The sequence below is a fragment of the Lactuca virosa genome, chromosome 8, assembly GCF_052849685.1.
Source record: "Lactuca virosa cultivar CGN04683 chromosome 8, Lactuca_virosa_CGN04683_v6, whole genome shotgun sequence".
Lineage (NCBI taxonomy): Eukaryota > Viridiplantae > Streptophyta > Magnoliopsida > Asterales > Asteraceae > Lactuca > Lactuca virosa.
The window spans coordinates 387,193,091-387,265,179 of record NC_136433.1 but is presented as its reverse complement, the minus strand read 5'-3'; the positions used below and the strand labels follow the sequence as shown (position 1 = coordinate 387,265,179).

At 39.5% G+C, this 72,089-nt stretch overlaps 3 protein-coding genes and 1 non-coding gene across 4 annotated transcripts; 2 read left to right on the top strand and 2 right to left on the bottom strand.

The window, feature by feature from the left end:
• The first annotated feature begins 20,451 nt into the window (after positions 1 to 20,451).
• On the top strand, positions 20,452 to 22,446 carry LOC145132713 (protein DEHYDRATION-INDUCED 19 homolog 3-like). Its single transcript, XM_079067607.1, has 5 exons — positions 20,452 to 20,792; positions 20,899 to 21,047; positions 21,516 to 21,593; positions 21,732 to 21,994; positions 22,120 to 22,446. The coding sequence occupies exons 1-5, from the start codon at positions 20,717 to 20,719 to the stop codon at positions 22,217 to 22,219; spliced, it is 666 nt and encodes a 221-aa protein (XP_078923733.1). The 5' UTR covers positions 20,452 to 20,716; the 3' UTR covers positions 22,220 to 22,446.
• On the bottom strand, positions 22,419 to 50,096 carry LOC145131981 (uncharacterized). Its single transcript, XM_079066623.1, has 7 exons — positions 49,738 to 50,096; positions 25,709 to 25,802; positions 24,524 to 24,844; positions 23,974 to 24,152; positions 23,338 to 23,503; positions 23,064 to 23,247; positions 22,419 to 22,987 (listed from the first exon to the last, which is right to left on the bottom strand). Exons 1-7 carry the CDS (start codon positions 50,094 to 50,096, stop codon positions 22,785 to 22,787), a joined length of 1,506 nt encoding a protein of 501 aa, XP_078922749.1. The 3' UTR covers positions 22,419 to 22,784.
• Positions 50,097 to 55,005: 4,909 nt separating this feature from the next.
• On the bottom strand, positions 55,006 to 57,030 carry LOC145131980 (uncharacterized). The gene is made up of 2 exons (XM_079066622.1): positions 56,486 to 57,030; positions 55,006 to 56,398 (listed from the first exon to the last, which is right to left on the bottom strand). Exons 1-2 carry the CDS (start codon positions 57,028 to 57,030, stop codon positions 55,006 to 55,008), a joined length of 1,938 nt encoding a protein of 645 aa, XP_078922748.1.
• Positions 56,540 to 56,646, top strand: LOC145135019 (small nucleolar RNA R71). Its single transcript, XR_013719500.1, has one exon. It is a non-coding gene; the product is annotated as a small nucleolar RNA R71 (small nucleolar RNA).
• Positions 57,031 to 72,089: the final 15,059 nt, after the last annotated feature.

The following is a 72,089-nucleotide window of genomic DNA, read 5'->3' as shown; positions in this document are numbered from 1 at the left end:
GTATTATTGAGCTATTTTGTGCCATTTTAGTGATTTGAAGCTTGGAAAAGGAAGGAAAGGCTTGGAGGTTCAAGAAGAAGGCTGTAGATCCAGAGTTTTGGTTTCATTTCCAGTTTGTTTGAGGTAAAAAGCTTCAACCTTGGCTTTCCTTCACTTATATCTTCTTTAGGGCTTGCATCTTGTCATTTTTGGGACATTTCTAAGTCACTCTTGGGATTTGAGTGAATATTAGAGTGATGACTTCAGATCTGGAAACAATTGAGCTAAGGAAGCTCAAATTTGCCACCTTTATTGAGCTATGGCCCTATCACATGCATTAGAACTCCTTTATGGCTTAGTTTTGGTGTTTTAGCTTCATAACACCCATGCATGCACATAAAGTTTGTAACTTTACGTGTCATATTGACCCTAGGAGGCCAGATCTATGCTTTGGATGCAATAGGCCCGACTGAAATCGACTGTATGGACTTGGACTTTGGGAAACTCGGCGATTCGTTTATAGGACTCGGAGAGTCGAGTCTTGGTTCCCCAACCTTTTCTGTTTCTAAGCAATCTAGTTGAGTCTAGAAGAGGACTCAAAAAGATGGACATGAATATGGACTTGAAGATAAAGAACTCGACGAGTTTCAGGATGAACTCGGTGAGTTCAAGACAATGTCCCAACTGTTATGAAGGACTCGACGAATTCAAGGACGAACGCGACGAGTGGATGAGCAAATGTTCCAACCCGTAGGAAGGAGACCTCGACGAGTCCGATCGTGAATGCGAATTTCATTGAGCTATGGAACTCGACGAGTTGATGGATCAACTTGGCGAGTTGAGTCAACCAAGACGTTGACTTTGACCAAGGCGTTGACTTTTACTTTGACTTTGACCTGAGTTGACCCTTGAAAGGGTTATGAGTATGAAATGGTAATTAAGGAAGGTTGTTATGTGTAGGAGTTTGAGAGGAGTCGATTCCAGCATCGAGGACGGTTCAGTTACTGCACGACATTGAGGTGAGTTACCTTCCAGTAGAAGTGGGTCTACGGCCACAATGCTGGCCCACTAGTAGGGATTGTTTGTCAAGTAGTTGTCTTTTCGATAACTACTTGGGTTTTCCACTATCTGATATGTTTATATGCTAGTATGACATGATATTAGGTGATAGTGGTAGTAGGGGGAATAGTCCCCATGTTACGGTTGTAAGGACCGAAGGGGTAGGTTAGGCACCCCGATATGCCTGACAGTATGATTACGTTATGTTATTATGTGGTAGTAGTAGGGGTGAAATAGTCCCCGTAACCGGTTGAGATAAACCGGAGAGGTAGGTCGCACACCCTGGTATGTCTGACAGGGGGAGGTTAGGCACCCCGATATGCCTAGCAGGGTAGGTCGGGCAACCAGATATGTCTGGCAGTATGTTTATAGTATGGTATGTGGTATGATGTGGAAACTCACTAAGCTTTGTGCTTACAGTTTTCAGTTTTGTTTTCAGGTACCTCTTCATCGAAGGGGAAGGAGTCGGCACGGTAGCAGCGCATCACATACACATAGGATTTCCGCATTATGAGATTCTTGGGATTGTACTCTGGCATTATTCTTATTTTATGATATGGTTTGAGACACGTGACTATGTTTATGAAATGATATGAATCGATGATGTTTTTTAGTAAACTGTTTTATAAATTGCTTAATTAAAAACAAAATTTTTGGTCTTGAAAATTGAGATCTTACAAGTTGGTATCAGAGCCTTGATTTGAGGGATTCGGACACACCTTCGGGGGTGTATGGACTCAAATCGAGGGTTTAAAATATTTTTACAAGAAATTTTTTTTTCTAAAATTTAAAATAGAAGGTTTTGAGAAAGAACAAGGTGTGTGATGCGTGCAACCGGCCGAGATCAAGTAAGTTTTTCCAAGATACCCATACATGTTATGTTACGATATGATATGATTATGAGAACTGCATGCTAGTTTAGGGCTAAGGATCTAGGAAGGATGCCTTATATGCCTATTATATGTGTATGAGAACTGCATGCTATATTAGGGCTAAGGATCTAGGAAGATGCCTTATATGCCTGCTATATGTGCTTATTGAGTTATATGCTAGAACTGATTAGTCAGTAATATGATGGCCTGAATAGGATATGCTTGGTATGGTTACTCAATGCCCGAATACTGCTTGCTTTGTGCTTTTGGGAGTTCTAGTTATCTTTAACTAGCTAGTAAACAAATACGATAAGTTACATATTGCGAGGACTAAATAATTTCAGAAGGTTGGGTCTAGCCCTATTGCGTAGTTCTCGTTTGAGTCCAACCGTTGTAGGGTAGGACCTCTCATTTGAAGAATTATCTGGTCTTAGTGATATGTAATGGTATTCGCAAGCTAGTTAGGTGAAGGTAGCAGGGATTCCTTATGCAGCTGATGGCGAAGAGTAGGTCGGAGAGTTAACCTAGGGTAAGCCTAGGATGAGATTAGTGCAGAGAGCAGTAACAGTAGAAGGGAGTTGGTAAAGTCAAGGAAATCTTTGAGGAAAGTACGGATAGATGTAGAAGGTAGTATGGGCCCGTACTATTGAAAGCATAGGATCCGTACTCGAGTCAGGGTGGGCTGAGATAGAACCAGGGAACTTGTAGAATGTGTGAGACCTCTCGAGGTTATGTATGACCCTGACGATTATGTGTTTTGGTTTCAGAATGGTGGTGATCACGCGACACGGAGGGGGAGGTTCAGGGTCAGGATCAGGTTTGGGGTCAGGTGCCAAGCCAGTTGACGAAGGACTACGTGAGTTCATTGCTTCTGAGATCATGAGAGGCATCCTTGAGTCGACCCCATTGATTTTTGGGTCGATCAAGGAAAGGATTATCGAGTTGATGGAGCATCGCCTCAGGGCATTTCGGAGTGACATTGCTGCCACTCAGACAGGGACACACACACTCTCCTTCAAGGATTTCAGGGGTTGTGGTGCACCAGATTTCCACGGGGTGAAGGACCCCATTGTTGCCAGGAGGTGGATCGCAGACATGGAGTCTGCTCAGTTGACGAGCTTCTGCCCAGAGGGGTCGAAGGTCCGGTATGCTGCAGGGTGCTTGAGAGACCGAGCTCGAGATTTGTGGGAGGCGTTCAGTGATTCGTTAGGATCCCCAGCCATTGAGGCTATGACTTGGTCGGACTTTGTGGCCAGGTTTAGGGCTGAGTTTGCGCTGGCTGTGGAGCTTCAGCAGCTGGCCAGGGAGTTTGTGGATATGAGGCAGACGACGGAGTCGGTGGCGGAGATTACCGCCAAGTTCAGGGAGAGGGCCTTACTGGTACCTCGGTATGCAGGGGACGAGGAGATGCGGAAGACCCGCTATCACGACATGTTGAGAACTGACATTCAGAAACATGTCAGCTACTCGGCATGCCCAACATTGGATCACATGATTGCGAGGGCGAGGGAGAGGGAGATTGACATTGAGCACATCCGGAAGAGGAAGGCAGAGACGGAGCAGGGTACTGGGCAAGGATTGTACTGCTCCTAAACCTACCTTTCAGACATCAGACCTGATTTGCTTTCATTGCAATCAGAAGGGCCATAAAAAGGTCAACTGCCCGAGATTGACAGCAGCAGCGCCAGTGGCGGCGCCAGCTCCAGCGACCCTGCGGATTACGGATGGCCGACAGGGCAAGACAGATGCTCCGGTGGTGAGGAGCCAAGCCTTCCAGCTGACCGCTTAGGAGGCGCGTGCCATACCTGATATGGTGACGAGTATGTTTTCTTCTCCCTAACTCCTATTTATGTACTGAATTTATATGTTATATTTAGGATCGTTCCATGTGAACGACATCCCAGTTCAGGTGTTATTTGACTCGGGGGCTACCCGATCATTTGTCTCTCTTGCTCTTAGCAAGAGGTTTTCTGAGTCTTCGGGGATGTTGGATTATCCCTAAGAGGTTGAGATTGCAGACGACCGATATGTCCGAGCATCAGAGGTTTTCAGAGACTGCATGTTGAGGTTGTATGACGAGCGTTACCTCATAGATTTAGCTCCCATTCAGTTACGTGGGAACAAGGTTATTATAGGCATGGACTAGTTGAGCCCTAATGGGGCGGTGATCGACTGTGTGCAGCAGCTGGTGCGTATCAGGAACCCAAGTGGGGGAGAGCTGGTGATTCAGAGCAAGAGGCCACAGTGAGGACCAGCTTTGTGCTCAGCAGTGAGGGCTAGGCGTTACCTTCAGCAGGGTTGTGCAGGGTACGTCGCCTACGTTATGGATACCCGGGAAGCGGGTAAGACGACCGTGAATGATGTACTAGTGGTGCGAGAGTACCCAGACGTATTTCCAGAGGAGCTGCCTGGGATACCTCCGGAGAGGCAGGTGGAGTTCTGGATCGACCTAGTCCTTGGTGCGACTCCAATAGCCAAGGCACCATATCGGTTGGCTCTTCCTGAGATGCAGGAGTTGTCTACACAGCTGCAGGAGCTGTTAGACAGGGGATTTATTAGACCGAACAGTTCACCCTGGGGAGCCCTGATCCTGTTTGTAAACAAGAAGGACGGGTCGCATCAGATGTGTATAGATTGATGGGAGCTGAACAAGGTAATGGTGAAGAACCGTTACCCACTCCCAAGGATTAATGATCTCTTCGACCAGCTACATGGGGCATCTTTGTTTTCCAAGATTGATTTACGTTCATGTTACCATCAAATGAGGGTCAAAGACGAAGATGTAGAGAAGACTACATTCCGGACTCGCTATGGCTACTACAAGTTTGTGGTGAAGCCCTTCGGGCTCACCAATGCTCCTGCCGCGTTCATGGATCTCATGAACCGCGTATGCAGACCGATGTTGGATCGGTCTGTGATAGTTTTCATTGATGATATCTTGGTTTATTCCAAGATGCGGGAGCAGCACGAGGAGCACTTACAAGAGGTGTTGGATACCTTGAGGAGGGAGAGCTTGTACGCCAAGTTCTCTAAGTGCGAGTTCTGGTTGCGCGAGGTGCATTTCCTGGGCACCTTGTCAACCAGAACGGGATTTTGGTTGACCCAGCCAAGGTGGAGGCCGTGATGAGATGGGAGGTTCTGAAGTCCCCATCCGAGATTCGGAGTTTCCTTGGATTGGCAGGCTATTACTGGAGATTCATTCAGGACTTCACCAAGATAGCAGTACCCTTGACCCAGCTGACGAAGAAAGTCGTTGTATTTTGTTGGGTGCCTAAACAGCAGGTAGCATTTAAGACATTGAGGCAGAGATTGTGCGAGGCTCCAATCCTAGCCCTGCCAGAGGGCGTGGAGGATTTTGTAGTATACTACGATGTGTCCATTTCGGGGTTGGGCGCGGTACTGATGCATAGAGGGCACGTCATCTCCTACGCCTCGAGGCAACTGAAGCCTCACAAGGTGAACTACCCGACGCATGACCTGGAGTTGGGGGCGGTTGTTTTCGCCCTCAAGATTTGGCAGCATTACCTCTATGGGGTCCGATGTACCATATACATGGACCACAAGAGCTTGAGGTACCTCATAGATCAGCCGAATCTAAACATGAGGCAGCGTCGGTGGCTAGATGTGGTGAAGGATTACGATTGTGAGATCCTCTACCACCCGGGGAAGGCCAATGTTGTGGCTGATGCTCTTAGCCGCAAGTCAGCCCCGATCAGACACATTTGCTTGCGGATGAGAGTAGTGACTCCGCTTCTGGAGCAGATCCGAGAGGCCCAGAAGGAGGCTATAAAGGAGGAACATTGGAAGAGCGAGTGTATTGTGGGTCAGGTTTCCTCCTTCGACTATGATAGTTGTGGGTTGTTGACACTACACCGTAGGGTGTGGGTTCCATATCATGGAGGTGTGCGCCAAGTTCTGATGGAGGAGGCGCATAAATCCCGATTTTCTATTCATCCCGGGGCGACAAAGATGTACAGAGATCTTCGTCCTGATTACTAGTGGCCCTGCATGAAGCGTGATGTAGCTTGGTACGTCGAGAGATGCCTGACATGCAGGAAGGTTAAGGCCGAGCACCAGAGGCCTCATGGGAAGACGTAGAAGTTGGATATCCCCATGTGGAAATGGGTAGATATTACTATAGATTTCATAACAAAGCTTCCCAGGACTGCACGAGGGGTGGATTCAATTTGGGTCATCGTGGATCGGTTGACAAAGAGTGCTCATTTCATACCGATCCAAGAGAGCATCTCGGCCGAGAAGCTGGCCGACATCTACATTCAAGAGGTAGTAGGACGACACAGAGTGCCAGTATCCGTGATTTCTGACAGAGACGTATGATTCACTTCCAGATTCTGGAAGAAATTCCATGAAGGTTTGGGTACTCGTCTGCACTTTAGCACCGCTTTTCACCCGCATACGGATGGTCAAAGCGAGCGAACCATCCAGACTTTGTAGGATATGTTGCGGGCATGCGTTTTAGACTTTGGTGGTAGTTGGGATACCTACCTTCCCTTGGCAGAGTTTTCCTACAAAAATAGCTACCACGCGAGTATCGACCGTCCTCCCTTCGAGATGTTATATGGGAGGAAGTGCAGGACCCCGATATGCTAGGGAGAGGTTGGACAGAGGGTCATGGGGAGTACCTAAGTGGTACTCAAGACGACGGAGAGGATCCAACAGGTTCGGAGCAGGCTTCAGACTGCTCAGAGTTGGCAGAAAAGTTATGCCGACAAGCGTCGATCCGACCTGGAATTCCAGGTCGGGGATATGGTTCTCCTGAAGGTGTCACCTTGTAAAGTTGTCATCCAGTTCAGGAAGCGGGGCAAGTTGGGCCCCAGGTACATTGGACCTTTCAGGGTTGCAGCCCGGGTGGGCAAGGTGGCGTATAGGCTGGATCTGCCAGTCGAGCTTAGCCAGATTCACAGTACCTTTCACGTCTCCCAGTTGTGGAAGTGTCTGATAGACGACTATGCAATGGTGCCTCCAGAGGATATTCAGGTGGATGACAACATGAATTACATCGAATAAATAGTAGCTATCCTCGACAGGAAGTCGAAGGGTCTGAGGAACAAGAGGGTCGAGCTGGTGAAGGTGCAATGGCAGCATCGCAAGGGCTCAGAATGGACTTGGGAGCCGGAGGACGAGATGAGGGAGCACTACCCCAAGCTTTTTCCAGATGCAGCAGCAGACTTCGAGGACAAATTCTAAAATAAGCTGTTGAAGGTGCAATTGCAGCATCGCAAGGATGAACGCGACGATTCGATGAGAAAATGTTTCGACCCGTAGGAAGGAGAACTCGACGAGTTCAAATGGAAAGTCCCGATTCTGTCGTAAGGAGAAACTCGGCGAGTTAGAGGGTAACTCGACAATTCCGATCACGAATGCGAATTTCTTTGAGCTATGGAACTCGACGAGTTAATGGATCAACTCGGCGAGTTGAGTCAACCAGGATGTTGACTTTGACTAAGGTGTTGACTTTGACTTTGACTTTGACTTTGACCTGAGTTGACCCTTGAAAGGGTTATGAGTATGAAATGGCAATTAAGGAATTTTGTTATGTGTAGGAGTTTGAGAGGAGTCGATTCCATCACCGAGGACAGTTCAGTTACTGCACGACATTGAGGTGAGTTACCTTCCAGTAGAAGTGGGCCTACGGCCACACTGTCGGCCCACTAGTAGGGATTGTTTGTCAAGTAGTTATCTTTGTGATAATTACTTGGATTTGCCACTATCTGATATGTTTATGTGCTAGTATGATATGATATTAGGTGATAGTGGTAGTAAGGGGAATAGTCCCCATGTTATGGTTGTAAGGACCAAAGGGGTAGGTTATGCACCCTGGTATGCATGACAGTATGATTACGTTATGTTATTATGTGGTAGTAGTATGGGGTGAAATAGTCCCCGTAACCGGTTGAGATAAACCGGAGGGGTAGGTCGCGCACCCCGGTATGTCTGACAGGGGTAGGTTAGGCACCCCGGTATGCCTAGCAGGGTAGGTCGGGCACCCAGATATGTCTGGCAGTATGTTTATAGTATGGTATGTGGTATGATGGGGGAACTCACTAAGCTTTGTGATTACAGTTTTCAGTTTTGTTTTCAGGTACCTCTTCATCGAAGGGGAAGGAGCCGGCACGGTAGCAGTGCATCACACACACAGGATTTCCGCATTATGAGATTCTTGGGATTGTACTCTGACATTATTACTATTTTATGATATGGTTTGAGACACGTGACTATGTTTATGAAATGATATGAATCGATGATGTTTTTCAGTAAACTGTTTTATAAATTGCTTAATTAAAAACAAAATTTTTGGTCTTGAAAATTGGGATGTTACAGAAATAGTGTGTTACAAATTGATGTGTCTAATGATTTAGACAAAGCATGCTTGTAGCATTATCGTCTTGGACATGTCAACAAGAAGCGCATTGCCCAACTCCAAAAGGATGGAATGTGGGAATCGTTTGACCTAAGGTCGGATGATACATGCGAGTCTTGTTTGCTTGGAAAGATCACTAAATCACCTTTCACTTGTTCTTGTGAAAGAGGTAAGGATTGTTGGATCTCATACACAAAGATGTGTGTGGGCCCTTCAGATCCACCATAAGTGATGCAAATCGATTTTATGGATATATCTACTTAATCAAGCACAAGTTAGAAACCTTTGAAAAGTTCCAAGAGTTTAAACATGAAGTCGAAAATCAATTGGGTAGGAAGATCAAGATGCTCAGATCCCATAAGGGTGGGGAGTATCTTAGTATCGAGTTCTATGACTACCTCAAGGAATGTGGAATTGTTTCACAATTGACACATCCCAGGACACCACAACTTAATGGTGTGGCTGAGAGGCGTAATCGAACCTTGTTGGACAGGGTTCGTTCTATGATGAGTCGAGCTTCGCTACTAATTTCATTCTGGGGGTATGCCTTAGAGATTGCCGCCCATATCCTTAATCTAGTCCCAACAAAGAAGGTTGCCAAAACAACTTGCAAGATGTGGACAGGGAAGGTTCCCTCGTTGGCACATATCAAGGTTTGGGGTTGTGAAGCTTTCGTTAGACAAGAGACTCACAACAAGCTTGAACCTCGAAGTGAGCGATGTATTTTCATCGGTTACCCATAGAAATCATTTGGTTACTTGTTCTACAGACCTAGTGAGAATGTGGTCTTCATAGCATGAAGGGGAGTCTTCCGTGAGAGAGAACTCATATGCAAAGGGGACAGTGGGAGTACAATTGATCTTGAAGAAATTCAAGAGTCAAGCGATGAAGGAACCTCTAACACTAGTGCTCAACCTGAGGAAGAAATTATTGTTGAATCTATTGATGAGTCATTACCTCTTAGACGTTCCAATCGAGTTAGAATGGCACCTGAGTTTTATGGTTTCCATATTACTACATATGGTGATACGTTTATCAGTGATAGTACACTAGTAAATTTGGATGAGCCTTCTAATTATAATGAAGCCATGGCGGGCCTTGAGTCTGCTAAATGGAAAGAGGCAATGGACAGCGAGATCCAGTCCATGTATGACAATCAAGTTTGGAACTTGGTTGACAATGTGACAGGTCGTAATACAGTTGGGTGCAAATGGATCTTCAAGAAGAAGACCGACATGGATGGAAAGGTACACACGTTCAAGGCACGGCTGGTTGTGAAGGGCTTTACTCAAACCCAAGGGGTTGACTATGATGAGACCTTCTCACCGGTGGCTTAGATCAAATCTATTAGGGTTATGTTAGCCATAGCTGCGTTTCATGATTATGAAATCTGGCAAATGGATGTCAAAACCGCTTTCCTTAATGGGAAACTGGCTGAAGATGTTTACATGAGTCAGCCAAAGGGTTTTGTGGATGCTAAATACCCCAATAGATTATGTAAGCTTGAGAAATCAATCTATGGATTGAAGCAAGCTTCTCGCAGATGGCATCTTTGCTTCGATGAGAAAGTCAAAGAGTTTGGTATCTCTAGGAGTGAAGATGAGTCTTATGTATATGTCAAAGCTAGTGGGAGTATAGTTAGCTTTCTAGTATTGTATGTTGATGACATACTACTTATAGGAAACGGCGTTCCAACTCAGCAGGAGGTTAAGTCCTGGCTTGGAAAGTGTTTCGCTATGAAGGATCTATGAGAGGCTGCTTATATTATGGGAATAAGGATCTTGAGAAATAGGAGTAGGAGACTAATTGGACTTAGTCAAAGTACTTACTTGGATAAAGTGCTAAAGCGTTTTAGCATGGAGAATTCCAAGAGAGGGGAATTGCCTATCCAGAGCAACACCAAACTGAGTAAGACTCAGAGTCCGAGTACTGATGCTGAGATAGCAGAAATGAGTCGGGTATCATATGCTTCCGCCGTTGGCTCGATCATGTACGCTATGACATCTACTTGCCCTGATGTGGCTTTTTCTTTGAGCATGGTTAGTCGATATCAAGGGAACCCGGGTAAAGCTCACTGGATAGCGGTCAAGAACATTCTTAAGTACTTGCAAAGAACTAAGGATTGGGTCCTTGTACTTGGTGGAAGTGATGACTTGCGAGTTATTGGTTATAGTGACGCCAGTTTTCAGACAGACCGAGAGAACTTCCGTTCTCAGTCTGGTTGGGTGCTTACACTCAGTGGAGGAGCAGTAACTTGGAAAAGTTCCAATCAAGAGACCGTGGCTGATTCAACATGTGAATCAAAGTATATAGCCGTGAGTGAAGCGTCAAAGGAGGCTATATGGTTGAAGAACTTCATTGGAGACCTTGGAGTTGTACCAGCCATAAAGGAGCCCATGGAGATTTTCTACGATAATGAAGGAGCGGTTGCCTTGACCAAGGAACCAAGGGATCATGGAAGATCCAGACATATTAACAGAAAATATCACTTCATCAGACATCGGGTAGAAGAAGGACTCTCTGTCGTCAAGAGGGTATCATCAGAAGAGAATCATGCAGATCCCCTCAGAAATGGTCTAAGTAGGATTAAGCACGTTCAGCATCCGAGGAGCATTGGTCTGAAGGATGATATTAGTTTTAGTGATTAGTTAGATATTTTAGAAACTTGTAGTAAATAAATGTAATTGACATTTGATGATTAAGTAATAGAGATTTATTTATGAGTATTGTTTACTATCTTTTGTCAATTGTTTATCATTGTGCTTCAACTTTGCATGTTTTACTTCCAGAATAATTGGATTATTCAAATATCCACAGGCGATCATACTTTGGAAGTAAGTAATGAATTAAGACTGTCATGAACTGGCTTGTAGATTGTCTAAGTGTTTAGACATAGCAAATGTTTGTTGCAACGTTCATGAGTACTCCTGAAATGGGGATTTGAGTATTGGATTAAACCCACGCTCATAGAATTACTTCAGGGAATTTATCGCGAGTAATTATGAAACGATAATATCGTATAATCTTTAAATCGAGATATATGAGTTTTTGTTTACGAGTTGGTTGTGTATTGATAATGTGTAAACGCATCAGTAACTTGATGTTATAAAACATATTGTTGTGTACGATTTGATGAGTAAATAGTACAAACATATAAGTCAAAGTTTATCTATTCCTTTTGCACCAAGAGGGTGAAAGCGATATCTTGGGCCCCTCGATGATTTGGAGTTGACTTATGTGTCAAGCCCGGTCAGGACTGAATTGATGTGTTCAATTAAGTTCTTCGTCATACAAATCAGAAATCGGAGATAAGGATCAAGGAGTGAAAGACATTAAGGACATTCCGGAGGTCTGTGATTTCCCTGATATATTCCCAGAAGACCTTCCAGGAGTGCCCCCTGCTCGACAAGTCGAATTCCAAATCGACTTAATTCCCGGAGCCACCCCCATAGCCAGATCGCCATACCGTCTAGCCCCAGCCGAGATGCAGGAATTGTCCAGTCAATTGAATGAACTGCAAAGAAAATGTTTCATTAGGCCAAGCTTCTCACCTTGGGGAGCACCAGTTTTGTTCGTTAAGAAAAAGGATGGATCATTCCGCATGTGCATCGACTACCGGGAATTAAACAAACTCACCATTAAAAACCGATACCCTTTGCCTCGAATCGATGACCTCTTCGACCAGCTACAAGGAGCCAGATTCTTCTCAAAGATTGACCTTAGATCAGGGTACCATCAACTACGAGTCCAAGAGGAGGATACTCCCAAGACAGCCTTCAGAACGCGCTATGGTCACTACGAGTTTGTAGTGATGCCATTCGGCTTAACAAATGCACCCGAGGCGTTTATGGACCTGATGAATCGGGTATGTCGACCTTACTTGGACAAGTTCGTGATCGTTTTCATCGATGACATACTAGTCTACTCTGAAGTAAGGAAGAGCACAGCCAGCATTTACGTCAAGTCCTAGAGACGCTGAGGGTGGAGAAATTGTACGCAAAGTTCTCAAAGTGTGGGTTCTGGATTCGAGAGGTGAATTTCCTCGGACATGTAGTCAGCAAGGAAGGAATCCATGTGGACCCTTCAAAGATCAAGGCGATTGAAAGTTGGGGAGCACCAAGAACACCCACAGAGATCCGACAATTTTTAGGGCTCGCCGGTTACTATCGAAGATTCATTCAGAACTTCTCCAAAATCGCAAAACCACTCACCACCTTGACTCAAAAAGGAGTGACTTTCGTCTGGGTAAATAAGCAAGAGGTTGCATTCCAAACACTAAAACGAACTCTGTGCAGTGCTCCGATCTTGTCCTTACCAGATGGAACCGAAGACTTTGTGGTTTATTGCGATGCGTCAAACCAAGGTCTAGGATGTGTGCTAATGCAACGAGGAAAGATCATTGCCTACGCCTCAAGACAACTGAAGACGCACGAGGTAAACTACACGACGCACTATCTCGAATTAGGAGCAGTAACTTTCGCCCTAAAAATCTGGAGGCATTACCTTTACGGCACCAAGTGCACCATCTTCACCGATCACAAAAGCCTCCAGCATATTCTCAATCAGAAGGAACTCAACATGAGGCAAAGACGATGGGTGGAATTGCTAAACGATTACGAATGTGAGATTCGTTATCACCCCGGAAAAGCCAACGTGGTTGCAGACGCCTTGAGCAGAAAAGGATACTCGGGTCGCTGAGTAAAGGCATTAACCATTACCATCCACTCACACTTGTCCGCACAAATCAAAGAGGCTCAGGAAGAAGCCTTGAAGCCGGAAAACGTGATAGGTGAAGTTTTGAGAGGCATGGACAAAAATCTTGAAGTCAGGGATGACGGCGTTCGTTGTTTCATGAACCGGATCTGGACACCAAAATTTGGTGGATTCAAGGACGTTGTCATGAACGAAGCTCATAAGACTCGCTACTCCGTGCATCCCGGCTCAGACAAGATGTACTTAGACCTCAAGAAGTTGTATTGGTGGCCAAACATGAAAGCCGAAATAGCTACCTTTGTGGGCAAGTGCCTGACTTGCGCCAAGGTTAAAGTAGAGTATCAAAAGCCCTCGGGACTACTTCAACAACCAGAGATACCCGAGTGGAAGTGGGAGCGGATTACGATGGATTTCATTACCAAGTTACCCAAGACATCGGGTGGACTTGACACCATTTGGGTAATCATTGACAGATTAACCAAATCCGCACACTTCCTACCAATAAAAGAGACAGACAAAATGGAGAAACTGACAAGGATCTACATTAAAGAAATAGTACGCCTTCACGGAGTATCGATATCCATTATCTCCGATAGAGATAGTCGGTTCACATCACGGTTCTGGCAGTCACTGCAGAAGTCTATGGGAACTAGGCTGGACATGAGTACATCCTACCACCCACAGACTGACGAGCAGAGTGAAAGAACCATTCAGACGTTAGAGGACATGCTAAGAGCTTGTGTGATAGACTTTGGTAAGGCATGGGATGTCCACTTACCTCTTATCGAATTCTCATACAATAATAGTTATCACACTAGCATCAAAGTTGCTCTGTTCGAAGCCCTCTATGGCCGTAAGTGCAGATCACCCCTGTGCTGGGCTGAGGTGGGCGATACGTAACTAGCAAGAGGGCAAGTCCCTAACAGCACACTCACTGGCCCAGAGATCATAAGGGAAACAACCGAAAAGATCGTCAAAATTCGAGAGCGAATGAAGGCTTCGCAAGACCGACAAATGAGCTACTCGGATAAGAGACGAAAACCTTTGGAGTTCCAAGTAGGAGATCGAGTACTTCTAAAAGTATCACCTTGGAAGGGTTTAATACGCTTCGGAAAACGGGGGAAATTAAATCCAAGGTATATCGAGCCATTCGAAATCCTCGCCAGGATTGGCCCGGTGGCATACAAGCTACAATTACCACAGGAACTCAAGCACGTCCATCCTACCTTTCATGTGTCAAACCTGAAGAAACGTTTGTCTGATGAGACCCTTGTCATTCCTTTGGAAGAAATTGAGATCAATGAGAACCTCCACTTCGTAGAGGAACCTGTTGAAATCATGGACCGAGAAGTCAAATCGACGAAACAAAGTCGCATTCCCATCGTAAAGGTCCGGTGGAACGCCAAGCGAGGACCCGAATTTACTTGGGAACGTGAGGACCAAATGAAGCAAAAATACCCACATCTATTCCCCGACCCTTGAAGTCCCACTCACATGCCAATTTCGGGACGAAATTCCTTCTAACGGGGGGATAATGTGACAACCGTCAAATTCAAGTCAAAGTCAAACAAGTCAAACCGGTCGAATGTAATTGGTGCTTGTATGCTAAAAGTTATTCTATGTATAAAAATGTGCATTTGTATGTCAAAAATTCAAGTGTCTCAAAGAATCTATGTGTTAACAATGTGAAAACCCTAAAAAGGGAGTTAAACGCATCAAAACACGACTAAGGACCCTTTCGGGGACTTAAAACAATCATAAACGAAACATAACGGGGTTCACGAACCTTGCATTACGAGATTATACGATAATAATGGCTAAGATTTAATCTCTCCCAAATCTCTCTAAGTATGTGAAATCTCTCTAAGTATGTGAAATCTCTCCAAGTATGTGAAATATCTCCCAAATCTCTCTAAATATGTGAAATCTCTCCAAGTATGTGAAATCTCTCTAAGTATGTGAAATCTCTCCCAAATCTCTCTAAGTATGTGAAATCCCTCCAAATATGTGAAATCTCTCCCAAATCTCTCTAAGTATGTGAAATCTCTCCCAAATCTCTCTAAGTATGTGAAATCTCTCCAAGTATGTGAAATTTCTCCCAAATCTCTCTAAGTATGTGAAATCTCTCCAAGTATGTGAAATCTCTCCCAAATCTCTCTCAACTTTTTATAGTCAACCCCACCCTTAACTTGGCCAAAAACCACTTGAACGGTGAGTTATATCGAAAAACAACTAATTAGGGCCGAACCCTTCTAATAGGACCGAACCCTCTCGGAACCGAACATGTCAGAAGCGAACTTACCCCTTCTCGGACCGAAGCTCAGCAGACCGAACCCGAACACCCTCTTCGGCCTATTTCGCCTTCGGGCCCAGCAGCAGGGACCGAACTTCGGCCCAAATCCGAGAAGCTTCGCAGTTTCGCCCTTTTTCACCCGGTTTCCGACCAAGACTTCATTTTAAGACCGTTTTTTATTATTTTAACGGGATTTTTCACCAAATTCATATTTTTATCATTTTTAACCCCCAGAACTCTTATTTTAATTATTTTTCAAGGATTTAATTAATACAAGTTAAAACACCAAAACATATTTAAAACATAACTTGACAGCTTACAACAGAAAAGGTGTGACCTGTTTTACCCAACTTAAACTTAATATTTTTCAAAACTGTTTAATATGCAAATAGTTCAGGTTTATACCTTTAAAATGACTACTTGCACAACTTCATACGATTTTTCTACAATTTATGGTGGTTTTTACAAAACTGCTTATCACAGCAGCAACAAAATCGGACCACGTTGTGAAGATGAACATTTTCACACTAGTTTGAGATCACCAAAAATTATAAGAAAATTTATGGATACAGTAGATTCTTTTTCCAAATACTCAGAGTTTACGGATTCAGTTTTTGACTTACGATGATTTTTCTATAAATATTCTAAAACAGTGATAGTTGAGGGTAAAACTGTCAAATACATATTTAAGAGTTATTCACACCTTGTAACATGTTGAGCAAGGTGTGTAAGATTTACACTTGGTATTTCAATGTCATTTTATTGAAGTACATAGACATGCATGATAAGGTTTCATTCCAGCATACAACACTTTTGATAAACTATAATAGGTATAGTTTTGAACACTCCATTTAACAAAGAAAACAATAACTCTATTGATTTACAAAACGAATATTTCACTACACGCTATGTGAACATGTTAAAAAAATATTTGTGAGACATTCTCCTTCGGGGTACTCTAAGTACCACAAAAAAGTCCTTTAGTTATAATCAGAATCTCCATGGAGGGAGAACGTGATAGTTGTGTATAGATCTATACTGGGTCTGACAAACCCGCATCTAAGCTGCTTGCAACAGCTAGACCGACAGGTCTGGGGTGACAAGTGTCATAACATTCCGACGCCTGAAGAACGTCGCATACAAGGCCATCTAGTCTTTAGTATGATTATAACATCTCACATGGAATATTAACAAACATACAGTTCACGGAAATTCTAAGGCTTTATACAAAGGAGTTTTATTTAAATATAAAACACACACATAAGTATGACGATTTGCTTACACATACTAAGTCTTGTTTCGATTAAGACTACAACAAACCTTTTTGAAAATATTGGATTTTCTGGAAACAAACTTGCAACAAACTTTAAGGAAACAACATTCATTTTTCATAAAATGCTTATGGACTCACCAGCTTTATGCTGATACTCTCTTTTCAAAACAACTTGTATTCTCAGGAAATCAGTAATACAGGTAACCGCAAGATTTCTGAAGTCAAGACGCTAAGGCGTAGATTCTTTTGCTACATTTTATCATCATATGTAATTTAATTGGAAACATGTATTTTTTTTGGAGACATGTATTTTGGAAACAATGTAACCTTTTTAAATTATATCTATGATGGTTGTGTTTTACTTTCTTCACTATGGTTATGATACTGAGCATGACGTCCTCCGCCCCCGAACGTTTCCTCCGTTCTGGTTTGGGGGTGTGACACTAAGCTTTCAAGAGTCAAGATCTACAAGGTGTTCTTGTTATTACTACATAACAAGTATGGTAAACTTGTAAACCCTAATTTCATATAGATTTCGATTTATATATATATGCTAGATCTAGGCTTTTGCTTTGGTATTCAATTTGCATGTTCAACTAGTGATAAACTTAGATCCAACGCAATTAGGGTTGCATGAACACATAGATTGTTGTTAAGCTCAAAACCCATCAGAGGTGTCTCAACTCGGCGAGTTGACCGTTCAGGAGGAAACCCTAATTTTAGGGTTTTGCACCCTATTTAAACACCTTAAGTCCCAGGTGTTGGTCTCATTTCCAGCCTCCATAGTCCCTAACCCTAATCTCGAAACCCTAAAGCCTTTTTTGAGTGTAGTGAGCTCTTTGTGAGTGTGCTATAGTGTGTTTGAAGCCCTTGGAAGAAAGAGAAGCTTGGTGCAAGGTGGTGATTCAAGTAGGAGCCTTCAAGATCTCGATTATTTGCTCCATTTCCAGCATATTTCGGGTATAAAGTTCTAACCTTGCTTAATATTCCTTTAGATCTCTTTTTGGGGCTAGTTTGCATGATTTAGCCACGTTTGAGTGAGTAATGGAGTGTAGGTCGTCCCAAAGGGGTTATTCTTTCAGATCCATAATCTTCATGAGCTCTTTTGGCATAAAGGTGCCAACTTTATGGTCTTAAGAGCTCCATGCATCCATTAAGTCCTTATTATGGCTTCTTTTGAGTATTTAGGCTTATCGTAGCCATGCATGAGAGTAAAGTTGGAAACTTTACGTGTCCTTGCAGCCTTTAAGGACCATATCTGTATTTTTGGGGCTTGTCTTGATGAATAAGTGTTTATTGTTTAATCCTTAACCTTTTAAGCTTAGGGTTTGGGCTCTAAACCCATTAGGATGGTTCTTAAGGGTAAAATTGGAAACTTTACCCTTCTAGACGTTATATCAGTTAAGATTTGAGTGGTGGACCTTTTAGTTTCGAGAATGATAACTTAATAGATTAAGAGGTGTGTTTCCTGAACAACTCGGCGAGTTGGATCGATTTTTCCCGATTCTGCTGACTAAAGGGGAAACTCGGCGAGTTCCTGGGTGAACTCGGCGAGTTGGATCGACTTTTAGCGACTCTGTTGATTTAGCGGGGAACTCGGCGAGTTGAAGGACAACTTAGTGAGTTGAGTCGACTCGGAACTTTGACTTTGACTTTGATCAAGGTTGACCTTTAAGGGGTTTTGAATTATTGATCGGTATCTAAGGGATTGTTTTCGTTTAGGGGTTGAGTGGAGCTGATTTCCGAGGTCGGGATTTATCCAATTATCATTCCACATTCGAGGTGAGTTTTCTTACCGGGTTTAGCAGGTCGAATGCACCAATGTCGGCCCATGTTTATGTTATGCCGATAGAATGCTAGCTGTCTTTGTAACTCTTGCATGTACCTGTGTTTATATGCTTTTGGACTAAGGTCTGATGTCGGGCGTTGCCCGATGACTATTTGTTTGTTGTGTATATTGCATGTGTATGTGTTTATATGCTTTCCGAGCTTAGCTCGATGACCGGGCAGGGCCCGATGACCGAGCGAGGCCCACTATATGTTTACTGTATGTTTGATATGTGGTATTTTGGGGGAACTCACTAAGCTTTGTGCTTACGGTTTTTAGTTTATGTTTCAGGCACTTCTGGTTCTAAGGGGAAGAGCTCGGAATGACTGCATCGCACACACCATTGGGATTCCGCACATGAGGATTTACTCTGATTTTATGACAGTTGATACATTGGTTTTTATTTGAGATGATTGAATGTTATTTAAATCACTATTTTATCTATTATTAAAACAAAATTTTTGGGACCATATTTTTGGATGTTACAAATCGTAGAAGACAATGTGGTGGAGGCGGACTCGCTTGAGGACGATAGCAACGACGTCGAGGTGTATTATGTTTTTGAGTTCTATTTTTGACTTTGTATACTTTAACCAGAAAATTAAATATTTTCAAAACTACACCAATATAGTAAATATATTTTTTAAAAACGCCGTTGTGGTAAAAAAAACTTCATCACATCCACTGAAGATTTCGCACTTCTGTTTTATGGCATTTAATGTTTGTTTTGAGAATACATTTTATACTCTGATTATCTTTGATGTAATGACATGAATGGTTTACTTTATTAGAAATGAAAAAAAAAAAAAACAAATCTTAGTATTTTTAAGATGTTATATTATGACTAATGAAAATGAAAGACTAAAAGACTTGGTGATGGTATTCTATACATATTTTTTTTACACTTTTTACAGTGTATCCTAAGCCTAACCTAATTTTTTGAGATGTAGATAAGTATGGAGAATGAAGACCATAGAAGGAGAGTTTGTATTTTTAGAAGTCCATAAGTAATGTAGTGGTTACTTTTGGAACTAATGTTATGATACTATGTTGATCACTCTCATAGTTTTTATTTTGAATTTGTAAATTTTTATAGTTTAAACTATATGAGATTGTTTCACCCTTATCTATAGTTTTGAGTCAGACCTTTGGTCTTACTCATATGGTGACTTTATTTGCTTCAAGTCCTCACATCGATTAGCTCTACACTCTTAATCATCTTATACCATGTTAGGAGATCACTGATTTCGAATAAGGGTATAGTCATAAGGTTTTTCCTTCCAATATCTCAAAAGAAACCATATGACACAATTGTCCTTAGCCAACATGTGAACTACACGAAAATTCCTATATAATGATTCAAAACCCGTACATTTCACAAACACGTATAACTTGAACAAACATATCTATTTTAGACAAATGATTTAATCACCATTTTTTTCCTAAGTCTCACTATATACCAAACAGATTTATACAAACTGAAAAGATATACGGCAAAAGATAACTATTGATCAAAAGCTCTTTGAGATTGAGGTTTCAAGTCTTGTTGGAGATATAGATGAAAATAAAAGTATTTTCAAAATAGATTAGATTTGTTTTTTTTTTTAAATAATAACTATTGAAGTTTTAATTATCCTCTTCAAATTAACCATCCCATCTTATAATCTCACTTTAATCGTGAGTGGGCCCACCACTTGTCGATGAAGCATCTTCATCAATTCATCTATTTGGCTATTATTTCTTATCATTTTACATTTGTACATTGTTTTGGTCACGAACCCGACTTCAACATATTCTTCTCTTCACTGCATTTAGCCACAACCATACACAAACTTGTTGATTAATACCATTCTTTTGGTTTCAACCCTCTTTTTATCTTTTCCAACACCAATGACGCCCTCAACCAAAATTTATCCTGTTTGGGGGAGCAAAGTGTGTTATACCAAGATAATAGGGACTGATTTAGGCAAGAATAGATTCCTAAAAAGTCCTTATGGTCGTTGGTAAAGAATCTAGAAATTACGCGGGAGCCCCTCGAATGTGAACCGTGTCTCACACGGCTACAAACTTACACAACACAATCACAATCACCCTTTTCAGTTCCTTCGTATTCCCATTTCTCTCGCTCGAGTTCCATCCCACCTCAAACCTACAGAGACTTGGTCTCACAGCGCCTGATAAACAACACGAGAAACTGTGAATTGAGTCAATTTATAAGAACCCTTTTCGACTCTCTCTGCGAATTAATCTATATATATTCATATACACGCACTGATTTGCATCTGCAAGCTCTCTAATAGCTGGTCAAATAATCATCATGCGAAATTCAATCGGAGACGAAGATTCATTCGACTGTCGTGTTTTGAAGAAGACCGCCCGTCTCCCTCTTCCGGGTCAGTCCCTATCCCAATTGATTGTTGTGTGTCGTTGCGTTGCGTTGCGGACTGATTATGAGTTTGTCGTTCTTACGTTGTTTTTCTGTTATATGTGATCGATTAGTTGATAGTTACATCGATCTGGAGGATAGTGAAGAGGAGGAAGAAGAATCGGATTTAGAAATTGGATGCCCCTATTGTTCGGAGGGATTCGATGCCCTAGGTTTGTGTGTTCATCTCGAGGATCAACATCCAATTGAAATCAAGTCGGGGGTAAACGATTCCACCATCCTTTTATTCCATAATATACACTTCAATTTCATTATATCAGCACCATCGTTGTCAGCTTCCGATTTAAATACCTATAGATTACAGTGTTTGGGATGGTTAGGTATTTTATCCTCTAACATCCTAAAACGTCATGATTTTATTATCAACATCGTTGTAGCTAATCTTTCTAGTCAAACACCAATAAAGTTACTGTATTTAGGCTGATTAGCTTTCATTTTTCATAATAACCTTTCTTTTGGATGATTGGTAATCAATAGCTTGTACTACTATGCACACTATATAGGGAGGGAATGCTCCCTTCCGACACCAAAGTGTCAAATAAAAACTAGTTTTTGACACTATATTGCTGGAAAAGGGGATTAATATGTCTTTCTTCAAAATATATTCTCCTGTGTTATGCAAAGAATTTGGGGTTTTATTTGTTTTTGATATAGATGGTTTATCTTGCAGGTATGTCCGCTTTGTGTTACTAATATGGGGAGGAACATGATTTCTCACTTAATCATTCAACATGAAAGCATCTTGAAAATATCCTTTTTATCTTGAAGCTAATAAGCTGTCATTTTGCTCCAATACTTTTTACAAAATATGTTGTATTAGATGATGAATCTTTAGGGTTTTTTATTGATCATGGTTAAATTTGTTTCCTTGACTGAAACTATTCACGGTCTTTGTAAAAGGAAGGTGTATGATGATGAATCTTTTTCCATCATGTCTCTGTTAAGAAAGAAGCTGCAAGAACATTCACGATTATCCCTTCAAAAGGAGTCAGAGTCGACCTCTGTAACATCTTCTTCTTCTTTTTCTTCTTCTAACAATGCAGCAACTGATCCTTTGCTGCTCTCATTTGTCTATAATCCACCTCAAACTCATTCTTCTGCTGAAACAAGTTCATCAAAGATGCTCTCAAAGGATGACACATTAGATAGGTACTACGCTTGAGCTAGTTTTACTTTATTATTATTATTATATGTTTTCTTTTTATTTATTCAGACAAAAAGCATTACTACCATATCATGTTTATTTAAAAAGTTTTGGTTATCCTGGTTGGCAGTGACATCATCCCAGCAAGCAAAGACCATGAAGAAAAGGCTCAGAAATCTGACTTCATACAGACGATATTATTATCCACCATTTTCCCTGACAATTTGTAACAAAACAATCCAGATGTTGTCTATCTGTTGACATAAGTGCTTCTGAACACAGAAACAGAAGCAGATTTAAGATGTAGGGACTGGATTTAATTTTATGTTCTGTTCCACTTCCACACGATGTAACCAGAAAAGCAGTTAGCTCATATTTTGGCAGAGTAGTAGTTGTATTAATTTAACAGAAACTCTAAAGTCTCAACTTCAGCAATCACACATCACATTTCTTCCAACGTTGTGTTATTTACATAAACTAGACATGTTATAAGAAAGTATCAAATAAACTAGCTAGTGTTGTAAACAAAAAGGTGCATCCATGATCCACAAATATGGCTATAAAAAGTAGCCTAGCAAAGCACTTTTTGTATGTATGTGTGTGTGTATTTCGACTACTGGATAAGAATTGTCCAAAATCTTAACGTACAACACTAAAACCCTTTCAAGCATTTTGCCTAAATAAAAAAAAAATCCATAAACCAAAAGGTGGATAGGTTATTATTAGTTATTAGGTGAAATGATATTGGTTATTTATTTACTTGTATTATATTATAGGTAGAGATTTGAAATGTGGTCATTGTGAATGGTATCGGTTGAGGAAAAACAGATAATCGGGGAGAAAAGCAAGAGCTTGCAAATTGTTAAGCCAGTTGGTAGCAGCTTGGAAAAGAGCATTATGTTGGTGACATTCCTGTGGGGCATGCGGACTTATAACTGAACCTTTTAGCTTGTAGGAAGCCAGCCCAATTACTGGCAGATGAACCCAATCAACCTCCTCTACACAAACCATAATCATAATATTATTTTATATATTTAAGTATATAACAATAATAAGCAAGAAAAAAAAAAGTACCTTGAGGCTGTGTTTTTGTTGACAGGGAATGAAAGGTTAAAAAAGATGCGTCCAGATCCTTCAATGTTGGGCCCACAGGTATCCGATAGATTGGATACCAAGTCACACATATCCAGCTTGAAGGTGATAGATCGCAGCTCCTGTAGTTGATCAGCCCTGGGAATCCGGATGCAAGATTCCAAATCTGTTTTTCGGATATACAAGACATCAGCATACATAATCATGAAATAAATAAAATAAAATAAAAAAAAAAGTGATTCTTGAAGTTACATACCTTATCTGCTAAAGGCCTGCGAGAATGTGGCTGCTCTTGTTCCATATATTCATAAACAAGCCTTCCATGCGATGATGATGATGATGCTGATGATGATGATGATGATGATGATCTCCACACACTTTTGGCCCTCATCAGATTATTATCATTTTCTTCACTTGGACACCTGCCAGCAGAACTAGTTCAATTCCAACACAAACTATAAAACTACAAATCATTATAGTTAAGACATAACAGTATAACACACTTACAATTCAATTCCAACACAAACTCATCTATGGTGCTTCACTTCTACTTTTGGAAACTGTGACACTGACGTGACACTAACACCGCAAATATATGCATGTGAATCCTATGACCTAATAATGTGAATGTGTGTGTAGTAAGTAGTAACCAATAATATATCAATATTGTCCAAACAGGGCATGTGATGATAATTCTGTATTTGGACATTATTATACACCATAAAGTTTTGTCCCTTGTCCAATTCAATGCAACAAATTAATAGCATTCTTATATGACATAACATAAAAGTAAAACAAAAAGAACATAAGCATTTAAACTGGATATATAATAGCAAACATAAACTATAACAAATCGGCTGAAAGGAAAAAGGAAACAGGAACTACTGATCACCTGAGGTTGATATGGGGATTCTGAGGATCAATGTAGAGCTGAATACCAGACAAAAATGGAACATAATACTGTGTGGTTGGGTGTCTACCAAACAACAACAATGGAACTCCAGCTCCATACGCACTTGGTTCTCTGAAACTTTCCCACAGATCTCCAAGGCAATAATATGTTACATTCTTCTGTAAATGCAACAGACTACTTAGCTGATTGCTTCTAATAATCACACACACTATCATATGGCTCCTTTGACTTGATACTTGATAGTATCTGTGGCATCTATATGACTATTGATGAACCCAATTGGCAAAAAGATGTATTTAAAACAAAAGAGTCCAATTTAGGGCGAAAACCCTCTTCCAACTAAGAGTACCCTACATACTAAGTTAAGTGTTTTCCAATTTCGTGAAGCATAAAGGAATGAACGACAATTTACTTCAAAATGTACAGATATTGAAAACAAGATAACACGGATTACAACAGATTTTATTCAAAACGATACTAATAAAAGCGTAGGGTTTCTTGCTACAGCAAATTTCAAATTAAAGACTACCTCCGACGATTTTTGGGCGGCAACGATTGGAGTGACGGAGTCCAGAAAACTATCCAGGTTACTGACGTTAGTTGGCGGTCTTGAAGGGAAAGACAAAGACGATTCGGAAATCAATGAATGCGTCGACAATGCAGCATTAGAATCGTCGGAATCAGTTCGATTGTCGGCGTCCGCCACCGCCACCGCTGTTTCATGAAGCTGGTGGTGATGATTATGTCTACGTAACTGATGCTGCTGAAACGCTTGATTTTGATGGCGATGAATATTCAGATCGTTACACAAGCGATCGCCGGTATCGTTTCGGGAAACAGCGAAGCTCCCCTAATCAGCCATTATCGTAGTTGCGACCTGTTGAATTTGAAGTGTGAATGTCTGTCTGTATGAATCTATGTGTATGTAAAGAGCAGAGAGTTGGATAATCGAAACGAAGATCAAGAAATGGTTAGGATTCTTGGGAGGTTTTTGAGGAAGGAAAGCAAAGGGAGAACTGAGAACTGAGAAGAGAAGGTAGTGATTGCTGTTGTTTTCTTGAATTTAAGAGAAGACGGAGAGAGACACGGAAATGTTTCATGTGGCAAAAGTTTACGTCAATGACAATAATGCCCCCTCATCCATTTCCATGTGTCCCAAAATACTATTTTCGTCCAAACCCCATAAAATTCATTTCAAACAAGCAACAACCAAACCGGGTAATATTAATCATATTATAGTGTATTAGTGTAGCCCACAAAATGGTAAACCGATTGCAAATAAAACCGGCTTCAGAAATAACACATTTTTTATTCGGACCGGATTTATATAAACAGCTCGATCAGATTGGACTGGTTTTAAATATTACTATTGAATCGGATTATTTACCAAATAAAAATTAAAACTAGATTTTATATGTTACCATTAAAAATCGAGATTTTTGACGTTTTCTAAAATTCAAACGGCTATATGACTTACCCCTATAGGCTTGCTATAAATAGGTGTTGGTTTCATCGAACCACTATAGGCTTGCTATAAATAGGTGTCGGTTTCATCATATCACTCAAAATCTATCTAATTTCATGTTTCATTCTTCAATCTTTAGATTAAAAATCTATCTTCACAATCTTCCGGTGTCGAGGAAGCCTCGGCCAACAACGAAGCCGTTGCTATTCTCGAGCATAATCAAAAAGGAATAAATTTTGGATAACTTACACTTGCATCAAACGATGAATGACATGAAAAGGCACCATGTGGAAAATAAGCAAATCTTTTCAACATGAAGAAAACACCGTATTGAAAACCTATGCTACATGTTCATGCATATAACTTAACAAACAATAAAATTGTGTCCAATTTGGTGGGTAAATCGTACGAGCCTGTGAATATTTAATAGTACAAGATTGTGCGAACAGTGATCTTCACTAAGAAACAAGAATCGCAAAAATAAGAAATTTTTTCCTTGAAAATTTTGAATGTGTGACTCGATTTTGCCAATTAAAAAAAATGTAGAAATCAAGGTGTGATTAAGAGTGGTGGTTGAGGGAGGCATGAGAAGGATAAAGAACTTCGTAACTATTGCATCTCATAAAAGCTTTCCCCAAGTTGAGATCATTACAAAAAAGTGAAAATGGGTTAAGTAAAAAATATTATCACGAGCAAAATCTACAAATAAAGATTGGGTGTTTGATTGGGTGAGGGACATGAAAGATATGGTTAAGAAATAAATGGATGGATTACGGGTATGTATGGGTATGTTATCTACAAAAAAAATGTAATTAGGTTTACTTCAAAAATAGTTTAAAAAACTTATTAGTGAGAGGTGCCCAAGTTGTTAAGCTTGGCCGAAGTGTCATCCGGGATGCGGGTTGGTTTTGCAATTAAGCATATTGGCACGTTGAAGAATATTTGTAGCATATTTTGGTTGAGACAAAAACATGCTCTGACGATCCATGGATACAGAATACCAAAAGAAAAATATAGATTGCTAAGATCAGTCATAAATAATTATCGGCTATGGAAGACGTTACATGGAGTAACTCAGTTTGATAAGGTGGTGAGGATGATATCGTCAATATATAGTAACAAAGAGTCCATGTGAGCACCTTGATGATATATAAATAAGGATGAGTCTCATGTCTTCTAATGTGTGTGAACCTAAGTTGCATGATAAAGTGAGCAAACCACTTAAACCTAGCAATGGGGTCTGTTTGAGAGTATAGAGAGATCGTTGAAGCAGACACACATGATTAATATAACTAAGATAGCATAAAACTGGAGGTTGTTGCATGTATACGATCTCCTGAAGATGTGTGTAAAGAAATGTATTCTTGACATCAAGTTGTCGTATCAATCAATATTGAGATATGTCAATGCTAAGTGTCGTACGAATGGTGGCCAGTTTGACCACGGGACTAACCTTCTAATCATAGCCGATGTTGGGGAGTTGACTTTTTCCATTTGCTATCAGTTTAGCCTTGTACCGAGCTAGGGAACCATATGGATTATGTTTCTTTTTGAACAACCAAATACAATTAACCACATTAGCATTAGTTAGACGTGAAACAAGAACCCACATACCATTAGAAATAAGAACTTTATACTCTTCTCGCATAGCATTGAGCCAATGCAGGTCATGAAAAGATTCAATGTAAGATTAAGGGACCAAAGAAAAGGAATCTATGTGGAGATTTAATTTTTGTATTTGTTTCGAGATTACATGATGAAATCTAGTTGTCATGGGTGAATGGAAACATGAGGATGGCTTTGAGTGGTATGGATAATGGAATAAGGCGGGGATGTAGCGGAAGAGGGTGAGGTAGGGGATGTCACAGTGGAGGTAGGCAGCAGCAACGAGGTGGGAATGGCTGGTGAGGAATATGTCAACGGTGTTGTTGGAGCACCTGAGGGTTGCGATGCAGAAATAAGAGAATCGGAGGTGAGTAGCAGAAGACATGGGAGAAATAGGAGGAGTCGACCCAAGGTAGCTGGAGGAGTACGAGTTAGGAGGGGTTTTTTGGTGTCAAGAAAATGATAAGAAGGGTATTTAGTTGGTGTCATGGAACCAAGTGTGAGGTTGATCTTGTCAAATGTGTTTGTGACAGGAAATGATAATATTTTTGGTGGCTAATTTGAGACAACGATACCCTTGATGATGAGACGGGTAGCCAAGGAAAATGCAGGGTCTACTTCAGGGGGGCTAGTTTGTGTGAAGTGGGAATGTAAAGAAAAATTAAACAGCTGAAAACATGTAAATGAGTGTAGTAAGGTTGTTTTTGGTAGATTTTATGGTACGTGTATCACTATCCAATGTTATGGAAAGAAATATGTTAAGTAAGTGAACATCCATGTGTAATGCTTCAACCCAATAGGTTGGAGGTAAGTGGGCATGAAATAAAAGGGTACGTATTGTGTTATCAATGGTTCGAGAAATGCTTTTGGATTTCCCATTTTGTTAGGATGTATATGAGCATGAAAAATGAATGTGAATTTCGTTGGTGTCACAAAAGTTTTGGAATTCTCCATTGTTGTCACATTGAAAATTTTGTAATTGTATGTCATTTAAATTGATTTTTGACATATGTTTGGAAATGAATAAATTTCGGAAAGAAAAACATTGGATTTGTGATTTAAAGGGCACACCCAATAAAAATGAAAATATTGATCAAGAAACACCACATAATACCTTATGTTAATAATACATCGAACTGGGGATGTCCAAACATCATGATGAATAATTATAAATGGATATGTAGCCATAACTTTTGACAATGAAAATGGTAACTAAACATGCTTTCCTAATTTACAAGCATTACACAAACTAGACGTTTTATTGATCAAACACGTAATTAAACTATGTGACGACAAAAAATGAAGTGTGTGATGTTCAAGATACCCGAAACGTTAATGCCAAAGAGACGACCCATAGGAAATAAGATCTTGCATTGGGTGCGAGCATACATGTATCAGTGTATAGGTGAGATATGGCCCTCAGATTGATATACCATATGTTAGAGTTCGAGTCATGTAGTGTCATGGCATTAAATATTTCGGGTATATTGATTGCTTGATCCAAACTCACTACTAAAGGTCAAACCCATACAAAATTTGAAGTTATTTGTCTAAAGATGGGGACTAAGCATTTTGGCTAGACGGACGGGGGCTAAAAAATTGTTGAGATTGTGAAATAAACCAGCTTATTGGCTGGAAGTTGGGCTTAGGAGCTATGGGCGAAGATAACAACCCAAAGATGCTCCTAGCGAGCGAGATCGAGTGGACGCTTGAGGGAACGTCCTAATAGCTAACGGTAGTGTCACACCCCAAAACTGGAACGGCGGAAACGTTCGGGGGTGGAGGACGTCATGTGTAGTATCACAACAATTGTATAATAGCAATCTTAGTAAACACAACCAAACATTGAATACATGTATGAAAAAGGTTTACATATGTTTAATACGTGTTTGATTACATCAAAAGTATAAGCAAAATAAAAGACATGACTCCGTACTCTCCGTCTTCTCAGAACTTCAGGAGGTACCTGTCTACTGATTTCCTGAGAATACAAGCAGTTTTGAAAGAGTATCAGCATAAAGCTGGTGAGTTCATAAGCTATGTTTTGTGGCGAAAGCTTGTTAATGTATCTAGTAAAATGTTCGGATGTTTCCAAGAAAATCCAATATTTTCTTTAGTAAAAGCAGGATGTTAACAGTTTGTATTGTATGTTCTATTGAAAACCCTGGCTACCACCAGTATGTATAGTATGTTCCGTTTGAAAACCCTGGTCACCACCAGTATGTATAGTATGATAGTTATATTAGTCAAAATAAAACCAATGAAGAATGAAATCCTGTAAACAAAGGTTAGTTTATACTTATTGTGAGTCGTATAACCATGCTTGATATGACTGATGACCTCAGCGACGTTCTTCAGGCGTCGTACGGTATGATATTTGTCACCCCAGGCATGCCTGCCTAACTGTAGCTAGTAGTTTAGGTGTGGGATTGTCAGTCCCGAATAGATCTATTCACAAATCTCATGCTCTACCTCCAGGAGACTCTGGTTACACTATACGTTGAGGATTTTACCAGTGCCCCGAATGATACAAATGAAGAGGAATCTCACAATCCTGTATTAACTAGTTTACGTGTGGTTCCGTAGTGATCTACTGTATTGAACTCGGTATGTTTAATGTATACGATAATAATTATACCTAAATAATTATTATATGTTGTTCTCTTGCAGTAATGAATGTCATAAACTAAATCTGTCATAGTTTATATGTTTAGCAATGTATAACTCAGTGTAATGAAAGCCCCAAACTATACCTATTATAGTTTGCATGAATATAGTATATCCGGTTCGTATATTGTTCTGAAAACTATGCAATCATGATTGTACGTTGAAAACGCCCTTATGCTCAACATAGTACAAAAGGGGATAAAATATCTCAATATCTTATAAAAACATGAAAATCGTTTGTCTGAATCAATTGCATAAGTTTTATACGTGTTAAAAGTCCCTTCGTATTAGTTTTCACAAAATCATTTGTGTTTGGCTTGTATCCCCCCTGAAAATGTTTAAAAATCATGAAAAGCGTAGGGTATGAACTCACTGTTGATGTGTGAAAACGTCGACTGGAAACGAAGATCCTCGAGTGGTTGTACTTGGCACTTAACGGAATCCTAATATCAAATAAATACACATATGTATCTAAATTAGCGATTTCGCTACATAAAGTGTTAGAAAACACTTGTTTTCGGTTAAGGAATGTTACCGGGACTTGATCGAATCGAGGAAAGTGTGTTTTCGGACAACTGCACCACTTAAAAGGTGTTTACGGTCGACAGGCAGTTTACGGCCGTGAACAGGGTTTACGGTCGTAAACTGAGTTTATGGCCTTTGAAGATCTGGTGAGTTTACGGTCGGAAATGGGTTTACGGTCTATGAAGGTTGGCCGTAAACTCAAGAACAGTGACGCTGATTTCGATGAAAACGTGTTTTAGATGTTTTCAAGCAACCTCCAGGAGTGTTTTCTGATGATTTTAGAGAGAAAAGAGGGTGTTTCGGAGTTTACGGCCAGAGGTTCTAGAGAGAGAATGAGGGAGTTTCCGGTCAGAAATGTTCAAATGAGGGTGGGGGTCTCATATTTATAGGGGATTTTGTGGTCGGTGGGTGGGGTCCACCCGTTGCTGGCCGCAAACAAGTTTACGGCCGTAAACAAGTTTACGGCCGTGAACTCCAGTCAGACCGTGAACATGCTGTTTTTCGAGAAAAATTCGAGTTTCGCGCGGTTTTGGTTCCGACTCGCATATATAAATTTAATTATATAAAATCCGATGATGTTCTAAATCAAAAAGTTCGACGGAAAATTAATAAAATCCAAATTTTTTTAACGGAAATTGTGTAACAGAAACGGAAAAAGTTTCGGGTTGTCACAGGTAGGGGGAACAACCATGCATACCAGTTGTAACCCCACTCCCGATGACCATCGTCGACTTTCTGGTTGCTAACTGGAACCACCTTCATGACCACCCTTACGTTGATTTCGACCACTATGACTTTGGCGTCCCCCGGTACGATCAACACGAGTGGAATTACCATAATTATTTTGAGACAATAGCGATTTATTCATTGTTAAATATGTATGTGACGACGAATGATCTGTATGTGTGCCTTGAAAAAGATGAGATTGAATGTGGTTCATGTGTTGCTCTTCCAACGAGAGCATAGATCAGGCCTCTAAGAACTTAGGAAGCGAGTTTGATATCGGAGGTGACTTGCTATGTAATCAGAGTTAGGAGAAAGCTCGTTAATGGTATATGAATTAGGCTACTTGGTTTTCTCCGGGATGGTGGTGTTGATATTGTCGATGAAAACGACGATTGTTTTGATTTTGGTACAATACCAGTGATGGTAGAGTCCTCGATAATGATATTTCGGAGCTCGTTATCTAGTCGAATTGTCTTCCTGTCCTTGTCACGGAATAGGGTTTTCAAACTTTGTCATACTTGATGTGTCGTCACGTTCTTCTTAAGAATCATCCGAGTAAACGTTTGTGATATAGTATCGATAGATCCATAGTTTTACAATGCAATCAATACGATTCCATTCTGCCATCTCCACAGGCGGTCACTACTTTGGTTGTTCAAGATGCTCATGGACTCCGAAAACCACACAGTGAGTCTCAAAGAGTTCACGTCACGTGTTGTAGTTCAACCGGTCTAGATCTAGAACCAATTGTATGTATGACTTTAGTATTGTAAAAATCTCGACTAGATCCCGATTAATCTCCGATTAGTCCCTAGGCACTATCCAACCGACTAAAGGGCGCCTAACAATCAATCTCTGCCTACACAATTAGTGAAGCAGTAGAAAATAATGAAATTTTAACACTTTGAAGAAGTTTTATCTCAACATAAAATATTTGAGGAATAATTAGTATTGTATTAATTATATTAACATATTTTGTTATGTTAGTGGTATTTACGAACTTTTTTTTATTATATTAGTCGTATTTAATTTTTTAAAATTCAACGAATTACAATTTATGGTCCCCGATTAATCTCCGTCTAACCGATTAGTCCTTTAACATCAGTGCACCGTGCACCGACTAGTTAACGTAAAACGTTTTTTACAGCCTTAAGATGACATACAGTTTTTCTGATGATTAGTCTATAGCCATGATGAAAGAATGATTTTCTGATGGCGGCTCTAAGAGAACCAATCGAAGCATGTGCCGATAAGGAGAAGAAGGGGGGGGGGGGGGGGGGATTTCTCGCTCTTATACCATGTTATCTTATGAAAATATACGTACGCACGTATTTTCTCATTAACTAAGCAAATATACAGAGTAGTACAACAGTGGGCTGGACTATCATGATATGGGCCAAAGGCCATATACCAATTACATACATAAATATCATAAAATATACACGCGTGTATATATAGTCAACAACGTTTAACAGTTTCCTTCCGTTTAGTGATAAAGTAAGGGATTTTGTATACAAAGTTTACAAGCCCTTGCAAGTTGCAACTCCATAGAGGAGCCACATACAAGCAGCACCTCACATGCTTGGATTTTTTAGGTATGTAGAAAAAGTAGATGATATAATACATAATCTATCATTAATTAGTAACTGTTTGATGAATACTCCCCTACTTCGACCTGGTCCACGTAATTCTATCTAATAGTCTTGCTAAATAAAATTCAAAAATTGAAAGACACTATGAGTTTAAAAGCCGGTATGTTACAATATCAAGGTTTACTTAAATCTGGTTATCACTTAATGATATAAGTGGAAACACAAATTGTGTATAATGATTCACTGATTTTCTTGCTACTTCATTATCTTCTTCTCTTCTGTCCATTATATTTATTTATTTCCAAATTCTAATTGGTTCCTTCCTCACATGTGATGTCAAAAGGGGTTTCTTAACTTTAAACTTTTTTTTTTTTTTTTTTTTTTTTTTTTTAAAGTTCAGTTCTGGAGTAGAAAACAACAAACATTGTTGATGATAAGTACCAACTGCTTTAGAGGTTGATTGGTACCATCACGCATGCTATAAGTAAAGCATTGTCTGCTGCTGATTGTGTTGACAACTTGACATATAATGTACTTAAAAGTTGAAAATGGGGACACCCCTTCATTTGAATCATGAATAATCCACGACAAATTTGTTAGATTTGGTCCTCTTTGTCTTAGTCCAATGGGCCATCATGGTGGACAAGGCCCTAAAATAATTATCTAATACAGTAATTCCCATGAGTTGAAGCAACAAACTCTTTGACCATTTGGGCTTCTTTATGGCCCACTATCTAGATATTTCAACATCTTTTGGGTCCAATTTGGTTGGGCCTCTATATATGAGCTTGTTTGTTTCAGTCGGCACAATGCCTTTCCACTTTACCACATTGCCTTTCCAATATATATATATATATATATATATATATATATATATATATATATATATATATATATATATATATATATATATATATATCTCATAGGGTACCATACCCTAAAACTTTTAGAATTCGTAGTCATAGACACTCATGAACACTACGTACTAATAGATATCGTGCCAGATGAAAAGAGACATTTTCTTTGGTTAGGATGAAATAAAACCCCACTACACAAGCTTTAGGGGAAAGGGGTACTTGACCATTAATTAATCTTGAAAAAAAGCACCATATAGCATTCTCAAGAATAATACAAGTTTCGTTTCCTTTTAATTTTATCTGTGTGGTCTAGTTGTGTGTTCTAGTTAGACAGACTTAATCTGAAAAATATAAGTGTAATACAGTTAACACATAAAGACAAGTCTTTTAACACTATTCCTCAAAAAAAAAAAATGAGTGCATTGCTTTCATGATATCTTTGTAAATGGGGAGTTGCCATGCTACCCATGGCCCTCAAGCGCCATGATAAACAACCACACAAATGCATGATATTTTTGGTTTCCTTCCTTTTCTCTTTCTGCTTCTTGTCACTTTATTCCTCTTTATTTCATCCAATGTATCAATATACCTAACAAAGAATGAGTACCTTTTACATGTGATAACTCATCTCATAGTATATAAACTATAAAGTCTTCGTAAATGGGGAGTAATTTTTACCCAATAACTATTATTTATTTATTTTATTGCTGTTTTGGTTTGAAAAAAAAAATTAGAAATTAACTTTTGCATGTTTGAGTTGTGATAACATTTTTAAAAAAAAAATATGGTGTTTATATAAAAAAAATGATAAGCAAAGTATTAGGCAAAGGCATACAACATTGAAAGTAATTTATCAGTGATCAAGATGGAGCAAACTTAAAGGATGTATTATTTAATTAATTAACCGATCAATTAATTAATTAGCGTTCCACCTCTCAATTAGGCTTGCTGCCAACTCAAAAAGGAACGTATATGATGATGGTAGCAACATGTACTCTTCTGTATTTAGGAAAAATATAATTTTCAAACCTTTTTTTCTATTAAAATAATGCAACAAAAAAAATTCCCTCAAAGTCAGGGAAAAAGGCAAAAAGGTACATTCTCAATCCATTGCCACTGACACGTGTTTGTATCTCATTGGGTGACTGACAAATATGTATTATTCAGAATTGTAGTATTTTAAATAATATTAACCATTTATCTTGTCATTTATGTAAGACATTCTTGTATTGGAGATTCATGTTGGAGTCTTGAGTATTTGTTAGGAGATGGCCAAAAGAAAAAATATGATATATTATAGTATCTTAGCCAAAGAACAAGCTTTTTCCCCTATCTTTGCTTTATCTTAGCAAAAAAAAACAAACTTTTTCTCCTATTCTTACAAAGCAGAGAGCCGTTGCCCATGGTCATAAACTCATTTTTTTAAAGAAATTTATAAATGATTAAATAATATGAACCTTGTTTCTCAATAATTACTGAGAACGTTTAAACTGGTTTGACAAAGTGTTATAAGATGTTTTGTAGTAATTGTTATCATTAGCTTTGAAAACTTGCGCATTTAATTTTCAGAAAAAGAACCAATATGCAAAATTACCATAATTGAGGGGTAAATGGTCAAACTTGATAGTTAAAGGGTAATAATGTTAGTTTGAGGATTTTTCTGTTGAAGGGGACAAAATTGGATCTTACCCCCGGCCTGCCCGCTTAACTTGCACTCTAATTCCTTACACGAAAAGAGGGAGATACTGCAACGTGGCACTTTTTAATTAGAGTCATACGCTAAGTTCCGTAGGCCGCCTATCAGATTAGCACACCCATGGCTATTGAAAGAATGGACCCACACTAGACGCTCTTCTGGGCCCCAGTTCGACGACGAGCCTGTTAGGTTCGGTCCAAACCATGTTTTTGAATTTTGTTGAACGTTGCGGCCTTTCGTCGCCATTATAAAGTAGACATATATTATTTAAAAATGAGCAATAAGCTCAACTTATTTTGATAATAAAATAGAAAAAAGTTGGTATATATAGAAAAAAGTTGGTATATAAGTTTTATAGTAAAATAATATTTAATTACATGTTTATCAATTAAATTTTCTTAATTGTTCGATTTATCGTTTACTAGTTCTATTATATACCAATACATAGAAAAGCATATCTTTACCTTTTACCGTTTGCATATATCATTTGTCATGATTTTAGCTTTATCGTTTATTCTTTGGTGTTATTGCTTTATTTTTTATGGAATATCTTTTTATAAAATTCATGTTCTGCAATATGTAATAAACTTCGGTTCTTTATATTGAGTGGTTTTACTATGGTGCATGTAGTGGCACCGACAACGTTTGGTTTTTCCATATGCAATGCAAAAAAATTCAAAATTTTTTTTTCTACTATTGTGTCACTACTTAAATTTCACGTGTCCCCCCTACTATGAAATATTGTGTCGCCCATTGTTCTTTATGGATGTAATATCTCAAATTTCAAACAAATTTTTTCCTTTTTAAAACATAAGTAAAACAACTATTTTCCACAAACATCGAAATATCAAGTTGTTTTAATCATAAAACCAAAACATAAAATTCAATGTATCATAATCAAGGAAAACAATGAAAGTCTGAAATGTAAAATATTCATGATGTGTGTGTTGCTATGTAGCCTCCTGGATGCCTGATAGCTGATTGGTTGTAGTCTCTTCTAATGCACAAACAAGAAGGCATGCTGCAAAAGGTAGACAAATACTAGGTTAGAAAGTGATACTGATGGATCGACCCTAGTATTGTGCTCTGATGCCTAAGTTAGATGTCGATTAAGAGCATTGCTAAATTGCTTAATGCGAGAAAGTTCTACCTTTACCGATGTGTATCAAGGTTTTTATATACAGATGAGAGGGTTCAGGTTCTTGTTTCTTTAATCGGGTTATGTAGTTGTCCATAGGTTGTAAGGTCATTAGCCTTCAATATAAGTATTACATTTTCCGTGTTTCCTGGGATGTTGCATAAGGATTTATAAAGATGATTTTCTTGCTATAAAACTTTGCTTTTCCCAGCTTAGACAATTGGTTTGTATTCAATGAGAAGAGCCGGTCTGGTAAGCTATGGGCTTACCATGTTGAGCTAGCCGGCTTTAGTATTGTCATATTGACTTTATGTATGGGCTAACCCCCCATACACAATTAGTGTGCAACATATAATCAAGTTGGGCCTATTCCACGATCATCAAAACTACTTGAAAAACATTTGATCCACAACTGTAAACACAAAACTTAATGAGTTCCCCAAGATATCATATATCATATTACATAAACAGTGCATACGAACAAGGCTCATAGTCAATACCTTAGTGGCCATATAAGTACAAAGTCATCATCCTAAAGACATGTTGAACTTCTTGCCATTTACAACCAAATTCCCATGGGTACCAACATTCTCTTAGCGGGTCAGAAGGCTTACAGTAAACTTCTCTTAGGTACCAACATATACCAAACAGATTAACTAACCAGCCTAAACACACATACATGTCCAAACAATACCCATCGAACCTACCACAATATACATACAATGTCACACACGATATAGTGAGAAAACTCACCTCAATCAAAGAGCAGAATAACAGCACACTTACGTGCTCGAGTGAATCAACAACATGAACCACCTAATTAACAGACAGAGGTCAAACCTTAGTCTACAATTTAAATCTCTCAAAGTTTGACCAAAATTCAAACTTGGTCAAAGTCAATAGTCAACGGTCAGGCGTGTCGTGACCTCCACTTGACGTGTCGCACCCTACAAAATGACAATTTAGTCGTGTTTGGCTTAAAATCATGTTGTGGTACTTAACAGGTGAGTCGTACTCTAGCGTCTGGATAGTTTCAATTATGAAGCACTTAATCCATAAGGCCAGAAGCCCTAATTCTCATATATGGATCTTCTTATACACTTAATGGATACAATTTCCAACTTTATCCATTCCTAAGGCCCAAACATCTCAAAACTCTAAACCTAATGCAATAAGGACTTAAGATCATGCATGGCTAGAAGGGATAGCATGAAAATTCATTTTTCTATCATATGACAAGTCCAGAAGTAATAAAAGTGACTCATAAGGTTCTAGAGTTACTCTAAACTCCAAGAACACCAAGAAAAGTACCAAAATACACTAAAAAGTCCCACAAGTATACATCTAAAAGATAAATCATCAAGCTTGGAACTTTTTGTTGGGTTTTTTAGGCATATATACACTAGATTATGGCAATGGAAGCATTAAAAATTATCCTAAGTGTACATGCACCCTAGGATCTAAGTTTTATTATTATAGTTACGTACTTTTAAAACTAACCTAAGAAGCTAAAAGAAGATGAATTCAAATACTAACCTCTATACAAATCTGAGATCCTTTTAGTCTTGAGCTCTTGATGCTCTTATTGTTTCTTGGAAGACTGGTACCCAAAGTAGAGTACCTCTAATGGTTCACACCCAAAAGTCAAGAACCCTAGAAACTAAAGAGATAGATGAGAGAGGGGGGGGGGGAGGGATCGAAATTCTCATACTTTCAGGAGAGATACGCGGGAATAAAATATGAGCACCCCAAGGTCCCTTTATATAGTTGTGGTGGTAATAGGATAACCTGATTTGATTCAATTAAATAATCAGATTTAGTCCTGAGTCAAATCACTGCCTTATTTGTTACTTGGATTAATTTTTGAACCCTCCACGGAGGTTCCAAAACCATCCACCATCTATGGGGTTCCATAAATGTTCCATTTGTTCAAGTATTGAACAATTAACATTCAGTCCCTACACTTCTAGATTAATTCTAATTAATTCCAAATTAATTCAAATTATTTTTAACTAGTTTCTAATTAATTTATTAATCATATAACAAATTAATAAACTACTTTCTCAATCTCGTAAAACTATTTCTAGCTATTCTTACTTTTGAGGACAACCTAAAAAGGAGTTTATTATTATTCCCAAAGTTACACCAATTAGTTATGATATTGGAAACCTATTTCAAATAGTCTCCCACTTAGACATCTCATCAACTACTATTGGTCAAATAGAATTAGAATAAGCAACAAAGGGTGCCTTCCACATCAACTGCCAAACTCTGATCTAATCAAGAATTGACCCTTAGATAAGTGGTCAATTATTCCTTTGCTTCTTTCAAGATATCATTGTGGACTGAGTCATGGATTGTGAATCAACCTAACAGTCCATCAATTGTTTTTCGATTTCCAATTTATGACGATTAAATCAGACTACTAATCGAACACATCAATCAAGTCTAGGCTAGGCCTAGTACATAAATATCATCATCAAATCACATAGGGGATCACGATATCACCTTTCACCATTGGTAAAAAGGAATTAATAAACTTTGACTACATAGTTTTTGTTTATGAATCAAATCATGTGTAGACTTACTCCTCATTGCCACTAGTGACAGATAACATTATAATAAGACTAAGACACAATCAACTTGTAACACCCGGAATCTAGAAGACTTATAAAAGAAAAATAAACTTCATTAGAAAGGGAAACTCTTCGAGTTCAAGGAGGAAAACTCGACGAGTAGGAATCATTTGGGACACGGGATTAGAAACCAACTCGACGAGTTGGGGAGGACCAACTCGACGATTTGGACTGGGTTTGGGAAAACATAATTCTGGGATTTTGCACCCTATTTAAACAACTTAACTCTAGGGTTTTGGCCTCATTTACATCCTCCAAGCCCCAAACCCTAAATCTCAAAGCCGTAATGCATTGTGAGAGTGTGTGAGCCATTTTTGAGTGAGTTTGTGTGCATTGAAGCTTGTGGGAGGAGGAAAAGCTTGGGGATTCAAGAAGAGGGTCTTAGATCCAGAAACATCTTCCCATTCTCTACATTTTCGGGTAAGCAAGTCTCAGACTTGCCCAATAATTTCTTAGATCTCTTCATTTTACTTTTATGGGGGTTTTGGTCCAAGAATGTTAGCTTTTGAGACTTGCACGTCCCAAGTGATTACTCTTTTAGATATGGGGTCTAGAAGGGGTTCCATGGCATAAAGGTGCAAACTTTATGGCCATGGAAGCCCCATGCAAGCTTTAATATGTCATTTTAGCCTTTTAAGCTCCAAAAGGCCATGCATGGAAGGAAAGTTAGCAACTTTACGTAAGATATCAGCCTTAGGGGACCAGATCTATGGTTTAGAAGTATTGAACTCGACTGAAAGTGACTGAATAGATTTAGACTAAGAGGGACTCGACGAGTTGTTCATTCAACTCAGTGAGTTGGGTCGTGGGCCCGAACCTTTTTTTGAATTCTGAGCAGACTCGGTAAGTCTAGGAGATGACTCAGCGAGTTGGCTTAGGTTTCAGGGGTTTTGAAGACTGAAGAACTCGACGAGTACAAGGAAGGACTCGACGAGTTATAGTGAAGAGTCCTGATTCTGCTATAAGAAAGAACTCGACGATTCTGAGGAAGGACTCAACGAGTTGGATCGCGATTTCAGGATTTATGGTTCATAGGACTCGACGAGTTGATGGACCAACTCGGCAAGTTGAGTCAACGAGAATGTTGACTTTGACTTGGACCTTTTTGGACTAGAAAAGCATTATTGGGCTCTAGGTTGAGGCCCATACGAAGGAATGGGGCCCAATTGGAAATTGGGCCATACATTGGGCTTTTATGGATATTATGATTTTGGACCTTAATGGTTTTAGGCTTGGGCCTTAGTTATGAGCCTTGTTTGGACAGGGGTAAAATGGTCACTTTACCCCGCGATGTGGATTATGGATCATGGTATGGAACCTAATTGCTAATTGGGTAATATTTTGGTATTGATAGCCCAGGGAGTTGCCAGCACAGCAGCTAAGGACTTCCTGCAACGGATTTCAGCAGTGTGAGGTGAGCCTCCTCACCATACCAATGTTGGATTTGGTGTCTAAGCCCATAACTATAACTGGTATGTACTTGACCCGATTGTAGCATGGTCCTTTTGGGTTGCCTTCACCAGTGCAATTTGATAGGATGGATTTTGAGAATAAGGTTACTTATGGTTTATTAATATATTACAAGTATAATATATTAATACGAAATTATTTAATTAGTATTGATCAAGAATTAATTTATTAATTTTGTGATCAAAAGAGACTAATTAAATATATGGGGATTGATTATGTAAATAAATCATTCTTGTAGTGTGGGCTAATGATCCATGTAACACCGTAATTTTTCAAACAATTTTTCACATTTTTAAAAGCATACTTTCATTCATAGATATTATAAAAATCTCATTGTATCACATATCAATCCATAGAAACACATCCCAAGATCATAATGTATAAAAACTCCTCATGTGTGTACTGATCATGCCGACGCCTTCCCGCGATCCTCACTGGTACCTGAAACACATAACACAACACTGTAAGCATAAATGCTTAGCGAGTTCTCCAAAATACCACATATAACACATATTAGCCACTCGAGGCTGTAACTCTGTGGACCATCCGGTCCTAACTCTGTGGACCCTCCGGTCCTAACTCTGTGGACCCTCTGGTCCTAACTCTGTGAACCTTCCGGTTCTAACTTTGTAACTCTGGAACATACACGACATGAATCTCATAGAAATAATGCAGTGTATCACAATCACATAAATAGCATACAAGATACTCTGTCACATAACTCTAATTACCACTCTAGGTAAAGTATAGTGAGAAGACTCACCTCGGGTAACTCGGTAAACCTCGAACTCTGAAATACTGCACTAGCCTTCGCCTAATCACATAAATAATTACTTTAATTAATACAACTTCTAAAGGCTAGGCCAACCCTCTCTATAAGTTCTCTAAGAAGGGTAAAAGACCATTCTACCCCTCTAATGGCTCATAAGTCCAAACACTGACTAAACCCTAAAAGTCAACAAAAGTCAACGGTCAACATTGACCGGACTCGCCGAGTGCACTAGAGTGACTCGGCGAGTACACGCCTATCCACTTCGCCCCTGGTCCTTACTTGAATCGCTGAGTCAACCCTATACTCCACGGGTCGTCACAGGTCGCGAGTCGCGGGGCAACCCGACTCGACTCGTCGAGTCCCTTAAGGGCTCGGCGAGTTCCTCCCATGAAAACTCTCAAAAGATCTCTTGAGGTCAAATCTGCTTCACCAACCAGTAGATCCAACCTTCTAACACTCGAAAGTCACGTAAAGGTTCAAACTTTACGTTCATGCAATGCTTATAAGACCAAAAATGAAGAAATAACCATTTAAATGGGGTTCTACTCTCAATGCTCACATGAAAGCTCATAAAGCTGGAAGCTTGGGACCTTTTGGACCTCTCAAGGTCTAGATCTATCATCTATACCCAAAGGGACCTCATATGCTTCACAATCTAACTCAAAATTGTGCAAAGGAAACCCTAGATTCAAGGAATCTATCAAATACACGAAATGGGAAGGAACTTGTACCTCAAACCGTGAATCTCAGTGTGAACAACACAGATCCAAGCTCCACAATCAGCCTAGCTTGTTCTACCTCCTTCATTCTTACTAAAACACACAAGAAATGGTGAGTTAGCCTTCCTCTTGCACCATAAACGATCTCTCTGCTCTCTAGGGTTTCTCAGGGGTGAAGTGGCCGCAAATGGAGGCCATAAAGGCCTTTAAATAGGGCTCAGGCCCTGAGATTTAGGGTTTCACTTTACAGCCGAGTCCCTCATTAATCCAGACAAGAATTCGCGATCCTACTCGGCGAGTCTGAGCGCCTACTCGCCGAGTCCCTCCCTAAAACTCAAGGTAAATACTTAAAATAAGATACCTGGGAATCCGGGTGTTACAATCCATGATTATGGGCTAAACTAATCCATGAATAGTCCATGGAGGTTAAACCCATGGAGCATGAGAATGTGGAAAGTCATGGGTTATCAGGGTTTACCAAGTGTAACCCTAGAATGTCCAACACTATAAATAGAACCCTCCATAGACCAAAATCAGTTGCCTCTTCTCTTTGAGATAAGTAGCTTATTCTCTTAAATCATCCTCTTGCATATTGGTGTTTGTGAACCATTAGAGGCATCACACTTGAGGTGCTCAAGCTTTCAAAGGTTAAGAACTACAAGTCCTTCAAAAGGTATGTCATCTATCTAGATGTTTTATTCATTTGGCAATTTGTATGCTAGTTAGGACAATGCTTTGGAAAAATTGAAAATATGCATATATATTAGAGAAAACATAGATCCAAAGCATTTAGGGTTGCATGTGCACCATAATGTCACACTAATGAAACTTTAATTTCCAAACCCTAGAGTTTTAAAAGTTAAAATTCAACCCTTATACTTTATAATATTATAAGTTTAATAATATATATATATATATATATATATATATATATATATATATATATATATATATATATATATATATATATATATATATATATATCAGACAAAGTCGGTCTTACCGTTAGTAGGCCTCATTCACGAAGCCGATCTATAAAGGGGTATAAGGTTACTGCCTATAAAATGGTAGTTTAATGGGTGTCCACTCTCACCCACCGCTTCCTTGACTGGTGGAGGGTCGTTAGCCGAACGGGTAGGATAGGACATTAATTCTCTCTCATTAAAAGTATAATGATAAAAATATAAAGTAACTAAACTGTAACGCCCGTAGATCCGGGCTAGTCAATTTAGAGATAATAGGGGTCGAAAACGACTTTTCGACAAAAAATTATTTAGAATAAATAATCTTAACCAAATTTGTAGAATACGTCTCAAGGGTTCCGTACATATAAAGAACGCCGAAATCCGAGTTATAACGAAGAAGTTATGGCCCGTCGAAGTTTTACGGCAAAACCGGCATGACACCGGGAAGCGTAAATAGTGAATTTACGATAGAGCGACTTTTATCCTTAGTGATCTAAACAAAAGTTGTATAATATGTTAAACCGAGAACATACAAAAAAAGAACACCCAAATCTGACTTCGTATGAGGAAGTTATGAATTTTCTAAGATTTGGCATAGCAGTGCACGACCCAAAACCCGAATTTTAGTTCGAGCGGTTTTTGGCCTGCACAACCTAAATGAGAGTTGAATATCTCATTAATAGGAACTCAACGATAAAAAGACATACGAAAACGGAGTCCGTATGAAGGAGTTACGAATTCTTCGTGGTCATTTAATAGTCTAATCTCCTCCTACTGTTAAATTTAAGATCGGTCGAGAATTAGCCGACGGAGTCTAAATGAAAGTTGTAGATCTTGTTTTTACCTACACGTGGATATAAATAACATCGAAAATGGAGCTCGTATGCGAAATTTACGGGGTTTAGAAGTTGGCAGGGTGCTGTGCGAAATCGGGTGACGTGGCTGAATATGGGCCAAGGCTTTCTCCCCAAGGCAAGCCACCAGATGGTGACACCTGGCCATGGACTCGACGAGTAGGACCTCGTACTCGACGAGTAGAGCATGATTCTAGCCTATAAATAGAGGTGTCGGGTTCCCTCATTCTTCACACCATTCCAACCTCTTCTCTCTCTCTCTCTAAACTCTCTCTCTATCCCCCAAAGCCCCCTCTAAGCCTAGGTAAACCCCCTAGCACCCGAAGGAAGCCCCGAGGCTCCCGAAGCCCGATAAAAGAGCCTTTCGACTCGGGAACGCTGCTCCGGCGAAGCCCGGTTTTACGAAAAACCCGTTGTAAGTGAGCTACGCCTACCCTATCGTTAGTATATCTTATGTTTTAATATAATAATGTTATTAGGACCTTATAATAAGTATTTGGGCTATTATTATGAGTTATATAAGTTTCGTTATAATATCTTTTAACCATTCGCGGTACGGCGAATCTGGTTTAAAGGGCCGCATAGGGTTGTTGGATTTCAGAAGTGCTATATGCCAAAATGGTCCCGCCCTCCGGTGTTTTATGTCTGGCCCCTGTCTGTACATAGTGGTTGGAAAATATTGTTTAAACGCTTATATAATAATAATAATGCTAAGACTAATAATTAGTCACGGTAAATATTAGACTAAAATCTAGTGGTAATAATACTAGGTTTCGTCGGAGGAAAATACAATCGTTAGAAGCGAAGTGCAGCCCAAGTTTGGAATCGTCACTTTAACAAGTGAGTGCATAGTTACTTTCATCTTACACATAAATATGAAGTATTTAATATAAATTACGTGCTATGTGTGCATATTGTCTGAATACTTGCTGTCTATGCTGGATGAACGATTTTATACATGTTTTAAATTATTTAAACTGTATATGTATTTTATATCTACAAAATATGTTGGGTAAAATATGGGTAGATGAAATATGAGTCGGATGATGAGGTGAGAGGTGAAATAGACCATGAGGTGAGGGTGAGAGGTGGACGATGTGAGAAGCCTTTTACCCAAATGTTGGCCCTGTCATCTAGCAGAGTATGGATGACAACCACGGACTATTCTAGACAGTCCAGAGGAACACTAGCAGGCTCGCAACCTGTAGGTGTTGTGAACGCTGTGTTCACCGATGTACTCTAAAAACCCATTGACATGTATTGCGAGTGGACTCTCGAAAATGATACTGTCAATAAACGAGATAACCCTGGCAGCTGTGCCCGAAGGACAATACCGACAGTCGCGCCTCATAGAGAATGTCACAATTCTGGCAGTTGCGCCTAAGTGATAGAACTAGCAGATGTGCTTGACAGCTGTGTCATAGGCAACGATGGACTTCGTGCCTATTCCTTAGGACAATCCTTAGGAATGAATGAATGAAGAATAGCCGACTCTTAGGGTAGATCCTTAAGATTAAAGAAGAGAATGGGGATGGGTAATTGGGTTAATTGTTTGATGATTAGACATAATAATTATATTATTGTGGGTTGAAAACCTTATGTACTCACCAGGTTTCCCAACCTGACCCACTCAGTTTATTTGTATCACAGGAGTCGATATGAAGTTACATTACACTGAGAGATTAAGGAGATATAAATCACTAGTGATAACGGATGTAAGTTCTGTTTATGCTTATGTTTCTGTATTGACGATGACATCCCAATGTTTTAAAATAAATAAAATACATTTCTTCGGATATGCTTTGATAACGTATTTATCATGTTTTTCTGGGAACAAATTCCGCAACATTTTTATTAAAAAGGGTACTCTAATTTTTATAAAGCATAAACAAAATCGGTCTTTTCTGGCCGTGAAACTAGGGATGTCATAGTTGGTATCAGAGCATTAGTTTAAGCGAATTAGGAATAAGGATTTATTTCTAGACTTAAACTTAGAATGCTAAGAGATGATCGTGAGGAATGTGTCTAATAAAATTTAGGTAATACACCTGAATTGACACAAGCACTAGCTTATTTAGGGAAAATGCCTAACATGCTTTATGTGCTAAATGATTTATGATATGCATTATATGATTGGATCTATGGTCTATTGCCGACCGGATCTGGAAACTTTATGTGTTCAGAATTCTAAACGTTTAATTACGGTATTAGAACTGGCAGGTAACTTTTCGGAGTAATAAGGAGTATTACACGTCTAAATCATCTCTATATATATATTCTCGTCCTGATGCGCTGAACGCATGCTTCCGTGAACGTAACGTCATGGTGAAGGCTCGTAGCAAATTGAGCAAATGGAGGAAATGAAAAGGCTTATGATAGTGAATGACACTATCGGAAGATATCGTAAGAGTGGTACCTTGCCTTTAGAATATATATGGTAAAATAACAGTGTGTTTAGAAGAGTACGGTACGTCCGAAGTACACCTTCGATCGGCGGGATGATGGAACAATTGGTGTAATTCCTGAGGTTGTCCCATCGTATGGAGTTTCCACCGCCAACCGAGTTGAAGTAGAATTAATGATTGAACATACGCATGGAAGAAATCCTAGTAGAGTCTAGGGAAAATTTTATGATTGTTTGGACACATTTATATGTGTTTGATGTGTAATTTAATATGCTTATATTTTATTCAAGCTAATTTATAAAAGTAATTTACTTTACTAGACTATTAAACACACTAGGCAGTGTACCTAATCGTGCAATAGTATAGCAATTGTAAGAATGAGTGTCGAACACAAGGAACGGTGTTTAGATTGCTTTATTTTACTATTGACTAATTAATAATTAAATTAAAAGAGGGGTTGTTTTCCTAGTTTTGCAAGACTAGATACTTGATTTACTAAACTAACTCAAAAATTCACTTAATAAAACTAGCACTAAAACTAAGCAAGTAACAAGTATGAATTACCAAGGTGAGAAAGAGACTTTCGTTCAGCTTCGGATTTGTTGTTATTATGGTTGTTTCATAGAAGTGCAATGGATTTAGTTTCTTTGGCTACCGATTCCTAAGATGACCAAATTGGTATTCACCAATTTAATCCTTTAGCAAACTAGCTTATTTATTCGGTGATCAAGCGGACAAACTTACAAGTTCACTAGTGTTTGGTTCGAGTTGCTTAGACTTATAATTAATTGACTAATTAAATTTATTGATTCAATTTTATATACGATTTATCGTCATATATTGGCTCCTATACTTTTTTTACCCACTTTTCTACTTAACCCTAGGTTTTAATCAAAACTCTAGTCCTACAATTTTGCAAATCACAAGATCATAAGATTCAAATTCAATTAAGAAGAATAGTCATTCTAACCTAATCAAATTCAGCAATAAGCAGATAAAAAGCAGTTATCAAAAGTACTTGAGGTTCTTTAATAAGCAAAAGTCAACAAATAACCAAATAACTAAATCCATACTATGAAATCAATAATGTTTAGTCCACTCATCCTAGCTAAACGAAAGTCATGAGTGTTTAGCTCAAGATTTCAGCAAACGAAGTCATAAAATTGAGATTCAAAAGTAAAGACATAGCTATTCCTAATGAAAAATCGAAAAGTAGAGTTTAGTTTCCTTTGATCTCCTCCTTCTAATGATTGTGATTGAATTCCTTGCTTCCAATGCTTAATTCTGGTGCCTTTCCCTCAAAAAGCTTCGAATTCTCCAGAGCCAAAAGTTCCCAATTCGGAGGTTTATGTGAGATATTTATACTTTTCCTGAAAGTAGGGCACCACGTCGTGGTGGGTCCGCCACGTCGTGGTGATTGTGTTTATCCCGTAATCTCCAAGTCATCGAATCTGATCGGGAATCTTCAAGACGCCATGTCGTGGTAGGATCACCGCGACGTGTTGGGTGTATTTTTCTTCATTTTATTGCTTTGGTTCAATCTTCCATCTTCTAGCTTCCTTAATCCAGCTTCCAACTTCCTTTTTGCTCCAAACAAGTCTTGTAGTCCCTACAACACAATTCATAGCAAATTAAGTATCTTTTGTTCTATTAAGGGCATAAAAGTAATTAAAATATTAATGTATGTTGTATAAATATGTGTATAAATATGCACATATCAAAATAACCCACACTAGACTTTTGCTTGCCCCCAAGCAAAACTGAATTTTAGCATACCAACATCACATCAAACAATCCTAATCGAACCCAGCCATTATGCCAAGACCGCAACGCATGCATTTGTGTCTAAAATTTTTCCTAAGGACCCCCCCAATCCTAAATACTCACAATCTTCATAAACACCCGCCCACTTCTTTTGAACAATGCTCATTTTATGCAACCCTCCGAATCCATCCTCAGAAAACTTTCTTACCCTCAAGGTATTTTTGGTCAAGCAACCTAAGCATACATAATCTAGAAAATTACAAATTTTGATACCATATTGGAGCTCTTTACGAATTCTTCAACTCTTTGAATATTTGATATTTGATTTCTTTGAATTCACCATCTTCTTTGATTTGATTTTTGGAATCTTCAACTTTTGAATTTCTTCAGAATTTTGATCTTTGATCTTCATAATTTGACTTGAACGCTCCAAAATTCTTACAACTTTTCATGTAATTCTCTCTCTTTTTTCCAATTTTTTTTACATGTACCTCACTTTTTTTTTCTCTCTCAAAACCTACATGCTTAAGCAAGGGCGCTCCACTTCAACCTTTATTGGTTAAGATATTAGTCTAATGTGCAATGACTACTTAAGCTTTCCTGGATACATTTCAGGTTTAGGCTGCTAAATATATTGCATCCCTCAAACTAAGCGAGGTTGTGTTTTTGTCCCATGATTTCACTAGAATAGGGAGGCCACAAATGCACTAGAACGTGTATAGGCTTAACTAAACATTTGCGTCCTCATAGAATCATCAAATGCAATACTAGCATGAATCCTAATTACTTTATTACCATAATTTTCTAAATTAAATCCTAGCAATTTTATGCAAAAAATTTTATATTATGCCTAAAATTAAGATACTAATTCGACTAATATAATCAACCCCCTACCCCACACTTATTTCATGCAATGCCCTCATTGCATGGTATGCAAAACATAAAATTAAAAAGAGGGAGAAAAAGGAACAAACTCCCCTGGGATAGAAGATGCACTGGACTCATGGAAAGAAACTTCAAACTTGTTGGATCATATGGACTCGGAATCGGACAAGAAAAAGGCAGCCTCCTAAATTGGTGAAAAACTCCCCCACGTCAAAGGAAAGTGTAAACAATGTCGTGGCAGCCGGGATAATTCTTCAACGAAGCGTGATAAGGAAATTCTAGGCATGGGAACAGCTCATCCATACCATGATAATAAATATAACACCACTTGAATCACGGAGACTACTGGAAGTACGAGATCAGGCTCGGAAAATGACTCGAAAAGCACCACGTCGTGGTGGATATCACCACGTCGTGGTAAACCAAACAGAACACTTTTTGTTTTTTTAAAACTGTGACACCATGTCGTGGTGTCAGATACCTCGTCGTGGTGGCCTTGAAAAGTGAGATTCGGAAGGCGAATAGAGCTGCAACTTGAACTAAAATGACACCATCTCTTCCATACAGCTTTAGGACATGACCCTTCACTCTATGACTCAATTAGACTCCCGAAAATGCTCTCAAATCACGCTTCTCTCGACGTTCTCTTATACCTTCACTCTAACGAACTTTGTTGTGCCAAATATACCTTTACTTGACTCTTAAATATAACCTAGAACTAGGACAAAGAAAATGGTAATAAAAGTAGGAAAAGCATCCAAACAACCAAATCATCCACAAATTGTTTAACAAAACATAAAACAAACCAAAAAAAAACATAATAAAGGACTAGTCTAAAACAAGACAAAAAAACCAAAGAAAAGGATAAAAACTCAATCTTCTTCATCATCACCAGCTCCACCACCACTGCCTCCAGCTCCACCCAACTGCTCTCGTTAAATTTCGTCCCACGTTGGAACATGTGGGTACGCAGAAGGAAAATGCTTAGGACGAGATACACACATAGAGCTCATCAAATGATATAGGCTCATGTTGTTGTAGTTTGTAGCTCTAGACATGTAGTCCTCATATCGTCTCCTTGCCACACTGTAGGGATCCATGGGCATCTTATCTTCTTCCGGCACCACTGGCTCATCTGCTCCGGCTTCATTACCCCGTTGCCTTCCACGGCTTGGAACCCGGTGCCATGGAGTATCGTCAGGAATGCTAAAACCAGCCATTCCTTGATCAACAACAATTCGAGCCCTATTATAAAGAAGAGTGGAAAAGGGCTTTTTGGGGCTCCACTGTAAGCATAGAAGCCTCCCGCTTCTCAAAAATACCAAAAGATCGCGCGAGTCGGGTAATCCACATACCGCCATAAAGCGGGGACCCACGCCTGTCCTTGGCTGCCCGAACTGTAAGGAACTCAGCTAGGTGAAAAGGTAAATCAGCATAAACCTCATTTGAGGTGAGAACCCACAAAAATAAAACATCCACAGTGGGACATTTATCCCGCTCCCGACGTTCATTTATGGTATTAGTGATCAGGCGGTGTAAGAGGCGGTGAATTGGCGACCGGATGTCGCTTTCCTGTGCAGTAGCCTTGTGGTAAACCCCATCAGCAATAGAATGCCAATGGTCCTCTGCTTTGAACCCTTCGATGTTCCTAATGGAGGCTGCTATAAATTATTGGTACAATGGTGTATGGACTTCAGCTGGAAGGTAGATGCCAACCCGTAGTGCAAAATCAGCTAGGCTTAAGGAACGCCTTTCCCCTCCAAGGCAAAAAGTAAGATTATCATCCACATATATCCCGTCTTTTCTTGCGAAAGATACTGTGGCAAGAAACTCATACACCAACTCCTTGTAAACCACCTCTTGAATCTCAAAAATGCGTCTCCAATCCATTAAATACCTTGTCAAGGTAAGGCTCCATAGCCTCCATCAAACCCGAACTTCCAATCCAGTGCCAATCAACCTCTTTTCTTGAGTAAGTCAAGCTTAACAGTCCAACGTGCATGTGTCTCAGGTGCAACATTCCGTGGAAAAGAATACCATGGAAACTCGCGAGTAACGGGTTGACTTCTTCTGGACCTGCTAGTCATTCCTGCAAAATAACCACAAAAGAACAACCAAACAACCCATGTGCATTATTATAATCGAAACAGAAGAACAAAATTGTCATAGCAGTCACCACGACGAGGACCACGACGATCTCGTCGTGGCGTCGGCACTGTGACGTGAACTGCTCAAATCGATCTAATTTCAACACCATATTAACTAAATCCAAGTTCAGGGTTTGTTCAGTAGATGAAATGGAGTAGAATGGTAGCAAAATCAGGGACTAAAACATGCAAAAATTGGTCCGATTTTTGCAAAAATCGAAACCCTAGGTTCAAAATTATCGGCCCTAGGTTCAAATAGATGCTCTATACTACCTTAATAGATGATTAAGAGTACTAAAATCACTAGAAAAACATACCTTGTTTGAGAAAAATGCAAGAAATCGAATGGAAGGATGGAGAATTCTTCGTGGGAGAGGCTGGCGCGACCAGAAAGTGAGGGTGAAGTAAAAAGAAAAATGTTTTTGACTTTGGACGAAAACCTAAAAATAACGGCTGTAAGTTTAGTCGCCACGAGGTGGAAAATCCACCACCTCGTGGTGTCGAGGTTTTTGCTCGTCTTAATTTCGTGTGCAAAAATATCACCACCTCGTGGTGGGTAAAATTTTTTCTTATTTTAAAAACTCTTAAAAATACTCACCCCACACTCGTTTTATGCCACACCCCATGACGAATTCATAGATAAATAAGAAGAATGAGATAATAAAGACCTAAATAAAACTAAAAACAAATAAAAGAAAATAAAAGAAAAGGAAAGAAAATGCAAACTCAAAACCACAGGTTGCCTCCTGCAAGCGCTTCTTTTTGAGGAGTCATGAGCCGGACTCCTTCCCACATTACGTTGTTTCAGCTCGTGTGAATTTGACGATTTCACCCTCCTTTTCTTCACTTGGCATTCCTTCCTCGTAATGCTTCACTCGATGCCCGTTAACCTTGAAAGGGGTCCCGTCTCTGGAAATAAGCTCGATAGCTCCATGTGGGAAAACTTGTTTGACAACAAATGACCCGTCCCACCTTGTTTGCAATTTACCCGGAAAAAGTTTCAACCTTGAATTGAAAAGTAGCACCTTTTGTCCTTCATGGAGCTCTTTATTACCCTTAAGCCTTATATCATGCCACTTCTTAGTTTTGTCTTTATAAATCAAAGAACTTGTGTAGGCTTCGTTTCTAAGTTCTTCAAGGGCATTCATTTGCATCAACCGGTTGGCACGAAGTTCATCTAGCTCAAAATTACATATCTTCAAAGCCCAAAATGCTTTATGCTCTATCTCAACTGGCAAGTGGCAAATCTTCCCATAAACCAACCTATATGGTGTAGTACCAATAGGTGTTTTGAAAGCTGTTCTAAACGCCCAAAGTGCATCATCAAGCTTATCTGACCACTCCTTTCTATTACTTCCAACCGATCTTTCTAATATTCTCTTCAATGCCCGATTTGTAACTTCAGTTTGCCCACTTGTTTGAGGATGATAGGATGTTGAAAATCTATGGTGGACATCATATTTTTGCAACACCTTAGCTAACTGATCATTTGCAAAGTGGGTGCCTCGATCACTAATTAGAGCCTTTGGAACTCCAAATCTTGAAAATAACTTTTTGAGGAAACGTACCACTACTCGAGCATCATTCATGGGTAATGCTTGTGCCTCCGCCCATTTGGATACATAATCAACTGCTACCAATATGCATTTATTTCCCTTTGACATTGGGAAAGGTCCCATGAAGTCAATTCCCTAAATATCAAATATTTCACAAACTTGAATGCTATTTTGGGGCATCTCATTTCGTGATGAAATGTTTCCCGACCTTTGGCATGAATCGCATTCTTTGACAAATTTTGTAGCATCTTTAAAAATAGTAGGCCAATAAAAACCCAAATCAAAAACCTTCTTTGCCGTATATTGCGCTCCATGATGTCCTCCGGTGGGCCCGCTATGACAATGCTTCAAGATTTCACGACTTTCCTTCCCGAATACACATCTTCTTATCATACCATCAACACAACTACGAAAGAGGTATGGCTTATCCCAAAAGTAATACTTAATTTCTGAAAAGAATTTCTTCTTTTGTTGGCGGGTCAAGTCGTTTCGAATGTATTCACTTGCTAAATAGTTAGCTATATCTGCAAACCATGGAATCTCTCCTGCTATAACCAATAAATATTCTTCGGGAAATTCATCTCCAATCTTGTTTTCTTCTAACTCCTCCAAGTGCGGGTTTTGCAATCTCGATAGATGATCGGCAGCCACGTTCTCCATCCCCTTTTTATCTCGTATTTCAATGTCAAATTCTTGTAGCAGCAACACCCAACGAATCAACATTGGCTTAGCATCTTGTTTAGCAAAAAGATACTTAAGGGCAGAATGGTCGGTAAAAACTATGGTTTTTGACAAAACCAAATATGAGGGAAATTTATCAAATGCAAAAACCAACTGCTAGTAGCTCCTTTTCTGTAGTAGTGTAGTTCTCTTGTGTTGGGTTCAAGGTCTTACTTGCATAGTAGATAGGCTGAAAATGCTTGTCAATTATTTGTCCCAAAACAGCTCCCACCGCAAAGTCACTAGCATCACACATAAGCTCAAAAGGAAGACTCCAATCTGGAGCTATCATAATAGGTGTAGTAATCAACTTTTCCTTCAACAAATGAAATGCATCAAGACATTCTTTAGAAAAGTTGAATGGGGCATCCTTCAAAAGAAGTTGAGTCAAGGGCCTTGTGATCTTCGAAAAGTCTTTAATAAAGCGCCTATAAAATCCCGCATGGCCTAGAAAGCTTCTTACCCCCTTGACATTTGTTGGAGGTGGTAATTTGGCTATACTATCAACCTTCGCTCTATCCACCTCTATCCCCATCCTTGAGACCTTGTGACCTAACACAATCCCTTCCTTCACCATAAAATGACACTTCTCCCAATTGAGAACAAGGTTGGTCTTCTCATATCTTGCTAGCATTAGATCCAAGTTGGACAAACAATCTTCAAAAGAGGACCCGAAAATCGAGAAGTCATCCATGAAAACCTCCATAAACTTCTCGATCATATCATGAAAGATAGCCATCATGCACCTTTGGAAAGTGGTTGGTGCATTGCATAACCCAAAAGGCATGCGTCTATATACAAATGTTCCACTTGGGCATGTAAAAGTGGTCTTCTCTTGATCTTGTGGGTCAATTGGACTTTGAAAGTACCCCGAGAAACCATCAAGGAAACAATAATAAAGATGACCAGACAACCTCTCGAGCATTTGATCGATGAATGGTAGCGGAAAATGATCCTTGCATGTTGCATCATTAAGCCTTCGATAGTCAATACAAACGTGCCACCCGGTAACTGTCCTTGTTGGGATCAACTCGTTAGCTTCATTGGTGACCACTGTCATTCCTCCTTTCTTTGGCACAACATGTACTGGACTCACCCATGTGCTATCAGATATTGAGTAAATGATACCAACATCTAATAGTTTCACCACCTCTTTTTTAACTACTTCTTGCATGTTTGGGTTGAGTCTTCTTTGGCGTTGTACTATGGGTTTAGCTCCTTCTTCTAAATTGATCTTATGAGAACAATAGGCTGGACTAATCCCCTTGATATCAGTGATCTTCCATGCAATGGCACTTTGTCTCTTCTTTAGAACTTTAACTAGGCTTTCTTTCTCGTGTTTTGCTAAGTCAGAAGCAATGATTACTGGCTTTTGTTGTTCTTCTTCTAAGAATGCATACTCCAGGTGTTCGGGAAGGGCATTCAGCTCGAGTTTTTGTTTTGCGTCAGCCACCACGATGTGGTGATCCTGCCACGTCGTGGTGTCATGGTTTTTTAATTCCAGATCGTGAATAAAAACTTTGCCACGTCGTGGCATCCTCACCACGTCGTGTTGCCTCTTTTGTCTCTTTTATTGCTTCATTGTACTCGCCTTCTTCCAATAACTTCTCCAATTCTTGTAGGTCGAGTTCGGGATCAAAATTTCCTTCATCAAGCACCATAAATCCCTCATTTTCTTTTTCTTTCCAACCTGCTATCTCTTTTTCCAGTACTTCATCCAACACATCAACTGAAAACGCCGTATCATCACTCATCCTTGAATGTTTGATCGTCCGATTAACACCAAAAGTCACCGCTTCTTCTCCAACACGTAACGTAAGCTTGGATTCCCTTATATCAACTAAAGCTCAGGCGGTGCTCAAGAATGGCCTTCCAATAATGATCGGGACTTGCTCATCTTCCTCCATATCCAAAACAATAAAATCTGCGGGGAAAACGAACTTGTCAACTTTCACTAGCAAGTCCTCACAAATACCCCTTGGAAATGTCATAGTTTTATTGGCCAAATGAATAAGCATGCAGACCGGTCTTGGTTCGGGAAGGTCGAGCTTCTTGAAAAACGAATAGGGCATTAAGTTAACACTTGCTCCCGAGTCAGCTAGAGCATGATTAGTTGCAAGATTTCCAAATTGGCATGGCAAGGTTATACTTCCTGGATCCCCCATCTTCTTTGGTAGCATGTTTAACATAGCAGCAGAACAAGTTTCATTCAACACTACCTTAGATAGCCCCTCCATCTTCTTGCGGTTTGTTAACAAGTCCTTGCGAAATTTGGCATATGTAGGCATTTCAGCTAAAGCCTCAAGGAATGGAATGTTGATTTCAAGAGATTTTATGTGATCTAAAAACCTCCGGTAATCTTCAACATGCTTCTCTTGAATTGCTCTGCTTGGGAAGGGAAGTGGTGGACGATATGGCTTCACCGGTTCGGTATTTTTCTTCTCAGTGTCTTGCCACGTCGTGGCAGATTCACCACGTCGTGGCGATTGCCCAGACTCGTTTTCTTTATTTTCTTCTTGTCCTTCCTGTTCCGCTTCTGGTTCGTTTCCGTCAATAGGGGTTAAGTGAGTGATAATTTTCCCGCTTCTAGTGGTGATGGCTTGAATGAGAGCGCCTCTTGGGTTTTGTTCGGTATTTCCCGGAAGTTCTCCCGGTGATCTTTCATTTAATTGGCTCGCTAGTTGCCCGAGTTGCTTCTCTATAGTGAGGATTGAAGCTTGTTGATTTCTAACCAGTGCTTGTGTATTTCTCATTGTCTCTTGTTGTTCCCTCATGAATACTTGTTGTTCTTTTATCACTACTTCAGCTCCTTCGTGCCTTTTTTCGGAAGCGGCTATAAATCGGGTAATCATATTTTCCAAGTCAGATTTCTTTTCAGCTTGTGGTTCCTCTTTTTGGTAAAACCATCTTCCTTTTTGTTCATATCTCTCTTCCTTAGCCTTTTTGTATTCTTCATAAGGTATCCAATTTTTCTTGGGTTTTCTCCAATTGTCATCAAAACGATCACCGCTCGAGTAGAAAGCTTGAACCTTCCGGTTTCCATTTTCATCAAGGTCACAATCTCTAGTCAAATGAGGCCCGTTACAATTTTCACACCCAACCCGAATAGCATGGATTGTTTGATCCATCTTAGTCATTCGCCTATCCATGTTGCGCAACATTGCAAAAACTGCCGCCTTATCCTCTGAAGCAGCATTAACCGATCCCTTTGCTAATTCATTCCTTGGATTATGGTATTCTCTAGAGTGTTTAGAGAATTCTTCAATTAGCTGTTTTATCACCGGGGGTGCCTTCTTTGTGAGTGGTCCTTGAGAATCAAGGAACTGCCTAGTTGTCACATTTACTCCATCATAGAAAATGGAGACTTCTTGTTGACTGTTCAGATCATGATGTGGGCAGTTCCTCAACAAACTCTTGTATCTTTCCCACGCCTCATAAAGTGACTCTCCAGGTTGTTGCTCAAAGTTGGCTATGGCTTTCTTCAACTTCGCTATCTTTGAGGGTGGGAAAAATTGATCAATGAATTCTTCTTTCATCTTGGCCCAAGTAGTAATGGATCCGGGAGGAAGTGATTTTAGCCAATCTCTCGCGGCCCCCTTGAATGTAACGGGTAACATACGAAGCAATACAGTTTCGCGAGCCACATTTGGAACATTGAAGTAGTCGGCTATGTCGTTGACCTCTTCTAGATGTTTGTACGCGTCTTCGTGATCCTTACCGTAGAATGGGAGTTCCTTAAGTTGTGAGAGTATGTGGCCCTTAAGCTCGAAGTTGGCATTTGCCGGAATCGCGGGTTGCACGAGTCCTGGGCCGGTATCTTCACGCATCTTCTTCTTCCACTCGCCAATGGGAACTTCGTCAATGTTAGCCATGGTGTTGTCGGGTTCGTCTTCTAGGTCACTTTCGTTATCAAATGTAAGATCTTTTTCGTCTCCTTCTGTTTCGTATTCAGTGTCCTCTTTCTTCGGGTCTTCGTCCGCCAAAGGGATGCTGGATCCTCCTGATTTACTTCTCTTTTCTTGGTAAACACAGATTTGAGATTCTTCAAAGGTGAGTTCTTCGATGTTGCGGTTTCTCCAACGGTTTTGTCTTTGTTCTTCCTTAAAGTAGCTTCCGGGTCTTCAAGTGGTGGGATCAAATATGTATTTCCTCCTCTAGTCACAAACGATCTGCAAATAAACAAAGAAAACACGTAAAAGAAAAAAAACGAAAAATAAAATTCCTACAGTAGCTATACCACGACGTGGTACAAATTACCACGACGTGGTGAACCTAAAATACGAAAATACTAAAATAAAAATTAAAAACGAAACTCTAACAAAAAATCGTCCTAAAAATAACAATATAAAGTAATTAAAACTGAACCGTTCCCCGGCAACGGCGCCAAAAACTTGATGTGTAATTTAATATGCTTATATTTTATTCAAGTTAATTTATAAAAGTAATTTACTTTACTAGACTATTAAACACACTAGGCAGTGTACCTAATCATGCAATAGTATAGCAATGGTAAGAATGAGTGTCGAACACAAGGAACGGTGTTTAGATTGCTTTATTTTACTATTGACTAATTAATAATTAAATTAAAAGAGGGGTTGTTTTCCTAGTTTTGCAAGACTAGATACTTGATTTACTAAACTAACTCAAAAATTCACTTAATAAAACTAGCACTAAAACTAAGCAAGTAACAAGTATGAATTACCAAGGTGAGAAAGAGACTTTCGTTCAGCTTCGGATTTGTTGTTATTATGGTTGTTTCATAGAAGTGCAATGGATTTAGTTTCTTTGGCTACCGATTCCTAAAATGACCAAATTGGTATTCACCAATTTAATCCTTTAGCAAACTAGCTTATTTATTCGGTGATCAAGCAGACAAACTTACAAGTTCACTAGTGTTCGGTTCGAGTTGCTTAGACTTATAATTAATTGACCAATTAAATTTATTGATTCAATTTTATATATGATTTATCGCCATATATTGGCTCCTATACTTTTTTACCCACTTTTCTACTTAACCCTAGGTTTTAATCAAAACTCTAGTCCTATAATTTTGCAAATCACAAGATCATAAGATTGAAATTCAATTAAGAAGAATAGTCATTCTAACCTAATCAAATTCATCAATAAGCAGATAAAAAGCAGTTATCAAAAGTACTTGAGGTTCTTTAATAAGCAAAAGTCAACAAATAACCAAATAACTAAATCCTAACTATGAAATCAACCATGTTTAGTCAATTCATCCTAGCTAAACGAAAGTCATGAGTGTTTAGCTCATGATTTCAGCAAACGAAGTCATAAAATCGAGATTCAAAAGTAAAGACATAGCTATTCCTAATGAAAAATCGAAAAGTAGAGTTTAGTTGCCTTTGATCTCCTCCTTCTAATGATTGTGATTGAATTCCTTGCTTCCAATGCTTAATTTCGGTGCCTTTTCCTCAAAAAGCTTCAAATTCTCCAGAGCCAAAAGTTCCCATTCGGAGGTTTATGTGAGATATTTATACTTTTCCCGAAAGCAGGGCACCACGTCGTGGTGATTGTGTTTATCTCGTAATCTCCAAGTCATCGAATCTGATCGGGAATCTTCAAGACGCCACGTCGTGGTAGGATCACCACGACGTGTTGGGTGTATTTTTCTTCATTTTATTGCTTTGGTTCAATCTTCCATCTTCTAGCTTCCTTAATCCAGCTTCCAACTTCCTTTTTGCTCCAAACAAGTCTTTTAGTCCCTACAACACAATTCATAGAAAATTAAGTATCTTTTGTTCTATTAAGGGCATAAAAGTAATTAAAATATTAATGTATGTTGTATAAATATGCACATATCAGTGTTAAAAATCGTTTTTTTTTTGTGATAATGACTTGAAAACTGCGAGACAATACTTGGGACGAGTATGAGTAGGTGTGAATGGTAGTAGAGGCCTATACTACCGGAAGCACATGACTCACACTTGGATCAGGGAAAGTCACAAGGTTACCAAGAAGCTAGTAATTGATACCATTTTATTCAAGTATGTCGTTACCATTGTTTCGGTAACGACTAAGAAGATTGTTGTTATTCTGACCCTAGTGGTCATATCGAATTGAGTCTGACTACGAGGAGTATGTTACGTTGTTCGGAGAACCAAGTTTGATGTAACATCTGACTTAAGCCGGAAGATTGAAATAAAAGATAATCAAAGCGATCGGTAGAGGTATTGCGATAGTTGCTTGTAGCTAGAAATGCTACCATTTAAGATATGATTAGAACATGAAGGAAGGTATAGTCTGTTCTGGAATTTGACTCTAAAAGACATGAGTCCAAGCAATGCATCATACCATGAGAGGTCATTAGAACATGACTCATCGGTCTATTATGATAGTCGAAGGAAGAAACTTATCTTAAGTTTGTTAAAGAAGGAGTCTCCAATAAAGATCGAGATCGTGACATGAAGATCATGATTGGAAGTCTAACATGAGATAGAGAGCGGGTCCAAGATCAGGCACCGCCTGCAGTCAGGAAGTCTTAGAGTTAGATACTCGTTCGAAGAAACATCAAAGTTACGGTTATTACTTAGGATGAAAAGATAACGTATGGAGTCATCATGTGAGCCCTATTTCATTGATGATTCCGGGACGTAATCATCCTAAGGGGGAGATAATTGTAACGCCCGTAGATCCGGGCTAGTCAATTTAGAGATAATAGGGGTCGAAAACGACTTTTCGACAAAAGATTATTTAGAATAAATAATTGTAACCAAAATTTTAGAATACGTCTCAAGGGTTCCGTACATATAAAGAACGCCGAAATCCGAGTTATAACGTAAAAGTTATGGCCCGTCGAAGTTTTACGGCAAAACCGGCATGACACCGGAAAGCGTAAACAGTGAATTTACGATAGAGTGACTTTTAGCCTTAGTGATCTAAACAAAAGTTGTATAATACGTTAAATCGAGAACATACAAAAAAAAGAACGCCCAAATCTGACTTCATATGAGGAAGTTATGAATTTTTCTAAGATTTGGCATAGCAGTGCACGGCCCGAAACTCGAATTTTAGTTCGAGCGGTTTTTGGCCTACACAACCTAAATGAGAGTTGAATATCTCATTAATAGGAACTCAATGCCAAAAAGACATACGAAAACGGAGTCTGTATGAAGGAGTTACAAATTCTTCGTGGTCATTTAACAGTCTAATCTCCTCCTACAGTTAAATTTAAGATCGGTCGAGAATTAGCCGACGGAGTCTAAATGAAAGTTGTAGATCTTGTTTTTACCTACACGTGGATATAAAGAACATCGAAAATGAAGCTCGTATGCGAAAGTTACGGGGTTTAGAAGTTGGCAGGGTGCTGTGCGAAATCGGGTGACGTGGCTGAATATGGGCCAAGGCTTTCTCCCCAAGGCAAGCCACCAGATGGTGACACCTGGCCATGGACTCGATGAGTAGGACCTCCTACTCGACGAGTAGAGTAGGATTCCAGTCTATAAATAGAGGTGCCGGGTTCCCTCATTCTTCACACCATTCCAACCTCTTCTCTCTCTCTCTCTAAACTCTCTCTCTAGCCCCCAAAACCCCCTCTAAGCCTAGGTAAACCCCCTAACACCCGAAGGAAGCCCCGAGGCTGCCGAAGCCCGAGAAAAGAGACTTTCGGCTCGGGAACGCTGCTCCGGCGAAGCCCGGTTTTGATAAAACCCGTTGTAAATGAGCTACGCCTACCCTATCGTTAGTATAAATATAGTAATGTTATTAGGACCTTATAATAAGTATTTGGGCTATTATTATGAGTTATATAAGTGTCGTTATAATATCTTTTAACCACTCGCGGTACGGGGACTCTGGTTTAAAGGGCCTCATAGGGTTGTTGGATTTCAGAAGTGCTATATGCCAAAATGGTCCTGCCCTCCGGTGTTTTATTTCTGGCCCCTGTCTGTACAAAATGGTTGGAAAATATTGTTTAAACACTTATATAATAATAATAATGCTAAGACTAATAATTAGTCACGGTAAATATTAGACTAAAATCTAGTGGTAATAATACTAGGTTTCGTCGGAGGAAAATACAATCGTTAGAAGCGAAGTGCAGCCCAAGTTTGGAATCGTCACTTTAACAAGTGAGTGCATAGTTACTTTCATCTTACACATAAATATGAAGTATTTAATATAAATTACGTGCTATGTGTGCATATTGTCTGAATACTTGCTGTCTATGCTGGATGAACGATTTTATACATGTTTTAAATTATTTAAACTGTATATGTATTTTATATCTACAAAATATGTTGGGTAAAATATGGGTAGATGAAATATGAGTCGAATGATGAGGTGAGAGGTGAAATAGACCATGAGGTGAGGGTGAGAGGTGGACGATGTGAGAAGCCTTTTACCCAAATGTTGGCCCTGTCATCTAGCAGAGTATGGATGACAACCACGGACTATTCTAGACAGTCCAGAGGAACATTAGCAGGCTCGCAACCTGTAGGTGTTGTGAACGCTGTGTTCACCGATGTACTCTAAAAACCCATTGACATGTATTGCGAGTGGACTCTCGAAAATGATACTGTCAATAAACGAGATAACCCTGGCAGCTGTGCCCGAAGGACAATACCGACAGTCGCGCCTCATAGAGAATGTCACAATTCTGGCAGTTGCGCCTAAGTGATAGAACTAGCAGATGTGCTTGACAGCTGTGTCATAGGCAACGATGGACTTCGTGCCTATTCCTTAGGACAATCCTTAGGAATGAATGAATGAAGAATAGCCGACTCTTAGGGTAGATCCTTAAGATTAAAGAAGAGAATGGGGATGGGTAATTGGGTTAATTGTTTGATGATTAGACATAATAATTATATTATTGTGGGTTGAAAACCTTATGTACTCACCAGGTTTCCCAACCTGACCCACTCAGTTTATTTGTATCACAGGAGTCGATATGAAGTTACATTACACTGAGAGATTAAGGAGATATAAATCACTAGTCATAACGGATGTAAGTTCTGTTTATGCTTATGTTTCTGTATTGACGATGACATCCCAATGTTTTAAAATAAATAAAATACATTTCTTCGGAAATGCTTTGATAACGTATTTATCATGTTTTTCTGGGAACAAATTCCGCAACATTTTTATTAAAAAGGGTACTCTGATTTTTATAAAGCATAAACAAAATCAGTCTTTTCTGGCCGTGAAACTAGGGATGTCATATTAACTTTTATTAAAATTCTCAATCTTAGTTACTTTAGGAAAAATGTGAAATGGTGCTAATCCATGAAATTACACTTTGTGCCTTGTTAAGTCGTTAGTGGAGCGTGTGTGGTTAACCGACACACTAATCTGGGACTGACAATGTGTAGCAAAGGGTAACTTGGTGTTAATCGTAGATCAACGGAGCGTGTGTGGTTAACCGACACATTTATTAGGTGATTTGTAACATTGGGTGTACCAAGGTAATTTGCATGGTTATTCACTCCTTGTTTGTGATCCTCGACATCCCAGTCACAAACTTGAAGGGCACAATCGAGATTTAAACATGCCATTGAAAAGGTTCAATGAATCTCAAAGATCTAGGAATTTCAAATCCAATTAAAACTTAATAATCTATTTCGTTTTTCATGGTGGAAATTGGTAAATCGTCATTTACCTACCTTCAAATATTTTACAATTGGATTACGACATCCCTCTTCGCAATTGTAGAATATTGTGTTGGGTTCTAGCCTTAATGTTTCATATTGGGTGTAATATTAAGGACAATCATCTAATCTAAACTTTGTTCTTATTCTTTTACAGATGTCTATCCCAAACAATGCTTCCAACCCAATCCCTTCAGGCTCTTTCTCCCTCATGAACCTGTGTGCGAGGTTCATTTTTGATGGCTCGAATTTCAATGACTGGATTTGAAACATCAGAATGGCTATTCGCTATGAGGACAAAGAATATGTCCTAGATAAAGAGCTCAAAGAGATTGATGTCACCACTGCTACTCCTAAACAAATCGATGAACACACTACTCATGAGAGGGATGCGACAAAGGTGTCGTGTCTAATGATTTCAACCATGACTGCTGAGCTGCAAAAGTCCTATGAGGACTACTATCCTTTTGAAATGTATCATGATTTTATGGAAAGATACCCTCAGAGTGCTCGACAGGAGAGGTATGAGATCATTGCCTCCATGATCACAACCAAAATGAAGGATGGTGAACCCATCACAGCCCACTTGCAAAAGATGCATAGATTCGTGGACCGCTTGCTTAAATTGAATGTCAATTTTGATGAAGAGTTGGCCATAGATATTATTCTACTCTCTTTAACTTCTTGTTATGATCAGTTTCGTATGACTTATCATATGAATAAGGAGGAGGTCACTCTTAGCAAGCTTCAAGGCCTTCTTAAGACTGCAAAAAGCAACCTGAAAGGCAAGTCGGTTTGTCTACTCCTACAACTACTTATGCCCCTGTTCTGGCAATCAGACATGGAAAGGGAAAGAAGTGGAAGGCTCCCTACATGAGACGCAAGGGAAAGTCTCTTGATGGATCCTCTTCTAGTGGGACCAAGGCTGGTTCTGTTAATCCATCTTCCAATCCGAAAGAAGCAGAGTGCTTCCACTGTCATGATAAAGGGCACTGGAAATGAAGCTGCCCCAAGTACTTACAGGACATTAAGAATGGGAAGAAAAAACCCTCCTTTGCAGGTATTTACACTATTCAATCTAATAACTCATCACATGCTAATTATTGGGTCCTTGATACAGGTTGTGGTATTCACATTTGTTCTGATTTGCAGGGACTAAAAAGAAGTAGGGATGTGGAGCACGTGAAGATAAACTTAATCATGGGAAATAGGAAAGTATCGTCTGTGACCAAGATTGGAGTTTATTCTTTATTGCTTAGTAATGGTTTAAATTTAGATTTGAATAATTGTTGTTACTCGGCCGATATGGCGAGAAATGTTATTTCCTTTCACAGTTTGTATAAACAAGGTTTTACCTTTTCTTTTAATAATGAAAATGGTGGTATATATGCTTATTGTAATGGTGTATTTTATTTTGAAGTATTACCTTGCAATGATATATATGAAACTGTGATGGTTGTAGATAACTTAGGAAATAATGTGTTGAATATTGATTCTTCCAATGATTTGGATAAGGCATGCTTGTTGCATTGTCATCTTGGACATGTCAACAAGAAGCGCATAGCCCAACTCCAAAAGGATGGAGTTTTGGAGTCATTCGACTTAAAGTCGGATGACACTTGCGAATCTTGTTTACTTGGAAAGATGACCAAGTCACCCTTCACTGGTACCTGTGAAAGGGGTGAAGGTCTATTGGATCTTATACACATTGATGTGTGTGGACCATTCAGAACCGTCACAAGGGATGATAACCGCTTCTATGTGACTTTTACTGATCATTATAGTAGATATGGGTATATTTACTTAATCAAGCATAAGTAGGAAACTTTTGAAAGGTTCAAAGAGTTTAAGAAAGAAGTGGAGAATCAATTGGGTATGAAGATAAAGATGCTGTGATCCGATCATGGATGAGAGTATCTTAGTATCGAGTTCCTTGACTATATTAAGGAATGTGGAGTTGTTTCACAATTGACGCCACCTAGGATACCATAGCTTAATGGTGTGGCTGAGAGGCGAAATAGAACCTTTCTAGACATGGTTCGTTCCATGATGAGTCGAGCTTCATTACCTATCTCATTCTGGGGGTATGCCTTAGAGACTGCCGCCCATATCCTTAATCTAGTCCCTACCAAAAAGGTTTCCAAAACACCTCACGAGATGTGGACTGTAACGACGTGAAAATTTAAAACAATTTTTCATTTTTCAAACATAACATATCTCATATAAATCATCTCAACTCAAGTGTATCAAATGTTATCACGGTAAAACATATCCCAGAATCTCAAATACAAAATCCTCTGTCAGTGTGTACAAATCATGCCGACGCCTTCCCGCGATCCTCGCTAGTACCTGAAACACATATCACATAACACGGTAAGCGTAAATGCTTAGTGAGTTCCCCAAAACACCACATACAGCACATAATCCACTCGAGGCTATAACTCGGTATGACCCTCCGGTCAATGTGTCTCAGCGGGACCCTCCAGTCCCGTCGCTCGTTGGACCCTCCAGTCCGGTCTAACTCGTTGGACCCTCCGGTCCGGTCTACTCGAGGACCCTCTGGCCTCGTAAGTCGTTGGACCCTCCGGTCCGGTCACATAGCATACATATATCACAATGCACATAATCTCAAACATACACATAACACATAAGACTCTCCGGTCTGCACATAGATACCACTCTAGGTAATGTATAGTGAGAAAGCTCACCTCGTACGATGTCTAGCAAACTCTCGTGCACAATATCCCCGACCTAGCCTCCGCCTATCAAAATGATAATATCTCTAATCAATATTCTCCTCATGTTCTCATCTCTAAAGAATGGGTAGAAGACCATTCTACCCTTCCATGGCCTCTCATGAATCAGTTTGACCATACCCCTAAGGTCATCAGATGTCAACTCCAGTCAACGGTCCAACTTTGACCAGACTTGTCAAGTGCACTTGGGTGACTCGGCGAGTCCATGCGTGTCCTCTGAATCCTCCTAAGGCCTCACTCGACTCGTCGAGTTAACCTTTCACTCGACGGGTTACCACTCACTGATCATGAATCGCGGGGCAACCCGATCCGACTCGTCGAGTCCTCTTATGGACTCGGTGAGTTTCCTCCATGGCAACACTCATTTGACATTTTGAGGTTAGATCTGTTTCTCTAACTTATAGATCTGGCCTTCTAACACCCAAAAATCACGTGAAGGTCTGAACTTGGTGTCCATGCATGGTGTATCTTGCATTATATACCATAGAAAGCCCATTAATGCTTCCTAGCTTCAAAACCCTATGATTACTCGACTAAAGCTTCATACTTTCTGGCTCTCTGGACCTAGAAAGGTCCAGATCTATAACACAACTAGGAAGAGGGATTTGATGCATTCAAGACCCCAAAAATGAAGTGATTCAAGCCCTAACCCCAAAAATGGAATCTACACAATAGGGAAGAAGAGGGGTTCGATTTGGTACCTCAGAATGAAGCTCCTTGCTTGACTAACTCAGAACAACAACCTCCTCTGGTCCTTCTTGCTAGAACTATTCTCCTCCTTTTCCAAAATCACACCAAATAGCTCAAGATAGCTCTTCCTCTCACTCTACACACTCAAGCTCGCTAGGGTTCTCTCTTCTGGAAAGGTAGCCGCAATTGAAGGCCATAAGTGCCTTTAAATAGGGCTCATGCCCAAAGATTTAGGGTTTCTGCCAACTGCGCGGACTCGTCGAGTCCATTCATTAATCCGAGTCATCATTCGCGATCCTACTCAACGAGTTTAGGCGTCAACTCGTCGAGTCCCTCTTCTTAACTCAAAAATAAATACTTAAATTATGATACCTGGAAATCCGGATGTTACAATTAGGGAAAGTTCCCACATTAGACCACATTAAAGTTTGGGGTTGCGAGGCTTTTGTGAGAAAAGAAACTCACGACAAGCTCGAACCTTGGAGTGAGCGATGTATTTTCATCGACTACCCACAGAAATCCTTTGGATATCTCCTTTATAGAACGAGTGACAATGTTGTCTTCGTTGCAAGGAGAAGAGTATTTAGTGAGAGAGAACTCATATGCCAAGGAAACAGTGGGAGGAAAATTGACCTTGAAGAGCTTCAAGAGTCAAGCGGTGAAGGCACCTCAAACACTAGCAATCAACCTGAGGAGGAAACTCCAGTTGATCTAATTTACGAGTCCTTACCTCTGAGGCGTTCCAGTAGAGTTAGAAATACACCTGAGTTTTATGGTTTCCATATTACTACAGAAGGTGATACATTTATCAGTGATAGCACACTGGTAAATTTAGATGAACCTAATAACTACATGGAAGCCATGACAGGCCCCGAGTCTGCAAAATGGAAAGAGGCTATGGACAGCGAGATTCAGTTCATGTATGACAATCAAGTTTGGAACTTGGTAGACAATGTACCGGGTCGTAAGACAGTCGGGTACAAATGGATCTTCAAGAAGAAGACCAACATGGATGGGAAAGTACACACATATAAGGCGTGACTGGTTGCGAAGGGCTTTACTCAAACTCCGGGATGAGACCTTCTCACCAGTAGCGAAGATTAAATCTATAAGGGTTATGTTGGCCATAGTTGCATTTCATGATTATGAAATATGGAAAATGGATGTCAAAACCGCTTTCCTTAATGGAAAGTTGGCTGAAGATGTTTACATGAGTCAGCCAGAGGGTTTTGTCAATGCAAAGTACCCTTATAGAGTGTGTAAGCTTGAGAAATCCATATACGGATTGAAACAAGCATCTCGCAGATGGAATATTTGTTTTGATGAGAAAGTTAAAGAGTTTGGTTTCTCGAGAAGAGAGGATGAGTTTTGTGTATACGTCAAGGCTAGTGGGAGTATAGTGAGCTTTCTGGTATTATATGTAGATGACATACTGCTCATAGGAAATGACATCCCAACCTTGCAGGAGGTTAAGTCCTGGCTTGGGAAGTGTTTCGCTATGAAGGACCTTAGCGAAGCTGCTTACATCCTCGGGATAAGGATATTGAGAGACAGGAGTAAAAGGCTAATAGGACTTAGTCAAAGTACCTACTTGGACAAGGTGTTGAAGCGTTTCAGCATGAAGAACTCCAAGAAAGGTGACTTACCTATCCAAAGCAACGCCAAACTGATTAAGACTCAGAGTCCGAGTACAGAGGCTGAGATAGCAGAAATGAGTCATATACCATATGCTTCCGCAGTTGGTTCGATCATGTATGATATGACTTGTACTCGCCCTGATGTGGCCTTTGCTTTGAGCATGGCCAGCAGATATCAAGGAAATCATGGTAAAGCTCTTTGGACTGTAGTTAAGAAAATGATTAAGTACCTGCAGAGGACTAAGGATTAGGTCCTTACCCTCGGTGGGAGTGATGACTTGAGAGTGACAGGGTACAGTGACGCCAGCTTTCAGACCGATAGAGATAATTTCTGCTCTCATTCGGGCTAGGTGTTTACCCTGAATGGAGGAGCAGTGACATGGAAAAGTTCCAAGCAGGAGACTGTAGCTGACTCAACGTGTGAATCAGAGTACATAGCAGCAAGTAAATCATCTAAGGAGGCAATATGGTTGAAAAACTTCGTCGGAGACCTTGGAGTAATTCCATCCATAAAGGAGCCTGTGGAGATTTTATGCGATAATGAAGGGGCGGTTGCCTTAACCAAGGAACCGAGAGATCATGGTAGATCCAGACATATCGACAGAAAGTACGACTTCATAAGACATCAAGTAGAAGAAGGACACCTCGTGGTAAAGGGGATATCGTCAGAGGACAACCCAACAGACCCTCTTACAAAGAGACTAACTAGGGTTAGGCACTTGCAGTATGCGAGGAGCATTGGGCTAAAGGACGATATTAGTTTTAGTAATTAGATCAATCGAAACTTGTAATAGCTAAATTGTAATTGACATTTGATGATTGAATAAAAGGAGTTTTATTTATAAGTAAAGTTACTGTCCTGTGTCAATTATTTACTATTGTTTTACTTTGCATATTTTGACTTCCAGAATAATAATAATAATTATATTTATTATTATTATTATTCAAACTATCCACAGTCGATCATACGTTGGAAGTAAGTATGAAATAAGACTGTCATGAGTTGGCTTGTAGATTGTCTAAGGAGTTAGACATAGCAAAAGTGTGCTGCACCATTCATGAGTGCTCGTGAAATAAGATTTGAGTATTTGATTCAACCCGCGCTCACCTGAATTACTTCATGAAATTTATCACGAGTAATTATGAGACGATAATATCATATAGTCTTCAAACCAAGATATATGAGTTGTTGACTACGATTTGGTTGTGCATTGATGGCATGAAAACGCATCAGTAACTTGATGTTATAAAACGTGTCGTTGTGCATGATTTGATGAGTAGTTATTACAAGCATATAATGTCGAAGTTTATCTGTTCCTTTTATCCTAAGAGGATTAAAAGTGATATATTGGGCCCATCGATGATTCTGTTTTGACGTATGTGCCAGGCTCGGTCAGAACTAAATTGATGTGTTCAGTTATGTTCTATGTCAGATGAATCGGAAATTGGGAAACAAATTGCAGGACAATAAGTATGATTGTGTTCCATGTGTTTGTCCGCATAGATATCTTGAGAACAGAGGAGTATATGATCCCATATCTGCAGGACGCGTCACTGACTAGGTCAGAGTTCGACAACGGCTTTTGAAAGCTTACGATTGCTAAGTCGGATCCTGAAGTACATTAGCAGTAATAGTTATTAGACTTATCCAAGTGGGAGACTGTTGGATTTGGTGTCTAAGCCCATAACTATAACTGGTATGTACTTGACCCGTTTGTAGCATGGTTCTTTTGGGTTGCCTTCACCAGTGCAATTTGATAGGATGGACTTTGAGGATAAGGTTATTTATGGTTTATTAATATATTACAAGTATAATATATTAATACGAAATTATTTAATTAGTATTGATCAACAATTAATTTATTAATTTTGTGATCAAAAGAGACTAATTAAATATATGGGGATTGATTATGTAAATTAATCATTCTTGTAGTGTGGGCTAATGATCCATGATTATGGGCTACACTAATCCATGGATAGTCCATGGAGGTTAAACCCATGGAGCATGAGAATATCGAAAGTCATGGGTTATTAGGGTTTACTAAGTGTAACCCTAGCATGTCCAACACTATAAATAGAACCCTCCATAGACCAAAATCGGTTTCCTCTTCTCTTTGAGATAAGTAGCTTATTCTCTTAAATCATCCTCTTGCATATTGGTGTTTGTGAACCATTAGAGGCATCACACTTGAGGTGCTCAAGCTTTCAAAGGTCAAGAACTACAAGTCCTTCAAAAGGTATGTCCTCTATCTAGATGTTTTATTCACTTGGCAATCTGTATGCTAGTAAGGATAATGCTTTGGAAAAATTGAAAATATGCATATATAATAGAGAAAACATAAATCCAAAGCATTTAGGGTTGCATGTGCACCATAGGAGTGTTATAGTGCTCCAAACCCAAAAACCAATGGGTCTAAGGCACCAAGGTCGGTCCATTTTGTGGTATGTGGTACACTCATTGTTGTAGAGATATGTGGTATGATAGCTAGTTATGCTAAGTGTTATGCTAGTTATATATGTGATACTTGAAGGGAAGACCATGGGGGGATCCCATGGCACTTGGACGTAAGACCATGTGCGGGAGCCCATGGCTTTTCAAGTAAAGACCATGGGAGGAGCCCATGGCACTTGAATGTAAGACCATGTGGGGGAGCCCATGGCTTTCCAGCTAAAGACCATGAGGGGATCCCATGACACTTAGGTGTAAGACCATGTGGGGGAGCCCATGACATCCTGGAGTAAGACCTTGGGAGGAGCCCACGACATCCTTATATGTTTATATGCATGGCTTATGTTATTGATATGGTTTATTTAGCTGTTATAACTAATATGGATTATGTGGTTATGTGGATTGTGTGGGGTATGCTCTGGGGAAACTCACTAAGCTTCGTGCTTACCGTTTTGTTTATGGTTTCAGGTATCATTGTTTTGGAAAGGAAGGGCTCAGCTTGATCACAACGCACACACCCGTGTTTTCCGCATTATTTGATTTTGGGATGAACTCTGATAAATGTTTTTTATTAGCAATGTTTTGGAATACTTGGATCAAAAGATATCTGGTTTTAACTATAATAAAAATGAAATTTTTACCCTTGATTTTTGGGTCGTTACAAGTTAGTATCAGAGCCTTGGTTTGAGGGATTCAGACATATTTTTGGGTGTGTCTGAACTCAAACTGAGGATCTGTAAAGTTTTCAAAAGAAAAATGTTTTCAGGGAAAAGTTTTTCTAAGACATGAAAGGGTGTGGTGCATGCAATCATCCAAGTTCAAGTAAGTTTCCCAGAATACCCATATATGTTATCTGTTATGACCTTATTTATGGATCTGTGAATCGCATGCTAGTTAGTGTTGGATTTGGTGTCTAAGCCCATAACTATAACTGGTATATACTTGACCCGATAGTAGCATGGTCCTTTTGGGTTGCCTTCACCAGTGCAATTTGATAGGATGGACTTTTGAGAATAAGGTTATTGGTGATTTATTAATATATTATAAGTATAATATATTAATTGAGAAATCATATTATTTAATTATTATTGGTCAAGAATAAATTTGGAATTAATTTAGTGATCAAAAGAGACTAATTAAATATAAGGGGTTGATTATGTAAATCAATCATTCTTGTAGTGTGGGCCAGTGATCCATTAGGATGGGCTAAATAGTTCATGGATAGTCCATGGAGCTTTAACCCATGGAGCCTAAGGGATATAGAAGGTCATGGAACTTTAGGGTTTCATGGATGAAACCCTAACCTTTGCAACACTATATAAAGACCCCCTTAAAGCCAAAATCGTTGCCAAATACATTCTTAGAAAGATAGAAACGATTTTGGTGCAAGATAACTTATTCTTTCAAGCTTCCTCTTGCATATGGTGTTTGTGACACATTAGATGCATCACACTTCAGGTGCTAAAGCTTTCAATGGCCAAGAACTACAAGTCCTAATAAGAGGTAAGTCATCTAACTAGTTGAATTGTTCAAATTGTCATATTGTATGCTAGTTGTAGGCTTAAAGCTTTGGAAACAATATTGCATGTATAATTAGAGAAAACATAGATCCAAAGCTTTTAGGGTTGTATGTGCACCATAGGATGTTGTAGTATAGAAAACCCAACAGTGGTATCAGAGCCATGGGTTGTTTTCTGTTATATTTGATGCATGGCTAAGTTTCAAAGTTGAAAAAATCGAGTTTTCTGCATTCTGCCTGATGAACTCGCCGAGTCCACTGGGGAACTCGATGAG

What these genes read in the sequence shown, in the direction of transcription:
- LOC145132713 (XM_079067607.1), top strand. Translation starts at nt 20,717, where the DNA reads ATGCGAAATTCAATCGGAGACGAAGATTCATTCGACTGTCGTGTTTTG. An exon ending in CGCCCGTCTCCCTCTTCCGG is followed by an intron (nt 20,793 to 20,898) that starts GTCAGTCCCTAT and finishes GTGATCGATTAG; the next exon opens with TTGATAGTTACATCGATCTG. An exon ending in AACATGAAAGCATCTTGAAA is followed by an intron (nt 21,594 to 21,731) that starts ATATCCTTTTTA and finishes GAAACTATTCAC; the next exon opens with GGTCTTTGTAAAAGGAAGGT.
- LOC145131980 (XM_079066622.1), bottom strand. Translation starts at nt 57,030, where the DNA reads ATGGCTAACATTGACGAAGTTCCCATTGGCGAGTGGAAGAAGAAGATG. An exon ending in GGAGTAAATGTGACAACTAG is followed by an intron (nt 56,399 to 56,485) that starts GCAGTTCCTTGA and finishes TAAACACTCTAG; the next exon opens with AGAATACCATAATCCAAGGA.
- LOC145131981 (XM_079066623.1), bottom strand. Translation starts at nt 50,096, where the DNA reads ATGGCGGTATGTGGATTACCCGACTCGCGCGATCTTTTGGTATTTTTG. An exon ending in ATTCATCGTTTGATGCAAGT is followed by an intron (nt 24,845 to 25,708) that starts GTAAGTTATCCA and finishes ATGGCTGATTAG; the next exon opens with GGGAGCTTCGCTGTTTCCCG. An exon ending in AACAAAAACACAGCCTCAAG is followed by an intron (nt 22,988 to 23,063) that starts GTACTTTTTTTT and finishes TGGTTTGTGTAG; the next exon opens with AGGAGGTTGATTGGGTTCAT.